The following is a 72089-nucleotide window of genomic DNA, read 5'->3' as shown; positions in this document are numbered from 1 at the left end:
AAAATAGTTGCAGTTCCTGGGGACATCAGATCATTCGATCTCGGGATCATTAGGAATGATGACTCCAACTCCAATATTATGTTACATAATATGTTTACACATATTGACATTATTGTTCATTCCGCTGCCACCGTGAGATTTGATGAAAGGTAAATAACTAATCATATATGCATTTAGATATGTATAAAATGTATAATGGATAATGTATAATGCAGATATGATACTGCAATAAACACAAACCTGAAGGGAGCTATGAACGTATTGAGCTTTGCCCAAAGATGTACAAACTTAAAATTGCTTCTTCATGTCTCCACTGGTCAGCACCCTTTGCCCACAGCCCTCTTTTCATGACTTTGGCTAAATAACTCACAGTTTTTGTCTTTGTGATCAGCCTATGTATGTGGAGAAAAGGAGGGATACATACTAGAGAAGCCCTTTTATATGGGTGAAAGCCTTAATGGAATTGATGGATTAAACATTGAAACCGAAATTAGAATGATGGAAGATCATCTGAGTGAACTAAAAGTAAAAAAAGCTAATGAAAAAAAAATTACTTTAGCTATGAAAGACATGGGCATGCAAAGGTTATTATTAGATTAGATATCATTATCCTCATCACGGATTCAAGTTCTTATATATAATGATCAATATCATTTATTTGGATTTGGACATGCAGGGCAAGAAAGTATGGGTGGCCAAATACATATGTATTTACAAAAGCAATGACTGAAATGTGGTTAGGACAATGGAAAGGTGATATTTCTTTGGTTATTATGCGTCCAACTATGATCTCGAGCACGTTCAAAGACCCTTTCCCTGGTTGGAATCAAGGCATCGGGTACATTTTCATCATATCATTGATTAGTTTGGAGTAATTAATATTTAATATATTAATGTTTTCTTATAGAACAATCAATGGATTCATCCTTGGTTATGGCAAAGGAAAGATGAAATGTCTAGCATTTGATCCACAATCAATTTGTGATTTGGTAATCATATTTACTTCTACTATATATATCCATCATCATTTAACATCAAGAAAAATGAACATTTTTTTAAAACAAAAGAATATAAAGAAGTTTTTTTTTTCAGATCCCAAGTGATATGGTGGTAAATGCAATGATTTGTGCAATCATAGTCAACATGAAACAAATGTATCTTCGTGATACAATAATTTATCACATCGGCTCTTCTATGAGAAATCCCGTCACTTACGGTTGTCTTGCAGTCAGCCTGTTCAAGTACTTCACCATTAATCCTTGGGTTGACAAAAATGGTAAGATTGTTAAGGTTGGCAAACTCAGGTCATTTAGCACCCTTAAGGCCTTCCATGCATACATGAATTTCTATTACTTGATACCATTGAAGGTGAACAAATTCCTTCATTTCACCTATTATATATGTTTTCTAATCAATTTTGTATTGAAAGATCCATTTTTATAATTAAAACAAATAATGCAGGGCCTGAAATTGGTGAACAAAGTAACTTTTTTATCAATAAAAGGAAACACTCACGAACAACTTAGTAGAAAGATCAAGTTTTTGATAAGGCTGGTTGATATGTACAAACCTTACTTGTATTTCAAATCAATGTAAGTATAAATTAAATTAATTTTTTTTTATTGTGGACATTGTTTGATTTGATACATTCAATATTTATTTATCTTATAAAGATTCAAAGATAACAACACTGAGGAACTACGAGAAATGGTAAGAAGAATGTACAAGATAGATGAAAGTACGTTTAATTTCCATTCATCGTCTATTGATTGGGAGGAGTATTTCATGAATACACATATTCCCGCAATCGTCAAGTCTCTTTTCTAAAAGGATTTTTCTTCTTCCTTCAATAAGCTTAAGCTTGTTAATTTCTTGTGACATTATTAATTATTCTCAAGAGACTTAGTTTCTTCCTAAGAAGTCATTATATATCTTCTTCCAACGTTCTCATCTACTTCCTTAATAATTTATTGTCCAATAAATATTTATGTAATGCTCTCTAAAAAATTATCACAAAATAAGAAATTAATATATCAAGATCTACTTGTTCCATCCCTTATAATTTTTATTTATTAGCTTCATCATAGAAGACTAATCTTAATATTAATTATTGCTTCCAACGGCATTAATATTTTTTAAATTGTCTTCATTCAACTGCTCCCACTAGTAAAACAATAACCATTAATAGCCAGAAAACTGTTTTAACTAAAAAAAATGAGGTTTATCTGAATATTGGGCTGAACATTAGAACTTCTTAATCTCGAATAAACCAAAATTCATTGAATTATAATGAAAAATGGGCAGCAATTTAACTTTGAGCCAACTGCTAGTGAATCTGCCTCTATTTTGATATCTACTGATCAGATATGTTTGCTAATAAAATCTGACTCAATTTTGATATTTTTTTAAACTGCTTCAATAGAATCTCTTTAATACCGTACTACAAATGCATACCATCACCAAACCAATATTACATCCAATATCATGAACATCCACAAACATTCTTCTAGTAATTGCTTGATCAATCGAGGATCGATCATGGTGGAGACTTGGATTGAACGGCGGGGAAATCAAGCATGACAATCTTGTCAATGACTTGGGAAAATTAGCCGAGAACTCAACATGTTTGGGATGGGAAAGGAAGGAATTGTAGTCATCCTTTGCTCTTGAATGTCATCACAAAGGCATGTGTATCCTTTGTTGGTAACAAGATGGCAAAATATATTTTTCTTATTCATCTCAAATGAATTCTTACAAGTCTTTATATGAAAGCATAGACTTTTCATATGCTTGACTCTTCAAATGACAAAATAATTATTGTGAATATTAAATAGTTCCCACCCAAATCTCTTGGTTATCTCACTCACCCCTAATTATTTCTCTAGGAATATTAAACATCAAAAAACCAAAAACCTTAGTAATTTAAGTTTATTCAACAAATCCCCCTTAAACTTAAATAATCTTCCCATCTCTCATTCCAATCAGTCTTTTATAACTCTCCAGTAGTGTGGTCGTTAGTGGGTTGGTGAATATGTCAGTGGCTTGAGCTCGGCATTCAACATGCTCCAGCTCAACCTTTCCTTCTTTGACTTGTTCTCGAATAAAATGAAATTGGACATCAATGTGCTTGCTCCTTCCGTGATTAACCGGGTTCTTTGCCAACTCGATCGCCGACTTGTTATCAACTCGAATCACAGTCCCTTCATCTTGGATCACTCCCAAATGCCTTAATAAATTTGAAAGCCAGACTGCATGACACACACTCCAAGTGGTCGCCACATACTCTGCCTCGCAGGTCGACAAAGTTACAATAGGTTGCTTCATTGACAACCAAGTAAAAGCCGTATTTCCGAGTAGGAATACATAACCCGAAGTACTTTTCTAGTCATCAATATCACCACACCAATCGCTATCAGAGTAACCCACTAATCGGTAGTCATCTTATTTTGAATAGAAAACACCAAGTGAAAGAGTTTCTCAAAGATATCTCAGAATTCTCTTCAAGGCCTTCCAATATGTATAGCTTGGATCCTCCATGAATCTTCTTGTTATCCCAACACTCCACATTATGTCGGGTCTCGTGCTTGTAAGATACCTTAGACTTCTGACTAAGCTTCGATATCTCCCAGCATCAGCCCGTTCTCCTCCATCAAACTTTGAGAGTTTAGTGCCTCTCTTGGGATATAAAAATCCCTTCCTCCGACTACTTCACTTTTAGGCCAAGAAAATATTTCATCAAATCCAAGTCTGTCATCTCGAACTCCTTCTTCATTACCACGTTGAACTCCTTAACCAAATATGTGTTACTCCCGGTGAATATGAGGTCGTCGACATAGAGAGCGACTACCATCATATCATTTTCTGATTTCTTTATGTACAAAGCATGCTCGTACGGACATTGTTGGTACCCATTTTCTTGAAATACTTGTTAATTCTCTCATTCTAAGAACGAGGAGCCTGCTTCAGCCCGTAGAGGGCTTTTCTCAATCTCAACACCTTCTTCTCATCACATCTCTTGATATACCCGAGTGGTTGCTCGACGTACACCTCCTCCTTCAACACTCCATTTAGAAAGGCTGATTTCACATCCATCTGTAGAATCGACCATTGGTTATGAGCAGCTAATGAGATCAGAAGTCGGATTGACTCCATTCTCGTGATAGGAGCAAAGACTTCATCATAAATGATTCCCTCCTTTTGTCTATAACCGTTCACCACAAGTCAAGCCTTATAACGCTCAACCTCTCCCTCGACATTCATCTTTTTTTTGTACACCCATTTTACTCTATTGGGTCGAGCTCCTTCAGGAAGGTGGGATAGTTCCCAGGTTTTATTTCGTTCAATTGCCCTAATTTCTTCATCCATAGCCGATCTCCACTTCTCGTCTTCTAAAGCTTTCTCAAAATTCAAATCTTCTAAGTCAGCGAGGAGACATACAATGTGAACTTCATTTGTAGTATCATATATCTCCCGTAAACTTCTCATTCTTGGTTGTAGAGGCTCGGACTCATCTTCTGAAAGTTCGGTGGTTGTTGATATCAGAGGCATAACAACCTCTAAACTTGTTTTTTCCTCAATTGGGTTACTCCAGTTCCATGTCATTGATTCCTCCACGTGAACATCTCGAATCACCATAAATTTCTTGTTAACAAGATCAAACAATTTATATGCTTTAGATTTTTCATCATCTCCGATAAATATGTACTTCTTTCTTCGATCTTCTAACTTTGTCTTGTGCTGACTTAGTACTTGCCCATAGGCCACACTACCGAACACCTTGAGATGAAAGACACTCGACTTCATACCACACCAAATATCTTGAGGCGTCATCTCTCCTAGATTTTCATGTGGACATCTATTTTGCACATAGACTGCGCACTACACTACCTTTGCCCAAAACTGTTTCGACATATTCTTTCCTTCAATATAGATCGAACCATATCGAGAATAGTTTGGTTCTTTTGTTATGCTACACTGTTTTGCTGCGGAGAATATGGAGTAGTCAAGAAACGTTTGATTCCATGTTCATCGCAGTATTTGTTGAACTCATTAGAAGTGAACTTTCCTCCTCTGTTAGATCGGACTGCTTTGATAACTTTGTTTGTTTCTTTCTCCACCATCACTTTAAATTTCTTGAAGGTTTCAAACACTTATGACTTCTCTTTCATAAAATAAACCACGTCTTTTTCGAAAAATCATCAATTAAAGAAAGGAAGTATCTCTTACCACTAAATGATTCTGGAGTTATTGGCCCACATAAATCAGTATGAATCAATCTCAATTTCTCATTTGCTCTGTATTCAGAATTTCTTGGGAAAGAAGTCTCACTCGCTTCCCAACCACACATTCTTCACAGAACCTCTTTTCAAATATAATGTTAGGCAGTCCAAGCACCATCTCCTTTTTCACCAGCTTGTTCAACCCCCCGAAGTGAAGATAGCCGAACCGATAATGCCACTTCATGACCTCATCCTCTAAATCAAGTTGCATATATTTATCTTGAACTATTTTAAGCTCAAGTTTGTACATATGATTTTACTTCATTTCTACCTGGGAAATGAGTCTCCCAAGTTTATCCTTCGTTGCAGTTCTTGGTCCTTCATTAGAACCGAGTATCATTTCTCCATCAACTGTCTCATGCTCAAGATGTTGCTTTTGAGATCAGGTACGTAGTAAACATATATGATCTCTCTAATTCCCCCATTTTTCTGTTGATACCTGATCATTCCTCGACCTTTGACGCTTACTTTTGAAGCATCGTCGAAAGAAATGGATCCAGACTCCACCTTTGAGAGTATTTTAAATAAGCTCTCGTCGCCACACTTGTGGTTATTTGCGCCAATATACAAGTACCAAAACGAGTTATCAGAATAGCTTAGTGTGATCTCGGTTTTTGAAATTTTTGTCACTAACAGTAATCCTTCATCTTCTTTCTCAGCAAAGAATTTGGTTCCTCCTTTCTCTTCTCGGATCTACAGTCTTTGGAAATATGACTCAACTTTCCGCAATTGTAGCATTTTATCAAGTAACAATTTTTGGCAACATGCCCATTCTTTCCACAGTTATAACAATCAATATTATTGTTTTTGTTTGTTCGGCCACCCCAAGCTTGACCTCGGCCGTGCCAATTTTGTTGGCCGACTTGCCCACTTCCTCGTCCTCCTCTTCCTCCACCATTTAGGCCTCTTCCTCTGCCTTTGGTACTCTGAGCATAGAGCACCTTCTCCTCTTTTATTGTTTCCTTCGCTTGGAGAGTCTGTTCAAGAGACTCCCCCTTCTTGTTTTTCCTTCTCTTCTCATGTGCTTCCAGGGACCCAACAAGCTCTTCAATAGTGAGCGTTGATAAATCCTTGGATTCCTCTATTGCGCACACGATATTTTCGAAATTATTTTTCAATGACCTTAGAATCTTTTCAACAACTCGATTTGATGAAAGACTCTCACCATTCCAATTTAGTTTGTTCACCACGGTCTCCACCCGAGTAATGAACTCAGATACACTTTCAGACTCTTTCATCCTCATGCTTTCTAGATCGCCCCTTAGAGTTTGAAGCCGGACTTGCTTCACTCGTTCGTCTCCTTTGTTTGTTATTTCGAGTATATCCCATGCCACTTTGGAAGATTTCTCGTCAGCTATCTTCTCAAAACTAGATTCGTCGACTAATCTGTATAGTAGATACAAAACCGCCCTATCTTTAGGTCGAACGACCTTCAACGTGTTCAACTGGGCATTTGAATATCCATCTGTGTTCTTCGGTTACTCATACCCAGTCTCAACCACATCCTAGTTATCTTGGGAGCCGAAAAGGGTCTTCATCTGCACCTTCCAATTGTCATAGTTGACGCCTTTTGTCAACTTGGGTAGCGGGATGCCATTGGTTAGACCTGCTATTTCTCTCAAGTGTTTACACTCAACACACACCTCACAAAGCTCTCGATCGCTCTTTTTTCTCACTCAATAATCGCACACCGCGACGTTCTCTTTTGAGACTAACAGATTTTCTCACGCTCACCTCACACACAATAGCTCTAATACCAATTTGTTGGTAACAAGATGACAAAATATATTTTTCTTATTCATCTCAAATGGATTCTTACAAGTCTTTATAAGAAAGCATATACTTTTCATATGCTTGACTCTTCAAATGACAAAGTAATTATCGTGAATATTAAATAGCTCCCATCCAAATCTCTTGATTATCCCACTCACCCCTAATTATTTCTCTAAGAATATCAAACATCAAAAATCAAAAACCTTATTAATTTAAGTTTATTCAACATCCTTGCCTTAGCATTTCCAAGCTTTCAATGTCAAGTCCCCTATTCAATTAACATACATGAATACATGATTGAAAGGAATTGAAATGAAAAGGGTAAAATTAATATATAATTATAGCTAGTTTACCATTCAAAGGAGATGAGAACATCAATATCAGAAACAAGCTTCTCCATTCCACTCAAAATCTCCTCCACCACTATTCCTTCTTTAACTTAGCCACCACCAAATGCTTGAAAAGATGATCAGCCATGGACACCCATAAATATTATACGCAAGGGGGGAGCCAAGTACAAGCCGGCCCGGGCCGTAGCCCGGGTAGCCTTAAACAACCTGTATGTATTTTATCAATAACGACGGTAAATTACCGTCGTTACTGGTTCTTTTCCGTCGCTAAAAGGCATTATTATAAAACTAACCCGGATAGATTTTTTTAATAAAAAATTAGCCCGGGTAGGTTTCAAATTCTGACTCCGCCCCTGATTATACGAGCTTTTAATAAAACTAACTCTCCAAGTTAAGGCATGGAGGATCAATGAATGAATTTATATGGGCTAGCTATATTAATATCTGTTCACATGTGAAAAATAGTCTTTCGTACCATTTATGAAAGTCAGTCAATCTCAACTTTATTGGGATAACATCTACTGCCTAATATTGATGCAAATGTCCAGCTGCATGCATGCTTCTTTCTGTACTATACTACCTAATTATTGAGACCCACTACTTGACCTTTTGTGACAGTCCAACCATCACACATATTATGTTCTTTTGCTTTTATTCTTCATTAATTAATAATTTCTCGCAATTCATTCTTAAAATATCATAAGCTGAGATGGAAGTCATTAGAATAAAGTTTGTGTTAAATTCTTAAATTCAAAAAACTAATTAATGATTTCCCACTACAATATATTTGATTACGCTGAGATTATTTGAAAAATCTCAACTGAAAAAGACAGGAAAATAATTAATTCCCCTTTGAAAAAGATTGATAAGCACCAAACAAGGATGGCATAGAGTTTGAAGAAATTAGTGTAATGAATTGATTTTTTTTAATGAGAGTAGAACTAGCATGACACTCCATAGTTATGATCCACCACTTAAACTCAAAGCGCTTTCAGATGGAATCGAACGGACTGATTTTCATACCGCTTAAATTTAAAGCGCTTTTAAATAGAATCAAACATACTAATTTTTATAATAGTTATATAGACAGAGACACTGTACCATCACTTCACGTGTGGGGACTGAAATATTCAAGTATGACTGCTAGTAATCGATAAATATAGGACCATTTCCACATTAATTTAAAGTATAACATAAAACTTCTAAGTGGTTTTAGTTTTACCTTTTCAAAAAAAGTTGAACAATAATAACTTATGTGGATAGTGCTCTTAAATGACGTGATAATAAAACGTCATTTTCTATTGAACATTAACGTTTCTTTTGGTAAATGATCAATTGACATCTAACTACACTAGTATAGTTTATTAGATATAATTTTGTCGATAACATGCTTATAAATGAAAATGGTACTTGGACCGAGTCATTGAGTACAAGGTACACTGAAATATCCCAAAGGGTTTCTCAATTTTGAGATGCTGGTATAACATTAAAATGTACAAGAAAATTGAGTTTGGACAGGGTAGAGCAATTGCATGCATACGCATTCCATTAATAGAAGAATATGATCAACCTTTGAATGATCTACTTGAGTAGAGCCATCAATTTGGGTTAGGCCCGTTAAGTTGGCCCACCCCGCCAAACAATTTAGACGGGTTTAGTTGAAATATTAGCAACCCATTTGGAAGTGAGTCTACACGGGCCAGCCCACTCGGGTCGTGGGCCTAGGCGGGTCGGATTTGTGTTGGCCCGCGGGTTGGCAACAAAAAATCTAATTTGATTTATAGAGTAATAGTCATATGCTGCATAGTCCTAGTTTTTTTCTCCCCAGGCATCACTACAACAGTCGATACTCAATACTTCGCCCATCGACTGTCGGCTTCTTATTTGTTCCGTCTTTTTTCTCTTTGTTCTCGTCTTCAAGGGTTCATGGATTCAAACTTGGTTCCAGACTGCAGCAGTCAATACTCAACCTAGATGAAGCATGTAAATCATGATGGTGCTTTTATTTTTAGAAATAATGTTATTTCTGATATTAACCGATTCTACATGCATGAGGGAGAAAGAGAAACTTAAGCATGTTTTCGCTACCATTAAAAACAGAGTTTGTTTAACTTCATATTTGTGGACAGCATGTACTAGTGAGGGGTATATTTGTTTGACTTCTCATTTTGTTGACAGTGATTGGAAACTGAACAGCAAGATACTTAACTTTTTTCATATGCCTCCTCCACACTTAGGAGTTGAATTGCATCTAAATTGTTTACTAGTGTTTTTTACTTGTACTCTCTAATTAGTTTATATTTTCTTATTATAACTATTTAAATTAATGTAGGAAATGATGGCATATGAGAGCCGAACAATTACAAGTGCTGGAAAATGTCAATTGAATCTCTATTTGGAGGAGCCAAAACATGAATTTGTATATTATCAAGATTTGGATGTTTTGGAGTATTGGAAGAATCAAAAGAATCGGTACCCAATCCTTTCACTTATGAAATGTGATGTTTTGGCTATTCCTATAACTACTATTGCATTAGAATTAGTTTTTTCCATTGGTGCTCGAGTGCTTACCAAGTATAGAAGTAGTTCAACTCTTACTGAAAATGTGCGATCTCTTATTTGTACTAGCAATTGGTTATATGGATATGATATCGGTAATTTTATTTACAAATTTTTAATTATTTTCTTGAATTATTTGTGACTTGTAACTTCATATATTAGTTTATTTTGATTTGAATTTTTAACTACCTTCATTTTTGTGTATTTCATATGTAGATAAAAATCAAGAAGGCAACGTAATAGTTACATCAATATTGTCCAAGCAATGATCAAATGTTCTAGAGGATGCTGATGCAGACATTGAAGAAAAAGGCGATGAAGAAGAAGAATTTGACATGGATTATATCATGATTGGTGATATTTAAAGAATGTTGATTTTACTGAAATTTATATTTTATGAATTTTTCAAATTTTAGTTATTTTGTTGAACTATTTGGTCAATTAATGTGTAACGATAGACAAGACTCTTGTTTGGTGTATTATGACTATTTGATCATGTTCTTGAACTCTTGTTTTCTATAACTATTAATGATTTTTATTTATTTTTATTTGTAGTGAGAGAACCCGCTGACTGGCATGTCTAACCCGCAACCCACTTTGGGTTGGGTTGGGGACAAAATTTGTTAATTCTAGCTATACACATGTTTTTAAAAAATTGAAAATTATTCACCAAAACACGTATTTCACCCCACAATAAAAGGGTTGTGGAGAGAAAACACAGACATTTAACCGAAATAATTAGATGTTTGTTGAATAATTTGAATTTACCAATAAAATTTGGTCATTATCACTTCTCACTTCAACATTTTTATTAAATAGATTACCAACAAAAGTGTTAAATTGGAAAACTCCTATTTAATATTGAACAAGTGTGAAGTTAATTATAAAATTCTCAAAGTTTTTGAATGTTTATGTTATATGATTAAGAATAATTTTCAAAAAGAGAAACTTAAACCTACACAAATCAATGCATATTTGTAGGATATCCTTTAAATAAAAAATGATACATATATTATATCAAATTGATTCAAATAAAATAATGACATCAATGGATGTGACATTTTATGAAAATAATTTTCATTCAATGAGAAAATAAATGAAAAGATCGAAAGTCCTCGAAAAAATGATAATATATCATCATCTTGAGACGAAGATAATGAAGAGTTTGCCTAATGATTTAGTGACTGAGTTACAAATTAATAAAAATCGAAATATGATCATTGTCTATATATTAGACATAATGATCAAAACAATTACATTCCTACTCATATAAGTAGATGACAGTTTAATGACTGAATATGATATATTAGACATTACAGAAACCAAATTTTTAATTAATTAAAATTTTTCTATAAAAGATCTCGAAATTGTAAAAAAATAATTGTCTCAAAATCGAACATGATGCTGATGATATTCATGTATGATGTAACCAAAAAAATATTAATATGGATACTTATAAGATACACCGATTCTAAATCTAAATCGAAGATCTTTGATTTGCAAAATTCATGCTTGGTCTTAAAATTGAACATAATACCGATGGTATTAATGTAATCAAAGAAAGGAAATATTATTATGGATGCTGGTAAGATTCATTGATTCAAATTCAAAATAAAAGACCTTGAAATTTAAAAAAAAAATTATTAGTCTCGAAATTACAAATGATACTGATAGTATTTATCGATAATGTTGGCCTAATGAGTAATAAATCTAGTAATATACCCATTGTTATGGGTATCAAATTACATAAAATAAAATTTGCAAATTATGAACCTATGCTTAGGATATTAAAATGTATAAAACAAATTGTATAAATCTAATTATAACCCATTGAGGGGTATCAAACTCTATAAAAAAATGTTGATATCTATTTATGAATCCATTGAAAAATATTAAACTGCATGGAAAAATTGTAGAATTTAATTATGAACCCATTGAGGGTATCAAACTGCATACAAAAATTGCAAAAATATAATCGAACCCATTGAGAGTATCAAACTGCATAAAAAATTATAGAAATCTGTTAATGATGTTAATGAACTGAGTAAGTCGAGGAGACATATTAAAATATGGTTATATCTAAATTAGAGCGAGCATAATATTTCATATAATGATGTATAACAACAATCTTAACTAACGAATGAATCATCTATAACTTATTGGAAAGTTGCACTCTATATTGTGAGGTATTTAAAACATATTTTCAAAAGTCTAGACTTTTTAATTTTTCGAGAATATGAGATAAGAGTTTTTTCTCCAAGATATTCATCTTGAAAGGGGAGTATTGAGATACGTATTTATCATATTTTATATATTGTGAGAAGCATCTATAACTGATCAAGTTATTTCTTAGATAGAAGTTGATGCCGAACAAATAGTTAGTCGAAACCCTAACTCAATTTGAACAAAAACTAACACGGTTTTTTAGCAATCAATGGTAAAAAAGAAAACGTGATCGAATTGATCATCTGTATCTACATGGAGAAGATTCAATTGTTCTCACATTAACGATTATTACTTTAATGAACTACTTCGAATGGAATATTAGTATTTGGCTTGGTTTTGATCTACTATTGAAAATGAAGACATGCTTCATCGACCATCGACCGTTCTTGCCAGATTCTTGAGGACCTTAAAAGAAAAAACAATGCTTTGGTGCAGCAGTAAGGACTTTAATAATGAACACATACAACAAAAAAGAATAAGGTCCACTTTTATTAGGGGTGAGCATTGGGTGGATTAATCCGAAATCCAATCCAATCTGAATTCTAAATACTAATTCGGATTGGATATTTCGGATTGGATTGAGATCGGATCGGATTGGATTGAGATCGGATCGGATTGAGTTCGGATTGAATTAAATCGGATTGGATTAGGATTATCCAAATTATCCAGACTATCTAAATAAAAAAATATTTTTTAATATACTTTTCTTTAAATAAAATTTCATCTCAATATAATATATATTTTAGTTATCATCACTTTGACAATGGTATTTTTTTAATAATTATATTTTTTATTATTTTTTTAAATTCAAATTTAATAATAATAAAAAAGTCGATTTTTTTTTAAAAAAAATTTGTTGACTAATTTCAAGTTGATATATATAAATATTTTTTTAGTTTGGATTATCCAAACCATTTTCAATCCAATCCGTATCCGATCCGTATTAATTATTAAAATGGTTTAGATTACGGATTGAATAAATTTAGTTTGGTTTTAATACGGATCGGACAAAACGGATTGGTTTTACCCATTTGTTCACTCCTAACTTTTATAGTATTGTACTTCACAGTAATTATGAGATGATATTAAAGCTCGATATAAAGGCAATAACAAACCAACCCAACTTGAGGAAGAATGTCTACACCATACAATCAATACTTCAATGATGAAGATGCACCATACAATCAATACTTCAATGATGAAGATGCACCATCGGAGATAACTAATGGATAATATAAAACAATTTAAAAGTTGCTCAAAAGATTGATAGATTAGAGACAAAATTTCTAAAACTTTGTCTTGAACAGGGAACTCCAAAGGAAATAACATCGACTTCAAATTAGATTTTTTTTTTTAAAAAAACTTGAGAGTTTCCAACATTTGAACATCTCCAGTCCAAACTTTTCTTCAATATGTCCATCTTGAGGGGAGATATTGAGACATTATCTATTTAAGAACTATTTTATTTAATAGAATATTAGGATAGTTTTATACTTACTAATTAAGGTTGTTTCTTAAATTCATGTATATAAATCGATTTGGTCATTAATTCTCAAACACACAAATAGATACTAACATAATAAATCATTCTTTTGTTTCTTATTCTCTACTTTATATCTTTTTTAAATCTTCTTCGTTTGTGATCGATCTTCAACTAATTTACGCTTATTTTTCGCATAAGTTATCAACAATTAAGGAGTATAATCTTTTATCACTTATAAAGAATAAAGTGAAGTCTTTCTCCTATTAAGAGATTGGTGAAATCTTGATATGCTAGGTGCATTCACCAAAATGTTTTTTTATTGCTTTTCATTTTCATAATTTCTTTGTTATCGCCGTCTTTATTGCTTTTAATTTTCATGTGTTTGGTTTAAAAGTTATGGTGAGTAAGAGATTGGATTATGATTTCTAGATATAATTAAAGTTTAGATTGTATTACAAGTTAGATAATTAGGCTGGATTGGATTTTTTAAAATTGACTTTAAAACCCAAATTCAAGTACAATACAAGAGAACGTCATTTGTTTGTGTGATAAAGAAAAATTAACAATTTAACTTAGCCATTTGACAAAACATGTTCTGAATGTAGTCGGAAATTCAACTTATGTAAAAAAAATGTGGTAGTGTTCCTGAACAAGTTTTTGTGTACCAATGTTTTGTGTGCAATTTAAAATATGTTCTAATTATAATAGCAAATTGTATTTTTTTTTTTTTTTGTTCCTTTATGTAATTGCTGCTCCAATTATCATAATAAGCTGAATTTGAGTGATAATTTGGTTTAGTCTCATGTCGTCTCAAATCTTATAAGTTATTTTGTTCAGTTTCAAAATGCTACATTTTTTTTTCTAATATTGTGTGATGAAATCTGGTGCATACATGCTACATTTTTTTTCTAATATTGTGTGATGAAATCTGGTGCATACATGTAGTTATTTTTTAGATTGATTTGGATACAATGTTAACATTGTTTTAAGTTCTAATTTATAATACTTGGTAAACTATTTTATAATTTTTTTTATGAAAATGATTGGTTATATATTATGTTAATTAAAGTTCTTACTTATTTAAGCTCAAAATTTATGCTATGAAATATACTTGAACAATGTTGAAATTGAGTTCAGTTATTGTCAATTTTAGATCTAAAATTGAGGGCATAGTTTTGAAGGATTCTTTCACCCTATTTGAAAGTTGATTGGAAGGCAAAATTTGATTAAAATTATCTAAAGTGTCTTGCAAAATATGAATATAGAGTTAGTTTTTTTATAAAAATTATGCAGTGAGACCTTCATATCTATCTTCATCTTTTCGTAGCAGAAGTATTTACCGGAACCGGGAAAATATGTTGGTCTAGCCGAAACAATTAGGGCTTTCAATTAATTCTTTCCGGAGAATTAGATGGTCTTCCTGAACAGGCTTTTTATTTGGTAGGAAACATCGATGAAGCTATTGCGAAGGCTATTAAATTAGAAATGGAGAGTAATTTGAAGAAATGACTTTAAATCTTTGTGTACTGACCCCTAACCGAAGTGTTTGGAATTCCGAAGTGAACGAAATTATTTTATCTACTAACAGTGGCCAAATTGGCGTATTACCAAATCACGCCCCGATTGCCACAGCTGTAGATATAGGTATTTTGAGAATACGCCTTAAGGATCAATGGTTAATGCTGGCTCTAATGGGTGGTTTTGCTAGAATAGGCAATAATGAAATCACTGTTTTAGTAAATGATGCGGAGAAGAGTAGTGATATTGATCCACAGGAAGCTCAAGAAACTCTTGAAATAGCAGAAGCTAATTTGAAGAAAGCTGAAGGCAAAAGAAAAATAATTGAGGCAAATATAGCTCTCAGACGAGCTAGGACACGAGTAGAAGCTCTCAATGCAATTTCATTTCTCCGACGGAGTAGAAGCTCTCAATGCAATTTCATTTCTCCGACGTTTTCCCAACCGAGCTATCCCGCTTTGATTATTTTTTATATTTCCATGTATATTATATATATATATATATATATATATATATATATATATATATATATATATATATATATATATATATATATATAATGTTTAAAGATAAGACATAAATTGCTGTGTGATTATTATTGGAACCAATAAATAATAAAATTGAGGGAATATGTTGAATCAAATTAACTAAAAGCTTGTTCGGTTTGGGTTATTTTAAAAATCGGTGATAATTTGGTGATAATTTTGAAGAATTGATGATTATTTTTGATAAAAAGACTTAAAGGGTATTAATATATATTAAATAAAATACAAAGTAATAATTTAAAATAAAGGGTATTTTATTATTTTAGTTAATAATTTGAATAATGTAATTGATAAAAATGAGTGAAGTGATATTTGATTTTGTATAAGTTTTTTTTAAAATTTATACCGAACCAGGCTTAAGTTTATTTTTTATTATTTTTTTATTTCATATCTTTGACTTTTATAGCTTTTTAGTAGTCATTTGGATCCGTTGCAAAAACATTTTTACCCACTTATAGTCTGTTGTAGAGATTCATAGCTATCTGATAATATATTCTGGAGTTCTATAAATATTTATTTTTTTGCCTAATAAAATTTTTGAGTATATTAATTTTTTTTAATTCATTAACAGACTAATTACACGACATTGAAAATAAAATTAATTAGTTCGGAAACAGTGTTGTATGGGATCCTAAATTAATTAAATGTCGAACAAAATAAATAAATAAATAGAATATAATTGGTGATTAAATAAATAAAATAAATGATATAAAAATTAAATAAAAATAAAAATATATTTTGTATTAATTTGTGTTTGATTTTATTTTTTAGAAAATAAAGTCATGTAGATAAAAAAAAATAGTAAATCAAAATGACCTTAAGTTGAATTGGGACTCAGATCTAGTGTAGCCAAAAGCAATGAAGAGCGTGTAGTTGCCATCGGATCAATCTAATCTAACGGGCTAGATAGGAAGAGACAAGATTACGAATATATGTTTGATCCAGCGGCTAAGAAAAGAGGCACTTAAATGGACTCGTCCAAATTCCAACACTCTCAAAATGGACCCACTATCAATTGAAACTTTAGATCATTGTTTTGGGAAAGAATTAGAGAAGAAAATTCTTTAAATTGAAATCCTTCATTGGAGCCAAGCGAGCTGATTTGAAAATTTGAAATTCTCGGAGAAGTCCTCTAAACCATATTCTCCTTCGGCTAATAATTGCATTAGTTGCCCACAAAGGTAGTTAGTGGTAAGAGTCGTCTTAAAATATAAAAAATGTCACGGATTCGATTTTATCTAAAAACGTTTTGAGTTTAAGCATGAAACCATGATTGTGGTGTCATGCTAGTTCTCCTTTAATTCCAAAAAAAATATAAATAGTTGCCCAGTTGTCTAGGAGTTCTCACGAAGCGTTTGTAAGTCTCAATCCACGAAATATTACGAATTATGAACTCATATTGATTTTTAGCATATTTGAGTTTCTGTCATTTGTGTAATTTGATTTTGGTCGCGATATTTCATTATAAAGGCTGTTTGGTTGAACGACTCCGAGCATGCTTTGTGTCCCAGACCTGTTGTCTAGCCTCTCTAAGATTACTAGGTCTTCTGATGTCTCCCGAGCCTGGCTCAAACATCCACAGCAGAAAGATTTCATCCAATATAACCTCAAGCCTAGCTTAGGTCTTGTTTGCTTCCTATTTCCATTCCTTTAATTATTTTATATTATTAAATACTTCAAATAATTTTATAAAATTTCTACAAATATATGAAATGGTTTTAAATATTTTTCTTAATAATTATGCAACTTATTTTTATTTGAGGGCTCTTTGAGTTTATTTTTCGAATTTGACAAATTTTGTGTTAAAACTCAAACCAAATCAATTTTCCAATCAATCACTTCTCACCAATCACATTACTCATTTCATTAACAAAAATACTAAAATACTCTCTAATTTAAATTATTATTTTATATTTTATTTATATATATCAATACCTTTAAGTCTTTTTACTTAAAATAATCATTACCTCCTTAAAATCATCCCCATCATTCAATTTTTCTCTCTTTTCATTTTTTTTTCGTTCTCTCTTTACATGATGTATTGAGCCTACCTTGTATTAATAACACTTTGATATAATATATTATTTACATATGGTGAATACATTTTTGAGACAGGTAGAGGAGTTGTATGGAAGGTTTGTGGGCTTGGTACATGTTAGTAGGCAAAGTCTTGATTTATCCACTTAGCATTAATGGCCAACTCTCCACTTTCCCCCACCTTCTCGATGTAGTAGCTCCCAGTCTCGCCTATGTTGCTCTTGACCACGTAGGGTACAAACTCGCTCCTTGCTGCTAATCTGGCTGATGAAATTGTTACCGTCATTATGTGAGAGGAGGGGGTTTGTATCACTCCCTTCTACTTCGTATACTAAGGATTTCCTAATACTTTTGTGATAAAATCTGATGCATACATATGGTTCTTTAGATTGATTTGGATACATGTTAACATTTTTGTAAGTTCTCATTCTGTTACTAGATAAACTATTTTATGAAAATGATTGATTATATATTTTGTTAATTCAAAGTTCTTACTTTTTCAAAGCTCAAAATTTATGCTATGAAATATTCTAGAACAATGTTGGAATTGAGTTCAATTATTGTCAATTTATATCTAAAATTGTGGGGTAAGTTTTGAAGGATTCTTTCACTTTTTGAAAGTTGATTGAAGGCAAAATTTGATTAAAATTATCTTAAAGTATCTAGCAAAATATGAATATCGTCATATTTATGTAATAGATTGACTAATAAATGCTTGAAAAATGATCCAAGTTAATATGGTTAATGTCCTATTGGACTTTATCAAACGATGGCCTAAAATTATCATTTTCTTTTTTGAAGGACATAAAATGTTTTAGGTATATTAACTCACTTTCTATATACTTTATCATGAGGAATGAAATGTAAATAAAAAGTGGATTTTTTATATAGATAGGTTTTGTTAAAAATAAATGCGGTGAAGGTTGATCGAACACCTGACCTTTAGAGACGCTCTCCCAACTGAGCTATCCCCGCTTTTGTTTAAATAAAATTTTGTGTATATTCATGTATATTACAATATCGGTAGGATTTCCTCTCTTCGGTCCTTCTTCTTCAGCGTACGTAAAACCTAACCTAGCTAATTGAAATTTGAAGTATAATTGTATTAGTTTCTCATACTTTTGAATACAAATTGGAGAAATTAGGAGGATTAGAATGGAGTAAGATAGTGAATGAACATCAACGGTGGAAATTGATTAGTTGTGTATGGTTACATGCTGGACTTATACATCTGTTTGCGAATATGTTAAGCCTTGTTGTCATTGGAATTCGACTTGAACAACCATTTAGATTCCGTTTGTTTTCTTTGATTTGTAATGAATTGATTAGTTTCTTGTGGAGTTTGTTTATGATTGTTTATTTGTTTGATTTTGATGAACAGTTTGGATTGGAGGAATTTATCTATTGTCTGGATTTGGTGGAAACATATTATCTTCATTGTTTATATAGAAGAATATTTCAGTTGGTGCTTCTGGAGCTTTGTTTGGTTTTCTTGGTGCTATGTTATCTGAACTTTTCACTAACTGGACTATTTCAGAAGGTTTTTTAATGGACTTTCACTTCTTGGTGCTATGTTATCTAAATTCATGGTTAGTCCGTCTATTTCCAAGTTTCTTTCATTGTTTCGAAACGTGCAAATTTGTCAATATTGTGAAGTATTGTTTGTTAAAAAATGTAGTATATCTATCACTTCTTATATAACTCTTGATGAGATTCCTTGTTGATTTATAATCAATGATTTGTTGGTTTGCTTATAGTGTTTTACATAAACATATTAAGTTGAAATTTGTTGACAGGAAAATGTCATCTTAATCTGAAGGTATATTTTGGAATCAAATCAATCGGGCTTAAGTAAGTCGATATGTCATTTCCTTATAAGTACAATATTTTTGATTAATTCTGGATAAGGAAGGTTGCATATGATGCGAGAAAAAGTAACACAAAACAATTGTTCATTAACCAAGATAATTGGGAGATAATACAAATAATTTTTGTCGGTTTTGAATACAAGAAAAAAAAGTGATGAAAAGTGTTATTTATGAGTTCTCTACTTAGTTAGAATATAAGACATTCATTTTTTTTTGCAGGATGATATGATAGGCTTGCATAATTTTGTTTTTTCACAAGTTCCTCTAATGCATATTGATGGAAGTGATGAGAGTTGGAGTAAATGAGTTATAGATAGATGACTACTAAAATGGGAGTAGAGCTCTAATGCATATGGATGAGAAGTGATGTTTCAGTTTTGTGTATTAATAGAAACTATTGAGTCACACATTTTGTTTCTAAGTGAATGGTTTTTTTATAGTAAATTTTTACTACTTTTAAAATATAGTTAGTTATTTTTTAAATTCTTATTATTAAATACAGTTGATAATTAAGAAAAATATGTAATATAATATGATAAATAATTAGGAAAATAATTTTTTAAGGAAATATATTATTTTTCGACGAATATTGTCACGGGCTCAGTCTTTTCACTGACGATCCGTGCGGCACTAGTTACGATCTTCGCAAGAACGAGTAACTAGTCAGCCTTACTCGACGCAACACTCGGCGTTTAATAGAATTGACACAAGAATTCTAGAGAGAGGGAGTAACTCTTACAAAGAATAGTATATTACTCGAATACTTGGTGATTTACAATGTAATACTTCACAGGTATTTATAGGACTAATTTAGCTGTTACATTGATTGTACACTAATTTAGGGATTCTTTATAATTATCAATCAAGGACATTCCTTTTATATGTCAATTATGATGCACTAATCAAGGAATTCCTTCTAACTCTCAATTAGGTGCGCTAATCAAGGACCTTCCTTCCAGCTTCCTTCCAGTCTAGAATCTTCCTTGGGTTGGGCTTAAGAGGGCTCATGCCTCCTCCTCTTCTTGGGCCAGGAGGATTGGGTCGTGACATTCTCCTTAAGCCTCCTCTTCTTGGGCCAGGAAGATTGGGCTGTGACAATATTCTATGAAGTTATCACAAATTTTTTGACGGAATTAGCACAAATTTTCCGACGGATATTCCTACGGAATTAACTTGAACTTTCTGACGGATATTCATACGAAATTATCACGAAGTTTCCGACGAATATTCCTACAGAAAGTTTCCACAAAAATTTCTGACGAATTATGTATTCGTCGAAAGATTTATTGACGAGCGATATTCCGACGTTTATTATAAAAATGGAAAATATGTCACTAACTATAAATTCATCAGAAATTATGTCGGAAATATACGTCACAAATGACACTTAACAATAATTTTGCGATAAGTCTTGGTCTATCAAATGCACCAATGTGATTAATAAATTATATGGATCCATTAAATAATAAAATGGAGTGAAAATGTTGAATCAAATTAACTATCGTTTTTTTTTTTGTTTTATATTTCTGATCTTAATCTTTTATAGCATTTTTAACTAAATGTTTTCTTTATTAACAAAAAAAAAAAAACTTTACAATAGTCATTTGGATCCATTATAACAACATTTTCAGCCACTTATAGTCTGTTGACTCGTAGATAGCTTGTAACTTGTTCTGAAGTACTTTACGAGGCAACATAATAAATACCAACACAAGAAGCAAAAATTTAGATGAACATTAGAGGAAGAACAAAATCAGTAGTTAAAAGACTTGTATTGAATTTTAATTTCCTTGACGAACAATATTACAATTACAATGAGGAGTATTTATATACGGAAAACAGTAAATGAAAGATTAACAATTTAATGCATGATGATGCTGGCCTTTTTTTAGTAGATGATTCACATGAGTCTCAAGTTGGATGGAATTTAAGTGTTTGTTAACTAAAATAAAATTTGACTTTACTGACTCGTGTCCTCAACCGATCGAAGGAGCTGGAGCTGAATGCTCGAGACATAGACTATGAATACTATTGAACCATGAATCGCAAGGAGGCTTCAATAAAAAAATTAAAAGTCGAGATTTATGGCTTGAGGTGAAATCTCATAAAGAAACAAATAACCTTGAAAATTGGTATACATAAGGACATCAGTTTGGTGCAGTAGGTGAAATAATGAGGCTGAAACATGTTTTTTTTTTTTTTTGTTACAACCCATCTATCTCGCATATTAAAATCAAAAGAAAATAATGTTTTAAGTCTATGAGAGTCTCGATCGTTTTAAGAGATTAAAATAGTCAAAGGGGTACTAATCTCTAATTCAAATCTTAATTTTAAGATTGATTACAAAGTTTTAATTTTAAACCCTAAACTAAAAAATGAATAAGTCTAGGTATGTGTTCGGTTACGACAAGAGAGAATGATTTCGAATATTTAATTCGCCTACAGGTACATCCTAATCGTCCATAAGATGAACTCTACTGATGACATACATTTGGCATAAAATTTATAATTCATTTACTTGTAATTAAGCTTTGTGATTACCTAATCAACAAAATTAATATTTTCATTAGTTTATTATAAAGTGTTTTTTGATGTATGAAAGATGTTAATTATATTTTTGGGATTTAGTATGCCTATATTCTAATGGCCTAAAGGTATTGATATAAGGTTAATTCATTGTCGTATCATCTGATTGTAAATATTTGTTGAAATTTAAGGGGAGATGATGCGTGATTATTTGAAATAATGTTTAAATGATTTTTTTTTTTTAATTAAACATAACGTTACTAGTTTACTATTGAATTAAGTTTTATCAAGTTTTTATAATTATTCAATTATTTAATGAAATGACATTATTTTATCATTTTTTAAAGTGTTAAATTATTCACTTGTGTAAATTGATTTGATGTTGAGAAGAGTTTGAAAGAATTATATGTTTAAAAATAATTTAATTATTAATGAAATAATATTATATTTTATCTATTTATGATGCATAAATAATGAAATTTATGAATGAAGAAGAGTGAAAGTGAAAATATGGTTATGAATTATGATGTGAAGATGAAGAATGTATATGGTTCTAGGTTATAGGTTCATTTAATTCTATTATTAAGAAGATAAGTATGATTAGAAGATAATTCGTAAATTTAATTCTTTCTTTAAACGTTCTAAATTGGGATGAGAGTCATATTTTATAATAAAATGACATTTAAACTAATAGAAGGCGAGAACTTTGGGAGAATGACATTTAAGTATGAGAGTCATAACTTTGGGAGAATACTACTCTTAAATTGTGGTTGTTTTAAAATTTTCACTAACAAAATAATCTATAAAAAAAAATCAGGATTAAATAAATAAATTATGTAAGAATACAAAAAGAAGGCGTATTCATAAGGGACTAATTAAATCAATAATCCAAATATTTGATGCCATATTTTTTCTATAATAAAAAAATATTATTGAAATTAACACTTTTTAACTCTAACCAACATAATGTCTGCCTTACAAATAAATAAAATTCATATTAACAAAGTTGAAACAGACAATACTTATATCTTTGTCGTCGCCATCATCATTATCGTTTTCATCGTCTTTATCATCTTTTTCGTCGACAATATTTAGGATCTGAATATGAGGGATCTGAATATGAGGGACTTCAATGGTTAGGACAATCTAGTGGTCGTCTTACTACTCTCATTCAACGTTGTTTTTGTTATCCATCCAAAAAAGAAACATGATAACATATTTGATAATGAGACCTTCATTTAACTATTTTCTCATCAATTCACTGATTTTACCCTCATTTCTCGGTCAACCAAAAGTATCATTTCTTACATAATAGACATCTCATATTACTAATTTTGTAACCTCATTTTTTCACCCAACTATCCTAACAGTACCAATATCTTTTAATTTCACTTCAGACAAACCAACAATCTCATCACATCATTAACCTCTTTACTTTAACTTCTTCGGTAGACCAACAATCTCATTCATATATTTAGCCACCAATATTTGTAGTTTTCCAATTAGTCTCTCATATTACTAATCTCTCATCTTATCCCTGGGCAAACCAACAACAAATCTCTTATCATTGACAAACCAATGTTACTGACTTCTTATCCCTCAGTAAACCAACCACCAAACTCAATCAGACTTTCACACGCCTTTTATCCCTCAATAAACAATTTCACAAGTCTCTTATTTTTGGCAAACCAATGTTATTGGCCTCTTATCCCTCTTAGAAAACCAACCACAATTTATCACAATCGACCTCTTATTCATGAGCAATCCAACCACCAATCTCAATCGACCTCACGATCCTTTGTTACCGACCTCTTATCCCTCGGCAAACCAACCACAAATCTCAATCACACTTTCACATGTCTCTTATCATTAGCAAACAAATATTATATGCCTCTTATCCCTCTTCAATCAACCATCACCTCATGATCATTTATTACCAGTCTATTATCCCTCGGCAAACCAACTGTCAATCTTAATCGACATCACAATCCAATGTCATCAGACTCGTATCCCGCGTCCAATCAACTACCTCTCATTTATTACCGATCTCTTATCCACACATACAATTTACTTAAATTTGCATTTTCAAATATTTGAACTCTTATCTAGAGTGTGGCCGAGCCTCTTATCCACAAATATAATTTACTTAAATTTGCATTTGCAAGGATTTGAATTACGATGTTCAATAGGTCAGTTAACCGGTTAAATAGTTCCGGTTAAGTTCGGTTTTACCTTTTATTTTACAAATCGGTTAACCGGTCAATATTGGTATTAGTTTTACTAGTTTCAGTTTTACTTGTTCCGGTCAGTTAACCAGTTTAACCGTTAACTGATAATTCAATTTTTTAAATTAAGTATTAAACTTATTAAATGATTTCTTTTTCAAAATTCTTTATTTGTACCTTACTTTTATGTATTCTCCCTTATCTATCTTATAATATATTATATTTTATATAATATAATATAATATATTATAATAATATTTCCTAGATATATTTAGAAATATATTATAATATATTATATTATTATAACAATATAATATTACACTAATATAATATATTTCAAAAGTCTCCGTTTTTATACTAATAGCCATATAAATTATTTTTTTTTTAAATAAATATACAAATTATAATTTAAAATTTAAAATAACTTATATATATTATTAAATATTATTTATAATATATATAATATTTACAAAATAACTAATATAAATATATGATTAAATTATTACCGGTTTATCGGTTAAACCGCTAAAAATTGTTCCACCAAAAACCAAATCATTTAATCGATAAAAAACCGGTTAACCGGAACCATTAGAATCGGTTAAGCAATATACCGATAATATGAAACCGGTAAGCTATCAATTTGGTGAGGTTATCGGTTTTTAGGTTTTTTTGCATAGTCCTACTTCGAACTATTGTTTCAAGTGTAAAAGATGATCATTTTAACCATCAAAACACTTATAATTATTGATATCTTTTATTTATAATTTTGTGTATGCAAAGTGATATATATATTTTATAACATACAAAATTTCGAATTTTTAATTTTTTTTAGTGAAATTCAAAAAAAAAAAAAAACATTACACCTTTCTTATATTAATAAGCTAAAATTATATTTTCAATATATAAATATTATTTATCATTTTGTGTTAAAATTAAAATATAAATAAATAATAAAAAAAATTAATTAATTTTTAACAATATTTTTAATAAAAAAATATTAGTTACCATCAAATATAAATTTTAGACAAATAATCATAAATAATAATTTATTTTTATTTAAATATATCGCAAATTAATTTTTAAATAGAATATTATTATTATTATATATAATATAATTTTAAAAAATAATTCATATATATATATATATATATAATATAATAATATAAAAATAATTAATACAAATATTTATTAAACAAATTATAGAAGAACATGTTAATATAATTAAATTAAATTTTTATTTTTAAAATTGATTAATTCTTAAATGGTTAATGTTTCATTTATTTTTTAAAGATAAAAATAAAAAAAGTTATATAATTTTTAAAAATGGATGCTTATTATTCTTATATAACTAAATTTTTTTTTTTTTAAATTTATTAAATTGTTAAGGTTGATTATACATTTTATTTATTAATTAGAGAGAGAAATGAAAAAGGAATATAAAAAGTTTTGTGTGTTTCTTATTCGAAACGATCCACAGTTTGAGACATCACGATCCTTTGTTACCGATCTTTTATACCTCGGCAAACTAGTCATAAAACTCAATAGAGATCACAATCCAATATTAACCGACTCTCTTGTCTCGAGTGTAGGTCTCTTATCCACAAATATAGTTTATTTAAATCTGTATTTGCAAGGATTTTAACTCTTGTCTCTAGTGTGAAAAATAATCACTTTAACCATTATAAGTAATTTATGTGTTTTATTTATAATTTTGTATAAGCATTGCATGTTATTAAAAAAAATAGATTTTTATTTTTTTTTTATAAAATTCACATATAATATTACACCCTTTTTATTAATAAGCTAAAGTATATTTTCAGTATAAACTAAATTATTTATTATTTTGAATTAAATATATAATGTAGATAAATAATTAAAAATATTAATTTATTTTTGACTATATTTTCAGTATAAAAATATTAGTTACCCGTCAAATATACAAATAATCAAAAATAATATTTTATTTTTATAAAAGTATATCGAGAATTAAGTTTTAAATAGATTCTTATATATATATAATATAATTTAAAAAAATATATATATAATATAAAAAAATATATATAATATAAAAATATAAAATTATAAATACAAATAGAATTATATATATATATATATATATATATATATATATATATATTACAAATTTTATAATATGTGTTAATATAATTAAATTAATTTTTTATTCTTAAAATTGATTAATTCTTGAAATTTTAATTATTTGTTTAATTTATTAGTTTAGAAAGAAATAAAAAATAATAATAATATATATATATATATAATCCTATAACATTTTTTAAAATTATATAATTAAATTATTTTTTATTCTTAAAATTTTTTAAATTATTAATATTTGACAATTCATTTTATTTATTTTATTTATTAATTAAAGAGAAATTAAAGAAGAAATATAAAAAGTCTTATTAGTTTTCTTATTCAAACCTACTCAGGACTCATACATAAAATGTACCCATTTACTTTCAAGCTAAGATCCAAACACCCATTTATTCTTAGGCTAAGATTCAAATGGCAAATCAATATTTAACTAATATATATATATATATATATATATATATATATATATATATATAAATGAAATAATATATATAAAATATATTATTAATTAATAATAATTTAATCTATTACTTATCTATTCTAATATTATCCAATATAATCTATTATCTACTGTAATATTATCTCTTCTATCTAAGTCAGATATTATAAAATTTGGTTACTGATCTAGAAAGTTAAAATTTAACTGTAGCCAATTATTTTATTCTTAAAATGTCCTACTAATTATAAGTTATTAAAAACATACAGAATAATTGTTATTTTAAAATTGAGATTCTATCATTTTTTTTCAATGTCTCTAATTTAAGTTCATATGAGTCTATGACATGTCTTAGAGAATATATGCATGCACCAGAAAATTATAATTTAGTATTACCAATTAAAGCAACATGTTTGCATGTAAATAAAATTCCATGAAACTTGATTTTGATCATATATATAACATAGATAATTAAACCCCATCATACAATTTTGTGAACTTATTTTAACTATATATAATTTGCTTGATTTGGCGGCTAAGTCTCTTTCGGTGGTATATCGTGATGCTTAGGATCTGGTCCTCCTGGTGCCAACCTTTGAGTATGTATGTCTAATGACCGAAAATCGGCATTATTTTGGTGATTCTTCTCCCATTCAGTTAGTTGGAACCCATATTTTCGTGAAAGGATGTGGCTCTCTAGTGTCATAGACTGACCGAAGTTTACTGTGAATATCAAACTTATAACCATCACCATCAGAATGAGAGCTTTTGATAATATGAGATTTGTCATAGTGTTAGTTTGATGAGATTTTAAGGATTAACTTCAAACTATTTATATTGAAAAAAAAAGTAAAAGTCGTTTTTGTTAGTAAAAAATATAAAATAAAAAGGATAAAAAGATGTGGTTTACACATGGATGGAAAAGATTGTGTGAATCTACATTAAGTCTAGTTTGGTTTGAAAAATTATTCTAACAACATGAATAATTATATTAAATTTGAGTTATTTTTCTTTTCAGTAACATAAATCCTATTAAGATATTTTTTTAAAGTGAATAATTTTTTTTTATTAATCCCAATATCTCAAATAACACATATACTTTACTTGATGAATCAAATCATGATAATTTATACATTCACTAATTAGAGACAGAAATGAAACAAGAAATATAAAATGTGTTATATGTTTCTTATTCAAACCGATTCACACTCTTTCGCTAAAATCTAAATTAACAACGTGTCTCAACCCAATTATCCCATTTTTATTATTATTATTATTATTTTTATATATATATCCAATGTTACCCGAGCTCTAATTATTCACAAAGAGAAGTACCTTACTATATTCATGACCAATCGGATCTAACCAGTTCTCATTTGCAAACAAGGATTCTAACTCAGGTTCTTATCCACAAATATAATCTATATATAATTATATATATATTTATATATATATATATTTAATAATATCTAATCTAATATTTTAGAGATTTACCACACGCTGCATGTACAATCATTGATTATCTCTTCTAAACTAATAAATATTCTCTCTTAAAATAAATTTATCTTTCTTAATTAATTTTTTTTTTATTTTTTATTTTCTTTCTCCTACAATATATTATAATAATATATTACTTTTTATATTTTATCTCTCATTATTTATTTATATATATATATATATATATATATAAACTTTAATTTTTCTTAAATATATTTTATCTCTAGATAATAAAAATGAATATCTATAATTTATATATAATGAGAGAAAAAAATTAATGATGGAACGTTTAACTTCCCAAACTAACATACTTTGTTCATTAATTCCAAAACTAACCTATTTTACTATTTAAACTAAGTTATTTTTTTTAAAATTTATTAATTTATTACATTTAAATTCATTATATATATATATTAAAATTATTATTTTTATAAATTTATTATATTTAAATTATTATTTTTATAAATTTAATTATTTATATTTTGATATATATATTTTAAATTATTATTTTTATAAATTTGATTATTTATATTTTGATATATATTTTAAATTATTATTATTTATAAATTTAAACTATTGTCTTGAGTGTGGCCTCTTATCCACAAATATAATTTACTTAAATTTTCATTTGCAAGGATACGAATTAGGGTGTTCAATAGGTCGGTTAACTGGTTAAACAGTTCCGTTTAAGTTCAGTTTTACATTTTATTTTACAAACCGGTTAACCAGTCAATATTGGTATCAGTTTTACTAGTTTTTGTTTTACTTGTTTCAGTCGGTTATCCAATTTAATCGTTAACTGATAATTCAATTTTATAAATTAAGTATTAAACTTATTAAATGATTTCTTTTTCAAAATTCTTGTTTGTACCTTACTTTTATGGTATTCTCCATTATCTATCTTATAATATATTATCTTTTTATATAATATATTATAATGATATTTCCTAGATATATTTAAAAATATATTATAATATATTATATTATTATAACAATATAATATTACAATAATATAATATATTTCAAAAGTCTCCATTTGTATACTAATAGTTATATAAATTAATTTTTTTAAACAAGTATACAAATTATAATTTAAAATTTAAAATAACTTATATATATTATTAAATATTATTTATAATATATGTAATATTTACAAAACAACTAATATAAATATATGATTAAATTATTACCGATTTATCGGTTAAACCGCTAAAAAAATAGTTCAACCGAAAATCGAACCGTTTAACTAATAAAAAACCGGTTAACCGGAACCATTAAAATCGGTTAACCAATAAACAGATAATATAAAATCGGTAAGCTATCGATTCGGTAAGGTTATCGTTTTTTTGCACAGTTCTACTTCGAACTCTTGTTTCGAATGTGAAAGATGATCATTTTAACTATCGAACCACTTATAATTATTGATATCTTTTATTTATAATTTTGTGTATGCAAAGTGATATATATCTTTTATAACTAACAAAATTTCGAATTTTTGCTTTGTTTTAGTGAATTTAACAAAAAAAAAAAATATTAAACCCTTTTTATATTAATAAGCTAAAATTATATTTTCAATATATAAATATTATTTATTATTTTGTGTTAAATTTAAAATGTAGATAAATAATATAAAAATAAATTTATTAATTATTAAATAATTTTTCAATAAAAAATTATTAGTTACAGTCAAATATAAATTTTAGACAAATAATCATAAATAATAATTTATTTTTATTTAAATATATCGCAAATTAATTTTTAAATAGATTATTATATATATATAATATAATTTTTAAAAATGGTTCATATATATATAATATAATAATATAAAATAATTAATATAGATAGAATTAAATATATACATATAAATATTTAGTAAACAAATTATAGAAAAACATGTTAATATAATTAAATTAATTTTTTATTTTTAAAATGGATTAATTCTTAAATGGCTAATGTTTCATTAACGTTTCTTTTGGTAAATGATCAATTGACATCTAACTACACTAGTATATTTTATTATATATAATTTTGTCGATAACATGCTTATAAATGAAAATGGTACTTGGACCGAGTCATTGAGTACAAGGTACACTGAAATATCTCAAAGGGTTTCTCAATTTTGGGATGCTGGTACAACATTAAAATGTACAAGAAAATTGAGTTTGGACAGGGTAGAGCAATTGCATGCATACGCATTCCAGTAATAGAAGAATATGATCAACCTTTGAATGATCTACTTGAGTAGAGCCATCAATTTGGGTTAGGCCCGTTGAGTTGGCCCACCCCGCCAAACAATTTAGACGGGTTTAGTTGAAATATTAGCAACCCATTTGGAAGTGAGTCTACACGGGCCAGCCCACTCGGGTCGTGGGCCTAGGCGGGTCGGATTTGTGTTGGCCCGCGGGTTGGCAACAAAAAATCTAATTTGATTTATAGAGTAATAGTCATATGTTACATAGTCCTAGTTTTTTTCTCCCCAGCATCACTACAACAGTCGATACTCAATACTTCGCGCATCGACCGTCGGCTTCTTATTTGTTCCGTCTTTTTTCTCTTCGTTCTCGTCTTCAAGGGTTCATGGATTCAAACTTGGTTCCAGACTACAGCACTCAATACTCAACCTAGATGAAGCATGTAAATCATGATGGTGCTTTTATTTTTAGAAATAATGTTATTTCTGATATTAACCGATTCTACATGAGGGAGAAAGAGAAACTTAAGCATGTTTTCGCCACCGTTAAAAATAGAGTTTGTTTAACTTCATATTTGTGGACAGCATGTACTAGTGAGGGGTATATTTGTTTGACTTCTAATTTTGTTGACAGTGATTGGAAACTGAACAGCAAAATACTTAACTTTTTTCATATGCCTCCTCCACACTTAGGAGTTGAATTAGCTGCTAAGTTGTTTTCTAGTGTTTTTTACTTGTACTCTCTAATTAGTTTATATTTTCTTATTATAACTATTTAAATTAATGTAGGAAATGATGGAATATGAGAGCCGAACAATTACAAGTGCTGGAAAATGTCAATTAAATCTCTATTTGGAGGAGCCAAAACTTGAATTTGTATATTATCAAGATTTGGATGTTTTGGAGTATTGGAATAATCAAAAGAATCGTTACCCAATCCTTTCACTTATGAAATGTGATGTTTTGGCTATTCCTATAACTACTATTGCATTAGAATTAGTTTTTTCCATTGGTACTCGAGTGCTTACCAAGTATAGAAGTAGTTCAACTCTTACTGAAAATGTGCGATCTCTTATTTGTACTAGCAATTGGTTATATGGATATGATATCGGTAATTTTATTTACAAATTTTTAATTATTTTCTTGAATTATTTGTGACTTGTAACTTCATATATTAGTGTATTTTGATTTGAATTTTTAACTACCTTCATTTTTGTGTATTTCATATGTATATAAAAATCAAGAAGGCAACGTAATAGTTACATCAATATTGTCCAAGCAATGATCAAATGTTCTAGAGGATGTTGATGCAGACATTGAAGAAAAAGGCGATGAAGAAGAAGGATTTGACATGGATTATATCTTGATTGATATTATTTAAAGAATGTTGACTTTACTGAAATTTATATTTTATGAATTTTTCAAATTTGAGTTATTTTGTTGAACTATTTGGTCAATTAATGTGTAACGATAGACAAGACTCTTGTTTGGTGTATTATAACTATTTGATCATGTTTTTGAACTCTTGTTTTCTATAACTATTAATGATTTTTGTTTATTTTTATTTGTAGTGAGACAACCCGCTGACTGGCATGTCTAACCCGCAACCCACTTTGGGTTGGGTTGGGGACAAAATTTGTTAATTCTAGCTATACACATGTTTTTAAAAAATTGAAAATTATTCACCAAAACACGTATTTCACCCCACAATAAAAGAGTTGTGGAGAGAAAACACAGACATTTAACCGAAATAATTAGATGTTTGTTGAATAATTTGAATTTACCAATAAAATTTGGTCATTATCACTTCTCACTTCAACATTTTTATTAAATAGATTACCAACAAAAGTGTTAAATTGGAAAACTCCATATTTAATATTGAACAAGTGTGAAGTGAATTATAAAATTCTCAAAGTTTTTGAATGTTTATGTTATATGATTAAGAATAATCTTCAAAAAGAGAAAATTAAACCTACACAAATCAAATGCATATTTGTAGGATATTCTTTAAATAAAAAATGATACATATATTATATCAAATTGATTAAAATAAAATAATGACATCAATGGATGTGACATTTTATGAAAATAATTTTCATTCAATGAGAAAATAAATGAAAAGATCGAAAGTCCTCGAAAAAATGATAATATATCATCATCTTGAGACGAAGATAATGAAGAGTTTGCATAATGATTTAGTGACTGAGTTACAAATTAATAAAAATCGAAATATGATCATTGTCTATATATTAGACATAATGATCAAAACAATTTCATTCCTACTCATATAAGTAGATGACATTTTAATGACTGAGTATGATATATTAGACATTACAGAAACCAAAATTTTAATTAATTAAAATTTTTCTATAAAAGATCTCGAAATTGTAAAAAAATAATTGTCTCAAAATCGAACATGATGCTGATGGTATTCATGTATGATGTAACCAAAAAAATATTAATATGGATACTTATAAGATACACCGATTCTAAATCTAAATCGTAGATCTTTGATTTGCAAAATTCATGCTTGGTCTTAAAATTGAACATAATACCGATGGTATTAATGTAATCAAAGGAAATATTATTATGGATGCTGGTAAGATTCATTGATTCAAATTCAAAATAAAAGACCTTAGAATTTAAAAAAAAAAATATTAGTCTCGAAATTACAAATGATACTGATAGTATTTATCGATAATGTTGGCCTAATGAGTAGTAAATCTACTAATATACCCATGGTTATGGGTATCAAATTACATAAAATAAAATTTGCATATTATGAACCTATGCTTAGGATATTAAAATGTATAAAACAAATTGTATAAATCTAATTATAACCCATTGAGGGGTATCAAACTCCGTAAAAAATGTTGATATCTATTTATGAATCCATTGAAAAATATTAAACTGCATGGAAAAATTGTAGAATTTAATTATGAACCCATTGAGGGTATCAAACTGCATACAAAAATTGCAAAAATATAATTGAACCCATTGAGAGTATCAAACTGCATAAAAAATTATAGAAATCTGTTAATGAACAGTGTAAGTCGAGGAGACATATTAAAATATGGTTATATCTAAATTAGAGCGAGCATAATATTTCATATAATGATGTATAACAACAATCTTAATTAACGAATGAATCATCTATAACTTATTGGAAAGTTGCACTCTATATTGTGAGGTATTTAAAACATATTTTCAAAAGTCTAGACTTTTTAATTTTTCGAGAATATGAGATAAGAGTTTTTTCTCCAAGATATTCATCTTGAAAGGGGAGTATTGAGATACGTATTTATCATATTTTATATATTGTGAGAAGCATCTATAACTGATCAATCTCAAGATTGATCAGTTATTTCTTAGATAGAAGTTGATGCCGAACAAATAGTTAGTCGAAACCCTAACTCAATTTGAACAAAAATTAACACGGTTTTTTAGCGATCAATGGTAAAAAAGAAAACGTGATCGAATTGATCATCTGTATCTACATGGAGGAGATTCAATTGTTCTCACATTAACGATTATTACTTTAATGAACTACTTCGAATGGAATAATAGTATTTGGCTTGGTTTTGATCTACTATTGAAAATGAAGACATGCTTCATCGACCGTTCTTGCCAGATTCTTGAGGACCTTAAAAGAAAAAATAATGCTTTGATGCAGCAGTAAGGACTTTAATAATGAACACATACAACAAAAAAAGAATAGGGTCCACTTTTATTAGGGGTGAGCATTGGGTGGATTTATCCGAAATCCAATCCAATCTGAATTCTAAATACTAATTCGGATTGGATTGAGATCGGATCGGATTGAGTTTGGATTGAATTAAATCGGATTGAATTAAGATTATCCAAATTATCCAGACTATCTAAATAAAAAAATATTTTTTAATATACTTTTCTTTAAATAAAGTTCCATCTCAATATAATATATATTTTAGTTATCATCACTTTGACAATGGTATTTTTTTTATAATTATATTTTATATTATTTTTTTAAATTCAAATTTAATAATAATAAAAAAATCAATTTTAAAAAAAATATTGTTGACTAATTTCAAGTTGATATATAAATATTTTTTTTAGTTTGGATTATCCAAACCATTTTCAATTCAATCTGTATCCGATCCGTATTAATTATTAAAATAGTTTGGATTACGGATTGAATAAATTTAGTTTGGATTTAATACGGATCATACAAAACGGATTGGTTTTACCCATTTGGTCACTCCTAACTTTTATAGTATTGTACTTCACAGTAATTATGAGATGATATTAAAGCTCGATATAAAGGCAATAACAAACCAACCCAACTTGAGGAAGAATGTCTACACTATACAATCAATACTTCAATGATGAAGATGCACCATCGGAGATAACTAATGGATAATATAAAACAATTTAAAAGTTGCTCAAAAGATTGATAGATTAGAGACAAAATTTCTAAAACTTTGTCTTGAACATGGAACTCCAAAGGAAATAACATCGACTTCAAATTAGATTTTTTTTTAAAAAAAACTTGAGAGTTTCCAACATTTGAACATCTCCAGTCCAAAATTTTCTTCAATAGGTCCATCTTGAGGGGAGATATTGAGACATTATCTATTTAAGAACTATTTTATTTAATAGAATATTAGGATAGTTTTATACTTACTAATTAAGGTTGTTTCTTAAATTCATGTATATAAATCGATTTGGTCATTAATTCTCAAACACACAAATCGATACTAACATAATAAATCATTCTGTTGTTTCTTATTCTCTACTTTATATCTTTTTTAAATCTTCTTCGTTTGTGATCGATCTTCAACTAATGTACGCTTATTTTTCGCATAAGTTATCAACAATTAAGGAGTATAATCTTTTATCACTTATAAAGAATAAAGTGAAGTCGTTCTCCTATTAAGAGGTTGGTGACATCTTGACATGCTAGGTGCATTCACCAAAATGTTTTTTTATTGCTTTTCATTTTCATAATTTCTTTGTTATCGCCGTCTTTATTGCTTTTAATTTTCATGTGTTTGGTTTAAAAGTTATGGTGAGTAAGAGATTGGATTATGATTTCTAGATATAATTAAAGTTTAGATTGTATTACAAGTTAGATAATTAGGCTGGATTGGATTTTTTAAAATTGACTTTTAAACCCAAATTCAAGTACAATACAAGAGAACGTCATTTGTTTGTGTGATAAAGAAAAATTAACAATCTAACTTAGCCATTTGACAAAACATGTTCTGAATGTAGTCTGAAATTCAACTTATGTAAAAAAAAAATGTGGTAGTGTTCCTGAACAAGTTTTTGTGTACCAATGTTTTGTGTGCAATTTAAAATATGTTCTAATTATAATAGCAAATTGTATTTTTTTTTTTGTTCCTTTATGTAATTGCTGCTCTAATTATCATAATAAGCTGAATTTGAGTGATAATTTGGTTTAGTCTCATGTCGTCTCAAATCTTATAAGTTATTTTGTTCAGTTTCAAAATGCTACATTTTTTTCTAATATTGTGTGACAAAATCTGGTGCATACAGGCTACATTTTTTTTCTGATATTGTGTGATGAAATCTGGTGCATACATGTAGTTATTTAAAAGATTGATTTGGATACAATGTTAACATTGTTTTAAGTTCTAATTTATAATACTTGGTAAACTATTTTATAAATTTTTTTATGAAAATGATTGGTTATATATTTTGTTAATTAAAGTTCTTACTTATTTAAGCTCAAAATTTATGCTATGAAATATACTTGAACAATGTTGAAATTGAGTTCAATTATTGTCAATTTTAGATCTAAAATTGAGGGCATAGTTTTGAAGGATTCTTTCACCCTATTTGAAAGTTGATTGGAAGGCAAAATTTGATTAAAATTATCTAAAGTGTTGCAAAATATGAATATAGAGTTAGTTTTTCAATTTAGCAAAATATAAAAATTATGCGGTGAGACCTTCATATCTATCTTCATCTTTTCGTAGCAGAAGTATTTACCGGTTCTCCGGGAAAATATGTTGGTCTAGCAGAAACAATTAGGGGCTTTCAATTAATTCTTTCCGGAGAATTAGATGGTCTTCCTGAACAGGCTTTTTATTTGGTAGGAAACATCGATGAAGCTACTGCGAAGGCTATTAAATTAGAAATGGAGAGTAATTTGAAGAAATGACTTTAAATCTTTGTGTACTGACCCCTAACCGAAGTGTTTGGAATTCCGAAGTGAACGAAATTATTTTATCTACTAACAGTGGCCAAATTGGCGTATTACCAAATCACGCCCCGATTGCCACAGCTGTAGATATCGGTATTTTGAGAATACGCCTTAAGGATCAATGGTTAATGCTGGCTCTAATGGGTGGTTTTGCTAGAATAGGCAATAATGAAATCACTGTTTTAGTAAATGATGCGGAGAAGAGTAGTGATATTGATCCACAGGAAGCTCAAGAAACTCTTGAAATAGCAGAAGCTAATTTGAAGAAAGCTGAAGGCAAAAGACAAATAATTGAGGCAAATCTAGCTCTCAGACGAGCTAGGACACGAGTAGAAGCTCTCAATGCAATTTCTCCGACGTTTTCCCAACCGAGCTATCCCGCTTTGATTATTTTATATATATATATATATATATATAAAATTGCTGTGTGATTATTATTGGAACCAATAAATAATAAAATTGAGGGAATATGTTGAATAAATTAACTAAAAGCTTGTTCGGTTTGGGTTATTTTAAAAACTTAAAGGGAGAAAAAAAAATTATGATTGGTGATCATTTTGAGAAGGTGATGATTATTTTTGATAAAAAAAATTTAAAGGGTATTAATATATATATATAAATAAAATAAAAAGTAATAATTTAAAATAAATAGTATTTTATTATTTTAGTTAATGATTTGAGTAATGTAATGGATAAAAAAGAGTGAAGTGATATTTGATTTTGTATAAGTTTTTTTTAAAATTTATATCGAACAAGGCCTTAGTTTAATTTTTATTATTTTTTTATTTCATATCTTTGCCTTTTATAGCTTTTTAGTAGTCATTTGGATCCGTTCCAAAAACATTTTTACCCACTTATAGCCTGTTGTAGAGATTCATAGCTATCTGATAATATGTTCTGGAATTCTATAAATATTTATTTTTTGCCTAATAAAATTTTTAATTTTTAAAATTTTTGAGTATATTAATTTTTTTTAATTCATTAACAGACTAATTACATGGGATTAAAAATAAAATTAATTAGTTCGGAAACAGTGTTGTATGGGATCCTAAATTAATTAAATGTCGAACAAAGTAAATAAATAAAAGTCAAAAATAAATAAATAGAATATAATCGGTGATTAAATAAATAAAATAAATGATATAAAAATTAAATTAAAATAAAAATATATTTTGTGTTAATTTGGTTTGATATTTTTTTTAGAAAATAAAGTCATATAGATAAAAAAAAAAAAGTAGTAAATCAAAATGACCTTAAGTTGAATTGGGACTCAGATCTAGTGTAGCCAAAAGCAATGAAGAGCGTGTAGTTGCCATCGGATCAATCTAATCTAACGGGCTAGATAGGAAGAGACAAGATTACGAATATATGTTTGATCCAGCGGCTAAGAAAAGAGGCACTTAAATGGACTCGTCCAAATTCCAACACTCTCAAAATGGACCCACTATCAATTGAAACTTTAGATCATTGTTTTGGGAAAGAATTAGAGAAGAAAATTCTTTAAATTGAAATCCTTCATTGGAGCCAAGCGAGCTGATTTGAAAATTTGAAATTCTCGGAGAAGTCCTCTAAACCATATTCTCCTTCGGCTAATAATTGCATTAGTTGCCCATAAAGGTAGTTAGTGGTAAGAGTCGTCTTAAAATATAAAAAATGTCACGGATTCGATTTTATCTAAAAACGTTTTGAGTTTAAGCATGAAACCATGATTGTGGTGTCATGCTAGTTCTCCTTTAATTCCAAAAAAAATATAAATAGTTGCCCAGTTGTCTAGGAGTTCTCACGAAGCGTTTGTAAGTCTCAATCCACGAAATATTACGAATTATGAACTCATATTGATTTTTAGCATATTTGAGTTTCTGTCATTTGTGTAATTTGATTTTGGTCGCGATATTTCATTATAAAGGCTGTTTGGTTGAACGACTCCGAGCATGCTTTGTGTCCCAGACCTGTTGTCTAGCCTCTCTAAGATTACTAGGTCTTCTGATGTCTCCCGAGCCTGGCTCAAACATCCACAGCAGAAAGATTTCATCCAATATAACCTCAAGCCTAGCTTAGGTCTTGTTTGCTTCCTATTTCCATTCCTTTAATTATTTTATATTATTAAATACTTCAAATAATTTTATAAAATTTCTACAAATATATGAAATGGTTTTAAATATTTTTCTTAATAATTATGCAACTTATTTTTATTTGAGGGCTCTTTGAGTTTATTTTTCGAATTTGACAAATTTTGTGTTAAAACTCAAACCAAATCAATTTTCCAATCAATCACTTCTCACCAATCACATCACTCATTTCATTAACAAAAATACTAAAATACTCTCTAATTTAAATTATTATTTTATATTTTATTTATATATATCAATACCTTTAAGTCTTTTTACTTAAAATAATCATTACCTCCTTAAAATCATCCCCCATCATTCAATTTTTCTCTCTTTTCATTTTTTTTTCGTTCTCTCTTTACATGATGTATTGAGCAGCTACCTGTAATAACACTTTGATATAATATATTATTTACATGTGGTGAATACATTTTTGAGACATGTAGAGGAGTTGTATGGAAGGTTTGTTGGCTTAGTACATGTTAGTAGGCAAAGTCTTGATTTATCCACTTACCATTAATGGTCAACCCTCCACTTTCCCAGCTTCTCGATGTAGTATCTCTCTGTCTCGCCTATGTTGCTCTTGACCATGTAGGGTACAAACTTGCTCCTTGCTGCTAATCTGGCTGATGAAATTGTTACCGCCATTATGTGAGAGGAGGGGGTTTGTATCACTCCCTTCTACTACGTATACTAAGGATTTCCTAATACTTTTTGTTATAAAATCTGATGCATACATATGGTTCTTTAGATTGATTTGGATACATGTTAACATTTTGTAAGTTCTCATTCTGTTACTAGATAAACTATTTTATGAAAATGATTGATTATATATTTTGTTAATTCAAAGTTCTTACTTTTTCAAAGCTCAAAATTTATGCTATGAAATATTCTAGAACAATGTTGGAATTGAGTTCAATTATTGTCAATTTATATCTAAAATTGTGGGGTAAGTTTTGAAGGATTCTTTCCCTTTTTGAAAGTTGATTAAAGGCAAAATTTGATTAAAATTATCTTAAAGTATCTAGCAAAATATGAATATCGTCATATTTATGTAATAGATTGACTAATAAATGCTTGAAAAATGATCCAAGTTAATATGGTTAATGTCCTATTGGACTTTATCAAACGATGACCTAAAATTGTCATTTTCTTTTTTTAAGGACATAAAATGTTTTAGGTATATTAACTCACTTTCTATATACTTTATCATGAGGAATGAAATGTAAATAAAAAGTGGATTTTTTATATAGATAGGTTTTGTTAAAAATAAATGCGGTGAAGGTGCCTGACCTTCAGATCTTCAGTCTGACGCTCTCCCAACTGAGATATCCCCGCTTTTGTTTAAATCAAATTTTGTGTATATTCATGTATATTACAATATCTGTATATCAAACACTACAAAAATAAGAAGGCATTTCTGAAAGAAAAAAAAAATAATTCGACGATTTTACCCACAAAATTTGAGACGGAATTAAAAAACGTCAAAAAAATTTAATATAACAAAGAAAAACCGTTGAAAAGAATTAAGAAAATTTTGCCATATCCATTTTCATATCTAATATAGAAGGTAAACATATGTCACAAAATATATGGAAATTTTCCTATGGTACTTTTGATTTGATGTACCTTCCAACGGATTTTAATTCCATTAGAATTCTTGATTAGTGTCAAATTTTTTTGACAAATATATCTACGAAATTGAGGAAGTTAATTTCCGTCCAAAAAGTTCCATCGCAAATACTATTTATATTTATAATTAACTCTCTTTTATTATCACCAAACCCACGTTTCAGCCTCTCCCTCCAAATTTATATTTATGAAATCAGGTTTTCCTTACATATGTATTTTGATTCCTTCTTTGTTTCTTCTCCTTCTTCACATATATTAGCAAACTAAATAAAAAAAATTGAAGAAATAGCAAGCAATAATGGCGAATCGAGATCCAGAGAATGGAGTAGGATTGAATAAGAACAGAGTAAGTAACTTCCTTGATTCATACGAGCGTCAATGGACGTCCTGGCTGGTACCGATGATCGTCGTAGCTAATATCGCTATGTTTATCGCCATCATGTTCATCAACAACTGTCCTAGTAACAATAAATATATCGAAGATGAACGGAACTTGTGTTGCTAGATTCCTCGGTAGGATTTCATTTCAACCTCTCAAAGAGAATCCTCTCTTCGGTCCTTCTTCTTCAGCGTACGTAAAACCTAACCTAGCTAATTGAAATTTGAAGTATAATTGTATTAGTTTCTCATACTTTTGAATACAAATTGGAGAAATTAGGAGGATTAGAATGGAGTAAGATAGTGAATGAACATCAACGGTGGAAATTGATTAGTTGTGTATGGTTACATGCTGGACTTATACATCTGTTTGCGAATATGTTAAGCCTTGTTGTCATTGGAATTCGACTTGAACAACCATTTAGATTCCGTTTGTTTTCTTTGATTTGTAATGAATTGATTAGTTTCTTGTGGAGTTTGTTTATGATTGTTTGTTTGATTTTGATGAACAGTTTGGATTGGAGGAATTTCTCTATTGTCTGGATTTGGTGGAAACATATTATCTTCATTGTTTATATAGAAGAATATTTCAGTTGGTGCTTCTGGAGCTTTGTTTGGTCTTCTTGGTGCTATGTTATCTGAACTTTTCACTAATTGGACTATTTCAGAAGGTTTTTTTTATGGACTTTTCACTTCTTGGTGCTATGTTATCTAAACTTTGTTTGTTTGGTCTTCGCCATTTCTTCTCCTTCTTCTTTGTTTTTTATGGAAACATAAGGTTTTTTATTTAGTTTTCTTATAAAGTAGAAATTTCTGGATTTTCTCTTTTCAGAAAGAAGAGGTAATTGTCATATTTTAGTTTTCTCTTCAATATGGTTCTCATTTACAGGTTCTCTTCATGGGATTCCTTATGGGTTGTGAAGGACACAATAGCTGTACCAGAATACAAGACCACATGGGGCTCAAAAACCTTCAAAAATCAAGTATTGGAACTAACTCCCAACTTTGTTTGCTCAATTCCGGGTAATACTGTTTTTGTTTATACATTAATTCACTACGCAGAGCTGCTTGCTTATTATATGAAAGAAATATACAATTACTGTTATGATCTTTTCATGCATCTCGACATCTCAATTAATATACACTTTCTTGTCAATAGAGATATATTGTATTGAACTTTATTCGATAAGAAAATTTAGTCATCCATGATGATACATTATGTTGTCCTAGTATTGACGTTTATTTATCAAACACATTTATCTCTTTTGTCATCATATTTGAGCATAAGTAACAACACAAAGGTCTAATATTACTGCAACATTAATTACATTGTGTCATCCTTCTGTACATAATCAATATTATCTTTTGATTCCTGAAAATGAAAACTAACTCACTCAATGGTCCTCAATATATATTTTATTCTGCAAGAGTACTTATTTCTATTGTCACCATATTACAAAATAGTGTGTTATATAAATTTTTTATTACTATATCAGGTACACTTTTATGACTGCATCTCAACTCTTTGCACTATTTTCTTGCTTTCTCTTTATTGAAATGAAAACTACATCACATGCATTAGTTTACTTTTTAATTTTTTGATTAGTCATTCTTTTCTAAATTTCTTTCATTGTTTTGACAATTATAATGCTGAATATTTTCAATCGATAAAGTGTGTGAGTACTACTAGGAAAAATTCATATTTTTTTTTGTCATATATATAGGTGATGAATTTATCTTTCTTATTTATTTTTCAGTTTCAATATATATATATATATATATATATATATATATATATATATATATATATAATGAGATATTTCATGGTTAAACACTTATGTTTGATGAACTACTGGATCTAGGAAATCAAATTCATGGTTAGTCCGTCTATTTCAAGTTTCTTTCATTGTTTTGAAATGATAATGCAAATTTGTCAATATTGTGAAGAATTGTTTGTTAAAAATTGTAGTATATCTATCACTTCTTTTATAACTCTTGATGAGATTCCTTGTTGATTTATAATCAATGATTTGTTGGTTTGCTTATAGTGTTTTACATAAACATATCAAGTTGAAATTTGTTTACAGGAAAATGTCATCTTAATCTGAAGATATATATTTTGGAATCAAATCCATCGGGCTTAAGTAAGTCGATATGTCATTTCCTTATAAGTACAATATTTTTGATTAATTCTGGATAAGGAAGGTCGCATATGATGCGAGAAAAAGTAACACAAAATAATTGTTCATTAACCAAGATAATTGGGAGATAATACAAATAATTTTTTTCGGTTTTGAATACAAGAAAAAAAAGTGATGAAAAGTGTTATTTATGAGTTCACTACTTAGTTAGAATATAAGACATTCATTTTTTTTTGCAGGATTATATAATAGGCTTGCATAATTTTGTTTTTTCACAAGTTCCTCTAATGCATATTGATGGAAGTGATGAGAGTTGGAGTAAATGAGTTATAGATGACTACTAAAATGGGAGTAGAGCTCTAATGCATATGGATGAGAAGTGATGTTTCAGTTTTGTGTATTAATAGAAACTATTTAGTCACACATTTTGTTTCTAAGTGAATGGTTTTTTTATAGTAAATTTTTACTACTTTTAAAATATAGTTAGTTATTTTTTAAATTCTTATTATTAAATACAGTTGATAATTAAGAAAAATATGTAATATAATATGATAAATAATTAGGAAAATAATTTTTTAAGGAAATATATTATTTTTCGACGAATATTGTCACGGGCTCAGTCTTTTCACTGACGATCCGTGCGGCACTAGTTACGATCTTCGCAAGAACGAGTAACTAGTCAGCCTTACTCGACGCAACACTCGGCGTTTAATAGAATTGACACAAGAATTCTAGAGAGAGGGAGTAACTCTTACAAAGAATAGTATATTACTCGAATACTTGGTGATTTACAATGTAATACTTCACAGGTATTTATAGGACTAATTTAGCTGTTACATTGATTGTACACTAATTTAGGGATTCTTTATAATTATCAATCAAGGACATTCCTTTTATATGTCAATTATGATGCACTAATCAAGGAATTCCTTCTAACTCTCAATTAGGTGCGCTAATCAAGGACCTTCCTTCCAGCTTCCTTCCAGTCTAGAATCTTCCTTGGGTTGGGCTTAAGAGGGCTCATGCCTCCTCCTCTTCTTGGGCCAGGAGGATTGGGTCGTGACATTCTCCTTAAGCCTCCTCTTCTTGGGCCAGGAAGATTGGGCTGTGACAATATTCTATGAAGTTATCACAAATTTTTTGACGGAATTAGCACAAATTTTCCGACGGATATTCCTACGGAATTAACTTGAACTTTCTGACGGATATTCATACGAAATTATCACGAAGTTTCCGACAAATATTCCTACAGAAAGTTTCCACAAAAATTTCTGACGAATTATGTATTCGTCGAAAGATTTATTGACGAGCGATATTCCGACGTTTATTATAAAAATGGAAAATATGTCACTAACTATAAATTCATCAGAAATTATGTCGGAAATATACGTCACAAATGACACTTAACAATAATTTTGCGATAAGTCTTGGTCTATCAAATGCACCAATGTGATTAATAAATTATATGGATCCATTAAATAATAAAATGGAGTGAAAATGTTGAATCAAATTAACTATCGTTTTTTTTTTGTTTTATATTTCTGATCTTAATCTTTTATAGCATTTTTAACTAAATGTTTTCTTTATTAACAAAAAAAAAAAAACTTTACAATAGTCATTTGGATCCATTATAACAACATTTTCAGCCACTTATAGTCTGTTGACTCGTAGATAGCTTGTAACTTGTTCTGAAGTACTTTACGAGGCAACATAATAAATACCAACACAAGAAGCAAAAATTTAGATGAACATTAGAGGAAGAACAAAATCAGTAGTTAAAAGACTTGTATTGAATTTTAATTTCCTTGACGAACAATATTACAATTACAATGAGGAGTATTTATATACGGAAAACAGTAAATGAAAGATTAACAATTTAATGCATGATGATGCTGGCCTTTTTTTAGTAGATGATTCACATGAGTCTCAAGTTGGATGGAATTTAAGTGTTTGTTAACTAAAATAAAATTTGACTTTACTGACTCGTGTCCTCAACCGATCGAAGGAGCTGGAGCTGAATGCTCGAGACATAGACTATGAATACTATTGAACCATGAATCGCAAGGAGGCTTCAATAAAAAAAATTAAAAGTCGAGATTTATGGCTTGAGGTGAAATCTCATAAAGAAACAAATAACCTTGAAAATTGGTATACATAAGGACATCAGTTTGGTGCAGTAGGTGAAATAATGAGGCTGAAACATGTTTTTTTTTTTTTGTTACAACCCATCTATCTCGCATATTAAAATCAAAAGAAAATAATGTTTTAAGTCTATGAGAGTCTCGATCGTTTTAAGAGATTAAAATAGTCAAAGGGGTACTAATCTCTAATTCAAATCTTAATTTTAAGATTGATTACAAAGTTTTAATTTTAAACCCTAAACTAAAAAATGAATAAGTCTAGGTATGTGTTCGGTTACGACAAGAGAGAATGATTTCGAATATTTAATTCGCCTACAGGTACATCCTAATCGTCCATAAGATGACCTCTACTGATGACATACATTTGGCATAAAATTTATAATTCATTTACTTGTAATTAAGCTTTGTGATTACCTAATCAACAAAATTAATATTTTCATTAGTTTATTATAAAGTGTTTTTTGATGTATGAAAGATGTTAATTATATTTTTGGGATTTAGTATGCCTATATTCTAATGGCCTAAAGGTATTGATATAAGGTTAATTCATTGTCGTATCATCTGATTGTAAATATTTGTTGAAATTTAAGGGGAGATGATGCGTGATTATTTGAAATAATGTTTAAATGATTTTTTTTTTTTAATTAAACATAACGTTACTAGTTTACTATTGAATTAAGTTTTATCAAGTTTTTATAATTATTCAATTATTTAATGAAATGACATTATTTTATCATTTTTTAAAGTGTTAAATTATTCACTTGTGTAAATTGATTTGATGTTGAGAAGAGTTTGAAAGAATTATATGTTTAAAAATAATTTAATTATTAATGAAATAATATTATATTTTATCTATTTATGATGCATAAATAATGAAATTTATGAATGAAGAAGAGTGAAAGTGAAAATATGGTTATGAATTATGATGTGAAGATGAAGAATGTATATGGTTCTAGGTTATAGGTTCATTTAATTCTATTATTAAGAAGATAAGTATGATTAGAAGATAATTCGTAAATTTAATTCTTTCTTTAAACGTTCTAAATTGGGATGAGAGTCATATTTTATAATAAAATGACATTTAAACTAATAGAAGGCGAGAACTTTGGGAGAATGACATTTAAGTATGAGAGTCATAACTTTGGGAGAATACTACTCTTAAATTGTGGTTGTTTTAAAATTTTCACTAACAAAATAATCTATAAAAAAAAATCAGGATTAAATAAATAAATTATGTAAGAATACAAAAAGAAGGCGTATTCATAAGGGACTAATTAAATCAATAATCCAAATATTTGATGCCATATTTTTTCTATAATAAAAAAATATTATTGAAATTAACACTTTTTAACTCTAACCAACATAATGTCTGCCTTACAAATAAATAAAATTCATATTAACAAAGTTGAAACAGACAATACTTATATCTTTGTCGTCGCCATCATCATTATCGTTTTCATCGTCTTTATCATCTTTTTCGTCGACAATATTTAGGATCTGAATATGAGGGATCTGAATATGAGGGACTTCAATGGTTAGGACAATCTAGTGGTCGTCTTACTACTCTCATTCAACGTTGTTTTTGTTATCCATCCAAAAAAAGAAACATGATAACATATTTGATAATGAGACCTTCATTTAACTATTTTCTCATCAATTCACTGATTTTACCCTCATTTCTCGGTCAACCAAAAGTATCATTTCTTACATAATAGACATCTCATATTACTAATTTTGTAACCTCATTTTTTCACCCAACTATCCTAACAGTACCAATATCTTTTAATTTCACTTCAGACAAACCAACAATCTCATCACATCATTAACCTCTTTACTTTAACTTCTTCGGTAGACCAACAATCTCATTCATATATTTAGCCACCAATATTTGTAGTTTTCCAATTAGTCTCTCATATTACTAATCTCTCATCTTATCCCTGGGCAAACCAACAACAAATCTCTTATCATTGACAAACCAATGTTACTGACTTCTTATCCCTCAGTAAACCAACCACCAAACTCAATCAGACTTTCACACGCCTTTTATCCCTCAATAAACAATTTCACAAGTCTCTTATTTTTGGCAAACCAATGTTATTGGCCTCTTATCCCTCTTAGAAAACCAACCACAATTTATCACAATCGACCTCTTATTCATGAGCAATCCAACCACCAATCTCAATCGACCTCACGATCCTTTGTTACCGACCTCTTATCCCTCGGCAAACCAACCACAAATCTCAATCACACTTTCACATGTCTCTTATCATTAGCAAACAAATATTATATGCCTCTTATCCCTCTTCAATCAACCATCACCTCATGATCATTTATTACCAGTCTATTATCCCTCGGCAAACCAACTGTCAATCTTAATCGACATCACAATCCAATGTCATCAGACTCGTATCCCGCGTCCAATCAACTACCTCTCATTTATTACCGATCTCTTATCCACACATACAATTTACTTAAATTTGCATTTTCAAATATTTGAACTCTTATCTAGAGTGTGGCCGAGCCTCTTATCCACAAATATAATTTACTTAAATTTGCATTTGCAAGGATTTGAATTACGATGTTCAATAGGTCAGTTAACCGGTTAAATAGTTCCGGTTAAGTTCGGTTTTACCTTTTATTTTACAAATCGGTTAACCGGTCAATATTGATATTAGTTTTACTAGTTTCAGTTTTACTTGTTCCGGTCAGTTAACCAGTTTAACCGTTAACTGATAATTCAATTTTTTAAATTAAATATTAAACTTATTAAATGATTTCTTTTTCAAAAATTTTTTTTTACCTTACTTTTATGTATTCTCCCTCATCTATCTTATAATATATTATATTTTATATAATATAATATAATATATTATAATAATATTTCCTAGATATATTTAGAAATATATTATAATATATTATATTATTATAACAATATAATATTACACTAATATAATATATTTCAAAAGTCTCCGTTTTTATACTAATAGCCATATAAATTATTTTTTTTTTAAATAAATATACAAATTATAATTTAAAATTTAAAATAACTTATATATATTATTAAATATTATTTATAATATATATAATATTTACAAAATAACTAATATAAATATATGATTAAATTATTACCGGTTTATCGGTTAAACCGCTAAAAATTGTTCCACCGAAAACCAAATCATTTAATCGATAAAAAACCGGTTAACCGGAACCATTAGAACCGGTTAAGCAATATACCGATAATATGAAACCGGTAAGCTATCAATTTGGTGAGGTTATCGGTTTTTAGGTTTTTTTGCATAGTCCTACTTCGAACTATTGTTTCAAGTGTAAAAGATGATCATTTTAACCATCAAACCACTTATAATTATTGATATCTTTTATTTATAATTTTGTGTATGCAAAGTGATATATATATTTTATAACATACAAAATTTCGAATTTTTAATTTTTTTTAGTGAAATTCAAAAAAAAAAAAACATTACACCTTTCTTATATTAATAAGCTAAAATTATATTTTCAATATATAAATATTATTTATCATTTTGTGTTAAAATTAAAATATAAATAAATAATAAAAAAAATTAATTAATTTTTAACAATATTTTTAATAAAAAAATATTAGTTACCATCAAATATAAATTTTAGACAAATAATCATAAATAATAATTTATTTTTATTTAAATATATCGCAAATTAATTTTTAAATAGAATATTATTATTATTATATATAATATAATTTTAAAAAATAATTCATATATATATATATATAATATAATAATATAAAAATAATTAATACAAATATTTATTAAACAAATTATAGAAGAACATGTTAATATAATTAAATTAAATTTTTATTTTTAAAATTGATTAATTCTTAAATGGTTAATGTTTCATTTATTTTTTAAAGATAAAAATAAAAAAAGTTATATAATTTTTAAAAATGGATGCTTATTATTCTTATATAACTAAATTTTTTTTTTTAAATTTATTAAATTGTTAAGGTTGATTATACATTTTATTTATTAATTAGAGAGAGAAATGAAAAAGGAATATAAAAAGTTTTGTGTGTTTCTTATTCGAAACGATCCACAGTTTGAGACATCACGATCCTTTGTTACCGATCTTTTATACCTCGGCAAACTAGTCATAAAACTCAATAGAGATCACAATCCAATATTAACCGACTCTCTTGTCTCGAGTGTAGGTCTCTTATCCACAAATATAGTTTATTTAAATCTGTATTTGCAAGGATTTTAACTCTTGTCTCTAGTGTGAAAAATAATCACTTTAACCATTATAAGTAATTTATGTGTTTTATTTATAATTTTGTATAAGCATTGCATGTTATTAAAAAAAATAGATTTTTATTTTTTTTTTATAAAATTCACATATAATATTACACCCTTTTTATTAATAAGCTAAAGTATATTTTCAGTATAAACTAAATTATTTATTATTTTGAATTAAATATATAATGTAGATAAATAATTAAAAATATTAAGTTATTTTTGACTATATTTTCAGTATAAAAATATTAGTTACCCGTCAAATATACAAATAATCAAAAATAATATTTTATTTTTATAAAAGTATATCGAGAATTAAGTTTTAAATAGATTCTTATATATATATATATAATATAATTTAAAAAAATATATATATAATATAAAAAAAATATATATAATATAAAAATATAAAATTATAAATACAAATAGAATTATATATATATATATATATATATATATATATATATATATATATTACAAATTTTATAATATGTGTTAATATAATTAAATTAATTTTTTATTCTTAAAATTGATTAATTCTTGAAATTTTAATTATTTGTTTAATTTATTAGTTTAGAAAGAAATAAAAAATAATAATAATATATATATATATATATAATCCTATAACATTTTTTAAAATTATATAATTAAATTATTTTTTATTCTTAAAATTTTTTAAATTATTAATATTTGACAATTCATTTTATTTATTTTATTTATTAATTAAAGAGAAATTAAAGAAGAAATATAAAAAGTCTTATTTGTTTTCTTATTCAAACCTACTCAGGACTCATACATAAAATGTACCCATTTACTTTCAAGCTAAGATCCAAACACCCATTTATTCTTAGGCTAAGATTCAAATGGCAAATCAATATTTAACTAATATATATATATATATATATATATATATATATATATATATAAATGAAATAATATATATAAAATATATTATTAATTAATAATAATTTAATCTATTACTTATCTATTCTAATATTATCCAATATAATCTATTATCTACTGTAATATTATCTCTTCTATCTAAGTCAGATATTATAAAATTTGGTTATTGATCTAGAAAGTTAAAATTTAACTGTAGCCAATTATTTTATTCTTAAAATGTCCTACTAATTATAAGTTATTAAAAACATACAGAATAATTGTTATTTTAAAATTGAGATTCTATCATTTTTTTTCAATGTCTCTAATTTAAGTTCATATGAGTCTATGACATGTCTTAGAGAATATATGCATGCACCAGAAAATTATAATTTAGTATTACCAATTAAAGCAACATGTTTGCATGTAAATAAAATTCCATGAAACTTGATTTTGATCATATATATAACATAGATAATTAAACCCCATCATACAATTTTGTGAACTTATTTTAACTATATATAATTTGCTTGATTTGGCGGCTAAGTCTCTTTCGGTGGTATATCGTGATGCTTAGGATCTGGTCCTCCTGGTGCCAACCTTTGAGTATGTATGTCTAATGACCGAAAATCGGCATTATTTTGGTGATTCTTCTCCCATTCAGTTAGTTGGAACCCATATTTTCGTGAAAGGATGTGGCTCTCTAGTGTCATAGACTGACCGAAGTTTACTGTGAATATCAAACTTATAACCATCACCATCAGAATGAGAGCTTTTGATAATATGAGATTTGTCATAGTGTTAGTTTGATGAGATTTTAAGGATTAACTTCAAACTATTTATATTGAAAAAAAAAGTAAAAGTCGTTTTTGTTAGTAAAAAATATAAAATAAAAAGGATAAATAGATGTGGTTTACACATGGATGGAAAAGATTGTATGAATCTACATTAAGTCTAGTTTGGTTTGAAAAATTATTCTAACAACATGAATAATTATATTAAATTTGAGTTATTTTTCTTTTCAGTAACATAAATCCTATTAAGATATTTTTTTAAAGTGAATAATTTTTTTTTATTAATCCCAATATCTCAAATAACACATATACTTTACTTGATGAATCAAATCATGATAATTTATACATTCACTAATTAGAGACAGAAATGAAACAAGAAATATAAAATGTGTTATATGTTTCTTATTCAAACCGATTCACACTCTTTCGCTAAAATCTAAATTAACAACGTGTCTCAACCCAATTATCCCATTTTTATTATTATTATTATTATTTTTATATATATATCCAATGTTACCCGAGCTCTAATTATTCACAAAGTGATATATATCTTTTATAACTACCAAAATTTCGAATTTTTGTTGTTTTAGTGAAATTCAAAAAAAAAAAAATATTACACCCTTTTTATATTAATAAGCTAAAATTATATTTTCAATATATAAATATTATTTATTATTTTGTGTTAAATTTAAAATGTAGAAAAATAATATAAAAATAAATAAATTAATTATTAATTATTTTTTAAATAAAAAAAATATTATTTACAATCAAATATAAATTTTACACAAATAATCATAAATAATAATTTATTTTTATTTAAATATATCGTAAATTAATTTTTAATTAGATTATTATTATATATATATAATATAATGTTTAAAAATGGTTCATATATATATATAATATAAAAATATAAAAATAATTAATACAAATAGAATTAAATATATACATATAAATATTTAGTAAGCAAATTAGAGAAGAAATGTTAATATAATTAAATTAATTTTTTATTCCGTAAAATTAATTAATTTTTGAAATTTTAATTATTTGTTTAATTTATTAGTTTAAATAGAAATGAAAAAAGAATAATTTTTTTTATATAATTTTAAAAAATGTTGTAGAATTATATATATATATATATATATATATATTTATTTGTAAACATTTATTATTCTAATATAAATAAATTATTTTTTTATTTTTAAAATTTATTAAATTATTAATATTTGACAATTCATTTCATTTATTAATTAAAGAGAAATTAAAGAAGGATTATAAAAAGTCTTATTCGTTTTCTTATTCAATTCTAATCAGGTTTGACTCATACCTACAGTGCCCATTTATTTTCACGCTAAGATCCAAACACCAATTTATTCTTAGGCTAAGATTCAAATGGCAAATCAATATTTAACTATTATTATATATATATTTGAAATAATATATTAAAAATATATTCTTAATTAATAATAATTTAATCTATTACTTATCTACTCTAATATTATCCAATATAATCTATTATATAATGTAATATTATATCTTCTATCTAAGTCAAATATTATCAAATTTGGTTACTAATATAGAAAGCATATAACTGTAGCCAATTGTTTTTATTCCGAAAATGTCCCATATAACTGTAGCCAATTGTTTTTATTCCGAAAATGTCCTGTTAATTATAAGTTATTAAAAACTTACAAAATAATTGCTATTTTAAAATTGAGATTCTATCATTTTTTCAATCTCTCTAATTTAAGTTCATATGAGTCTATCTCTATGACATGTCTTAGAGAGTATATGCATGCACCAAAAAATAATGATTTAGTATTACCAATTAAAGCAACATATTTGCATGTAAATAAAATTCCATGAAACTTGATTTTGATCATTTATAACATAGATTATTAAACCCCATTATACAATTTTGTGAACTTATTTTAACTATATATAATTTGTTTGATTTGGCGGCTAAGTCTCTTTCGGTGGTATATCGTGATGCTTAGGATCTGGTCCTCCTGGTGCCAACCTTTGAGTATGTATGTCTAAGGACTGAAAATCGGCATTATTTTGGTGATTCTTCTCCCATTCAGTTAGTTGGAACCCATATTTTCGTGAAAGGATGTGGCTCTCTAGTGTCATAGATTGACCGAAGTCTACTGTGAATATCAAACTTATAACCATCACCATCAGAATGAGAGCTTTTGATAATATGAGATTTGTCATAGTGTTTGTATAGATGTGAAATAGGAGAAAAGTTTGATAAGATTTTAAGGATTAACTTCAAACTATTTATATTGAAAAAAAAGTAAGAGGCACCTACTAATATAATATTAGTTTTTGTTAGTAAAAAATATAAAATAAAAAGGATAAATAGATGTGGTGGATGGATAAGATTGTGTGAATTTACAATAAGTCTAGTTTGGTTTGAAAAATTATTCTAACAACATGAATAATTATATTAAATTTGAGTTATTTTTCTTTTTCAGTAACATAAATCATATTAAGATATTTCTTTTTATTTTTTTTAAAGTGAATAATTTTTTTTATTAATCCCAATATCTCAAATAACACATATACTTTACTTCATGAATCAAATCATGATAATTTATACATTCATTAATTAGAGACATAAATGAAAAAAGGAATATAAAAAGTGTTATATGTTTTATTATTCAAACCCATCCACGAATCGAATTGACTCATTGCTCTTTCGTTAAAATCTAAATTAACAACTTGTCTCAACCCAACTATTCCATTATTATTATTATTATTGTTATTATTATTTATATATATATATATATCCAATGTTACCCGAGCTGTAATTATTCGCGAAGAGAAGTACCTTACTATGTTCATTACCGAATCTAACCACTTCTCATTTGCAAGGATTCTAACTCTGGTTCTTATCCACAAATATAATCTATATATAATTATATATATTTAATAATGTCTAATCTAATATTTGAGAGATTTACTACACGCATACACAATCATTGATTATCTCTTTAAACTAATAAATATTCTCTCTTAAAATAAATTTATCTTTCTTAATTAATTTTTTTATTATTATTTATTTTCTTTCTCCTACAATATATATTATAATAATATATTACTTTTTATATTTTATCTCTCATTATTTATTTATATATATATAAATATATATAAACTTTTATTTTTCTTAAGTATATTTTTTCTAATGATAATAAAAATTAATATCTGTAATTTATATATAATGAGAGAAAAAAATTAATGAAGGGACATAAAGTTAAATATAATATATAAATATATATAAAGTGAAATAAAATATTTAAATAAATTAAAAAAAATTAATTATTATTATTATTATTTTATTTTCTCACTCTTACCATATATATAATAATAATATATTATTTTTTTTTATTTTTCTCTCACATTTTATATATATATATATATATATATATATATATATATATATATATATATATATATATATATATATATAAACTTTTATTTCTCTTAAATATATTTTATCTCTTGATAATAAAAAATAACATATATAATGAGATAAAAAAAAATTAACACACACTCCCTCCACGAACTAATTCCCAAACTAAGTCGTTTAACTTCCCAAACTAACTTACTTTGTTCATTATTTCCAAAACTAACCTATTTTACTATTTAAATTTAGTTATTGTTTTAAAATTTATTAAATTATTACATTTAAATTCATTATATATATATATATATTTTAAAATTATTATTTTTATAAATTTAATTATTTATATTTTGATATATACATTTTAAATTATTATTTTTGTAAATTTGATTATTTATATTTTGATACATATTTTAAATTATTATTTTTTATAAATTTGAACTCTTGTCTCGAGTGTGCCCTCTTATCCACAAATATAATTTACTTAAATTTTCATTTGCAAGGATTCGAATTAGGGTGTTCAACAAGTCGGTTAAACAGTTCCGTTTAAGTTCGATTTTACCTTTTATTTTACAAACCGGTTAACTGGTTAATATTGGTATCAGTTTTACTAGTTTTTGTTTTACTTATTTCGGTCGGTTATTCAATTTAATCGTTATCTGATAATTCAATTTTTTAAATTAAGTATTAAACTTATTAAATGATTTCTTTTTCAAAATTCTTGTTTGTACCTTACTTTTATGGTATTCTCCATTATCTATCTTATAATATATTATCTTTTTATATAATATATTATAATGATATTTCCTAGATATATTTAAAAATATATTATAATATATTATATTATTATAACAATATAATATTACAATAATATAATATATTTCAAAAGTCTCCATTTGTATACTAATAGTTATATAAATTAATTTTTTTAAACAAGTATACAAATTATAATTTAAAATTTAAAATAACTTATATATATTATTAAATATTATTTATAATATATGTAATATTTACAAAACAACTAATATAAATATATGATTAAATTATTACCGATTTATCGGTTAAACCGCTAAAAAAATAGTTCAACCGAAAATCGAACCGTTTAACTAATAAAAAACCGGTTAACCGGAACCATTAAAATCGGTTAACCAATAAACCGATAATATAAAATCGGTAAGCTATCGATTCGGTAAGGTTATCGTTTTTTTGCACAGTTCTACTTCGAACTCTTGTTTCGAATGTGAAAGATGATCATTTTAACTATCGAACCACTTATAATTATTGATATCTTTTATTTATAATTTTGTGTGTGCAAAGTGATATATATCTTTTATAACTAACAAAATTTCGAATTTTTGATTTGTTTTAGTGAATTTAACAAAAAAAAAAAATATTAAACCCTTTTTATATTAATAAGCTAAAATTATATTTTCAATATATAAATATTATTTATTATTTTGTGTTAAATTTAAAATGTAGATAAATAATATAAAAATAAATTTATTAATTATTAAATAATTTTTCAATAAAAAATTATTAGTTACAGTCAAATATAAATTTTAGACAAATAATCATAAATAATAATTTATTTTTATTTAAATATATCGCAAATTAATTTTTAAATAGATTATTATATATATATAATATAATTTTTAAAAATGGTTCATATATATAATATAATAATATAAAATAATTAATATAGATAGAATTAAATATATACATATAAATATTTAGTAAACAAATTATAGAAAAACATGTTAATATAATTAAATTAATTTTTTATTTTTAAAATGGATTAATTCTTAAATGGCTAATGTTTCATTAACGTTTCTTTTGGTAAATGATCAATTGACATCTAACTACACTAGTATATTTTATTATATAAAATTTTGTCGATAACATGCTTATAAATGAAAATGGTACTTGGACCGAGTCATTGAGTACAAGGTACACTGAAATATCTCAAAGGGTTTCTCAATTTTGGGATGCTGGTACAACATTAAAATGTACAAGAAAATTGAGTTTGGACAGGGTAGAGCAATTGCATGCATACGCATTCCAGTAATAGAAGAATATGATCAACCTTTGAATGATCTACTTGAGTAGAGCCATCAATTTGGGTTAGGCCCGTTGAGTTGGCCCACCCCGCCAAACAATTTAGACGGGTTTAGTTGAAATATTAGCAACCCATTTGGAAGTGAGTCTACACGGGCCAGCCCACTCGGGTCGTGGGCCTAGGCGGGTCGGATTTGTGTTGGCCCGCGGGTTGGCAACAAAAAATCTAATTTGATTTATAGAGTAATAGTCATATGTTACATAGTCCTAGTTTTTTTCTCCCCAGCATCACTACAACAGTCGATACTCAATACTTCGCGCATCGACCGTCGGCTTCTTATTTGTTCCGTCTTTTTTCTCTTCGTTCTCGTCTTCAAGGGTTCATGGATTCAAACTTGGTTCCAGACTACAGCACTCAATACTCAACCTAGATGAAGCATGTAAATCATGATGGTGCTTTTATTTTTAGAAATAATGTTATTTCTGATATTAACCGATTCTACATGAGGGAGAAAGAGAAACTTAAGCATGTTTTCGCCACCGTTAAAAATAGAGTTTGTTTAACTTCATATTTGTGGACAGCATGTACTAGTGAGGGGTATATTTGTTTGACTTCTAATTTTGTTGACAGTGATTGGAAACTGAACAGCAAAATACTTAACTTTTTTCATATGCCTCCTCCACACTTAGGAGTTGAATTAGCTGCTAAGTTGTTTTCTAGTGTTTTTTACTTGTACTCTCTAATTAGTTTATATTTTCTTATTATAACTATTTAAATTAATGTAGGAAATGATGGCATATGAGAGCCGAACAATTACAAGTGCTGGAAAATGTCAATTAAATCTCTATTTGGAGGAGCCAAAACTTGAATTTGTATATTATCAAGATTTGGATGTTTTGGAGTATTGGAAGAATCAAAAGAATCGGTACCCAATCCTTTCACTTATGAAATGTGATGTTTTGGCTATTCCTATAACTACTATTGCATTAGAATTAGTTTTTTCCATTGGTACTCGAGTGCTTACCAAGTATAGAAGTAGTTCAACTCTTACTGAAAATGTGCGATCTCTTATTTGTACTAGCAATTGGTTATATGGATATGATATCGGTAATTTTATTTACAAATTTTTAATTATTTTCTTGAATTATTTGTGACTTGTAACTTCATATATTAGTGTATTTTGATTTGAATTTTTAACTACCTTCATTTTTGTGTATTTCATATGTATATAAAAATCAAGAAGGCAACGTAATAGTTACATCAATATTGTCCAAGCAATGATCAAATGTTCTAGAGGATGTTGATGCAGACATTGAAGAAAAAGGCGATGAAGAAGAAGGATTTGACATGGATTATATCTTGATTGATATTATTTAAAGAATGTTGACTTTACTGAAATTTATATTTTATGAATTTTTCAAATTTGAGTTATTTTGTTGAACTATTTGGTCAATTAATGTGTAACGATAGACAAGACTCTTGTTTGGTGTATTATAACTATTTGATCATGTTTTTGAACTCTTGTTTTCTATAACTATTAATGATTTTTGTTTATTTTTATTTGTAGTGAGACAACCCGCTGACTGGCATGTCTAACCCGCAACCCACTTTGGGTTGGGTTGGGGACAAAATTTGTTAATTCTAGCTATACACATGTTTTTAAAAAATTGAAAATTATTCACCAAAACACGTATTTCACCCCACAATAAAAGAGTTGTGGAGAGAAAACACAGACATTTAACCGAAATAATTAGATGTTTGTTGAATAATTTGAATTTACCAATAAAATTTGGTCATTATCACTTCTCACTTCAACATTTTTATTAAATAGATTACCAACAAAAGTGTTAAATTGGAAAACTCCATATTTAATATTGAACAAGTGTGAAGTGAATTATAAAATTCTCAAAGTTTTTGAATGTTTATGTTATATGATTAAGAATAATCTTCAAAAAGAGAAAATTAAACCTACACAAATCAAATGCATATTTGTAGGATATTCTTTAAATAAAAAATGATACATATATTATATCAAATTGATTAAAATAAAATAATGACATCAATGGATGTGACATTTTATGAAAATAATTTTCATTCAATGAGAAAATAAATGAAAAGATCGAAAGTCCTCGAAAAAATGATAATATATCATCATCTTGAGACGAAGATAATGAAGAGTTTGCATAATGATTTAGTGACTGAGTTACAAATTAATAAAAATCGAAATATGATCATTGTCTATATATTAGACATAATGATCAAAACAATTTCATTCCTACTCATATAAGTAGATGACATTTTAATGACTGAGTATGATATATTAGACATTACAGAAACCAAAATTTTAATTAATTAAAATTTTTCTATAAAAGATCTCGAAATTGTAAAAAAATAATTGTCTCAAAATCGAACATGATGCTGATGGTATTCATGTATGATGTAACCAAAAAAATATTAATATGGATACTTATAAGATACACCGATTCTAAATCTAAATCGTAGATCTTTGATTTGCAAAATTCATGCTTGGTCTTAAAATTGAACATAATACCGATGGTATTAATGTAATCAAAGGAAATATTATTATGGATGCTGGTAAGATTCATTGATTCAAATTCAAAATAAAAGACCTTAGAATTTAAAAAAAAAAATATTAGTCTCGAAATTACAAATGATACTGATAGTATTTATCGATAATGTTGGCCTAATGAGTAGTAAATCTACTAATATACCCATGGTTATGGGTATCAAATTACATAAAATAAAATTTGCATATTATGAACCTATGCTTAGGATATTAAAATGTATAAAACAAATTGTATAAATCTAATTATAACCCATTGAGGGGTATCAAACTCCGTAAAAAATGTTGATATCTATTTATGAATCCATTGAAAAATATTAAACTGCATGGAAAAATTGTAGAATTTAATTATGAACCCATTGAGGGTATCAAACTGCATACAAAAATTGCAAAAATATAATTGAACCCATTGAGAGTATCAAACTGCATAAAAAATTATAGAAATCTGTTAATGAACAGTGTAAGTCGAGGAGACATATTAAAATATGGTTATATCTAAATTAGAGCGAGCATAATATTTCATATAATGATGTATAACAACAATCTTAATTAACGAATGAATCATCTATAACTTATTGGAAAGTTGCACTCTATATTGTGAGGTATTTAAAACATATTTTCAAAAGTCTAGACTTTTTAATTTTTCGAGAATATGAGATAAGAGTTTTTTCTCCAAGATATTCATCTTGAAAGGGGAGTATTGAGATACGTATTTATCATATTTTATATATTGTGAGAAGCATCTATAACTGATCAATCTCAAGATTGATCAGTTATTTCTTAGATAGAAGTTGATGCCGAACAAATAGTTAGTCGAAACCCTAACTCAATTTGAACAAAAATTAACACGGTTTTTTAGCGATCAATGGTAAAAAAGAAAACGTGATCGAATTGATCATCTGTATCTACATGGAGGAGATTCAATTGTTCTCACATTAACGATTATTACTTTAATGAACTACTTCGAATGGAATAATAGTATTTGGCTTGGTTTTGATCTACTATTGAAAATGAAGACATGCTTCATCGACCGTTCTTGCCAGATTCTTGAGGACCTTAAAAGAAAAAATAATGCTTTGATGCAGCAGTAAGGACTTTAATAATGAACACATACAACAAAAAAAGAATAGGGTCCACTTTTATTAGGGGTGAGCATTGGGTGGATTTATCCGAAATCCAATCCAATCTGAATTCTAAATACTAATTCGGATTGGATTGAGATCGGATCGGATTGAGTTTGGATTGAATTAAATCGGATTGAATTAAGATTATCCAAATTATCCAGACTATCTAAATAAAAAAATATTTTTTAATATACTTTTCTTTAAATAAAGTTTCATCTCAATATAATATATATTTTAGTTATCATCACTTTGACAATGGTATTTTTTTTATAATTATATTTTATATTATTTTTTAAATTCAAATTTAATAATAATAAAAAAATCAATTTTAAAAAAAATATTGTTGACTAATTTCAAGTTGATATATAAATATTTTTTTTAGTTTGGATTATCCAAACCATTTTCAATTCAATCTGTATCCGATCCGTATTAATTATTAAAATAGTTTGGATTACGGATTGAATAAATTTAGTTTGGATTTAATACGGATCATACAAAACGGATTGGTTTTACCCATTTGGTCACTCCTAACTTTTATAGTATTGTACTTCACAGTAATTATGAGATGATATTAAAGCTCGATATAAAGGCAATAACAAACCAACCCAACTTGAGGAAGAATGTCTACACTATACAATCAATACTTCAATGATGAAGATGCACCATCGGAGATAACTAATGGATAATATAAAACAATTTAAAAGTTGCTCAAAAGATTGATAGATTAGAGACAAAATTTCTAAAACTTTGTCTTGAACATGGAACTCCAAAGGAAATAACATCGACTTCAAATTAGATTTTTTTTTAAAAAAAACTTGAGAGTTTCCAACATTTGAACATCTCCAGTCCAAAATTTTCTTCAATAGGTCCATCTTGAGGGGAGATATTGAGACATTATCTATTTAAGAACTATTTTATTTAATAGAATATTAGGATAGTTTTATACTTACTAATTAAGGTTGTTTCTTAAATTCATGTATATAAATCGATTTGGTCATTAATTCTCAAACACACAAATCGATACTAACATAATAAATCATTCTGTTGTTTCTTATTCTCTACTTTATATCTTTTTTAAATCTTCTTCGTTTGTGATCGATCTTCAACTAATGTACGCTTATTTTTCGCATAAGTTATCAACAATTAAGGAGTATAATCTTTTATCACTTATAAAGAATAAAGTGAAGTCGTTCTCCTATTAAGAGGTTGGTGACATCTTGACATGCTAGGTGCATTCACCAAAATGTTTTTTTATTGCTTTTCATTTTCATAATTTCTTTGTTATCGCCGTCTTTATTGCTTTTAATTTTCATGTGTTTGGTTTAAAAGTTATGGTGAGTAAGAGATTGGATTATGATTTCTAGATATAATTAAAGTTTAGATTGTATTACAAGTTAGATAATTAGGCTGGATTGGATTTTTTAAAATTGACTTTTAAACCCAAATTCAAGTACAATACAAGAGAACGTCATTTGTTTGTGTGATAAAGAAAAATTAACAATCTAACTTAGCCATTTGACAAAACATGTTCTGAATGTAGTCTGAAATTCAACTTATGTAAAAAAAAAATGTGGTAGTGTTCCTGAACAAGTTTTTGTGTACCAATGTTTTGTGTGCAATTTAAAATATGTTCTAATTATAATAGCAAATTGTATTTTTTTTTTTGTTCCTTTATGTAATTGCTGCTCTAATTATCATAATAAGCTGAATTTGAGTGATAATTTGGTTTAGTCTCATGTCGTCTCAAATCTTATAAGTTATTTTGTTCAGTTTCAAAATGCTACATTTTTTTCTAATATTGTGTGACGAAATCTGGTGCATACAGGCTACATTTTTTTTCTGATATTGTGTGATGAAATCTGGTGCATACATGTAGTTATTTAAAAGATTGATTTGGATACAATGTTAACATTGTTTTAAGTTCTAATTTATAATACTTGGTAAACTATTTTATAAATTTTTTTATGAAAATGATTGGTTATATATTTTGTTAATTAAAGTTCTTACTTATTTAAGCTCAAAATTTATGCTATGAAATATACTTGAACAATGTTGAAATTGAGTTCAATTATTGTCAATTTTAGATCTAAAATTGAGGGCATAGTTTTGAAGGATTCTTTCACCCTATTTGAAAGTTGATTGGAAGGCAAAATTTGATTAAAATTATCTAAAGTGTTGCAAAATATGAATATAGAGTTAGTTTTTCAATTTAGCAAAATATAAAAATTATGCGGTGAGACCTTCATATCTATCTTCATCTTTTCGTAGCAGAAGTATTTACCGGAACTGGGAAAATATGTTGGTCTAGCCGAAACAATTAGGGGCTTTCAATTAATTCTTTCCGGAGAATTAGATGGTCTTCCTGAACAGGCTTTTTATTTGGTAGGAAACATCGATGAAGCTACTGCGAAGGCTATTAAATTAGAAATGGAGAGTAATTTGAAGAAATGACTTTAAATCTTTGTGTACTGACCCCTAACCGAAGTGTTTGGAATTCCGAAGTGAACGAAATTATTTTATCTACTAACAGTGGCCAAATTGGCGTATTACCAAATCACGCCCCGATTGCCACAGCTGTAGATATAGGTATTTTGAGAATACGCCTTAAGATCAATGGTTAATGCTGGCTCTAATGGGTGGTTTTGCTAGAATAGGCAATAATGATGCGGAGAAGAGGAGTGATATTGATCCACAGGAAGCTCAAGAAACTCTTGAAATAGCAGAAGCTAATTTGAAGAAAGCTGAAGGCAAAAGACAAATAATTGAGGCAAATCTAACTCTCAGACAAGCTAGGACACGAGTAGAAGCTCTCAATGCAATTTCTCCGACGTTTTCCCAACCGAGCTATCCCGCTTTGATTATTTTATATATATATATATATATATATATATATATATATATATATATATATAAAATTGCTGTGTGATTATTATTGGAACCAATAAATAATAAAATTGAGGGAATATGTTGAATAAATTAACTAAAAGCTTGTTCGGTTTGGGTTATTTTAAAAACTTAAAGGGAGAAAAAAAAATTATGATTGGTGATCATTTTGAGAAGGTGATGATTATTTTTGATAAAAAAAACTTAAAGGGTATTAATATATATATATAAATAAAATAAAAAGTAATAATTTAAAATAAATAGTATTTTATTATTTTAGTTAATGATTTGAGTAATGTAATGGATAAAAAAGAGTGAAGTGATATTTGATTTTGTATAAGTTTTTTTTAAAATTTATATCGAACAAGGCCTTAGTTTAATTTTTATTATTTTTTTATTTCATATCTTTGCCTTTTATAGCTTTTTAGTAGTCATTTGGATCCGTTCCAAAAACATTTTTACCCACTTATAGCCTGTTGTAGAGATTCATAGCTATCTGATAATATGTTCTGGAATTCTATAAATATTTATTTTTTGCCTAATAAAATTTTTAATTTTTAAAATTTTTGAGTATATTAATTTTTTTTAATTCATTAACAGACTAATTACATGGGATTAAAAATAAAATTAATTAGTTCGGAAACAGTGTTGTATGGGATCCTAAATTAATTAAATGTCGAACAAAATAAATAAATAAAAGTCAAAAATAAATAAATAGAATATAATCGGTGATTAAATAAATAAAATAAATGATATAAAAATTAAATTAAAATAAAAATATATTTTGTGTTAATTTGGTTTGATATTTTTTTTAGAAAATAAAGTCATATAGATAAAAAAAAAAAAAGTAGTAAATCAAAATGACCTTAAGTTGAATTGGGACTCAGATCTAGTGTAGCCAAAAGCAATGAAGAGCGTGTAGTTGCCATCGGATCAATCTAATCTAACGGGCTAGATAGGAAGAGACAAGATTACGAATATATGTTTGATCCAGCGGCTAAGAAAAGAGGCACTTAAATGGACTCGTCCAAATTCCAACACTCTCAAAATGGACCCACTATCAATTGAAACTTTAGATCATTGTTTTGGGAAAGAATTAGAGAAGAAAATTCTTTAAATTGAAATCCTTCATTGGAGCCAAGCGAGCTGATTTGAAAATTTGAAATTCTCGGAGAAGTCCTCTAAACCATATTCTCCTTCGGCTAATAATTGCATTAGTTGCCCACAAAGGTAGTTAGTGGTAAGAGTCGTCTTAAAATATAAAAAATGTCACGGATTCGATTTTATCTAAAAACGTTTTAAGTTTAAGCATGAAACCATGATTGTGGTGTCATGCTAGTTCTCCTTTAATTCCAAAAAAAATATAAATAGTTGCCCAGTTGTCTAGGAGTTCTCACGAAGCGTTTGTAAGTCTCAATCCACGAAATATTACGAATTATGAACTCATATTGATTTTTAGCATATTTGAGTTTCTGTCATTTGTGTAATTTGATTTTGGTCGCGATATTTCATTATAAAGGCTGTTTGGTTGAACGACTCCGAGCATGCTTTGTGTCCCAGACCTGTTGTCTAGCCTCTCTAAGATTACTAGGTCTTCTGATGTCTCCCGAGCCTGGCTCAAACATCCACAGCAGAAAGATTTCATCCAATATAACCTCAAGCCTAGCTTAGGTCTTGTTTGCTTCCTATTTCCATTCCTTTAATTATTTTATATTATTAAATACTTCAAATAATTTTATAAAATTTCTACAAATATATGAAATGGTTTTAAATATTTTTCTTAATAATTATGCAACTTATTTTTATTTGAGGGCTCTTTGAGTTTATTTTTCGAATTTGACAAATTTTGTGTTAAAACTCAAACCAAATCAATTTTCCAATCAATCACTTCTCACCAATCACATCACTCATTTCATTAACAAAAATACTAAAATACTCTCTAATTTAAATTATTATTTTATATTTTATTTATATATATCAATACCTTTAAGTCTTTTTACTTAAAATAATCATTACCTCCTTAAAATCATCCCCATCATTCAATTTTTCTCTCTTTTCATTTTTTTTTTCGTTCTCTCTTTACATGATGTATTGAGCAGCTACCTGTAATAACACTTTGATATAATATATTATTTACATGTGGTGAATACATTTTTGAGACATGTAGAGGAGTTGTATGGAAGGTTTGTTGGCTTAGTACATGTTAGTAGGCAAAGTCTTGATTTATCCACTTACCATTAATGGTCAACCCTCCACTTTCCCAGCTTCTCGATGTAGTATCTCTCAGTCTCGCCTATGTTGCTCTTGACCATGTAGGGTACAAACTTGCTCCTTGCTGCTAATCTGGCTGATGAAATTGTTACCGCCATTATGTGAGAGGAGGGGGTTTGTATCACTCCCTTCTACTACGTATACTAAGGATTTCCTAATACTTTTTGTGATAAAATCTGATGCATACATATGGTTCTTTAGATTGATTTGGATACATGTTAACATTTTGTAAGTTCTCATTCTGTTACTAGATAAACTATTTTATGAAAATGATTGATTATATATTTTGTTAATTCAAAGTTCTTACTTTTTCAAAGCTCAAAATTTATGCTATGAAATATTCTAGAACAATGTTGGAATTGAGTTCAATTATTGTCAATTTATATCTAAAATTGTGGGGTAAGTTTTGAAGGATTCTTTCCCTTTTTGAAAGTTGATTAAAGGCAAAATTTGATTAAAATTATCTTAAAGTATCTAGCAAAATATGAATATCGTCATATTTATGTAATAGATTGACTAATAAATGCTTGAAAAATGATCCAAGTTAATATGGTTAATGTCCTATTGGACTTTATCAAACGATGACCTAAAATTGTCATTTTCTTTTTTTAAGGACATAAAATGTTTTAGGTATATTAACTCACTTTCTATATACTTTATCATGAGGAATGAAATGTAAATAAAAAGTGGATTTTTTATATAGATAGGTTTTGTTAAAAATAAATGCGGTGAAGGTGCCTGACCTTCAGATCTTCAGTCTGACGCTCTCCCAACTGAGATATCCCCGCTTTTGTTTAAATCAAATTTTGTGTATATTCATGTATATTACAATATCTGTATATCAAACACTACAAAAATAAGAAGGCATTTCTGAAAGAAAAAAAAAATAATTCGACGATTTTACCCACAAAATTTGAGACGGAATTAAAAAACGTCAAAAAAATTTAATATAACAAAGAAAAACCGTTGAAAAGAATTAAGAAAATTTTGCCATATCCATTTTCATATCTAATATAGAAGGTAAACATATGTCACAAAATATATGGAAATTTTCCTATGGTACTTTTGATTTGATGTACCTTCCAACGGATTTTAATTCCATTAGAATTCTTGATTAGTGTCAAATTTTTTTGACAAATATATCTACGAAATTGAGGAAGTTAATTTCCGTCCAAAAAGTTCCATCGCAAATACTATTTATATTTATAATTAACTCTCTTTTATTATCACCAAACCCACGTTTCAGCCTCTCCCTCCAAATTTATATTTATGAAATCAGGTTTTCCTTACATATGTATTTTGATTCCTTCTTTGTTTCTTCTCCTTCTTCACATATATTAGCAAACTAAATAAAAAAAATTGAAGAAATAGCAAGCAATAATGGCGAATCGAGATCCAGAGAATGGAGTAGGATTGAATAAGAACAGAGTAAGTAACTTCCTTGATTCATACGAGCGTCAATGGACGTCCTGGCTGGTACCGATGATCGTCGTAGCTAATATCGCTATGTTTATCGCCATCATGTTCATCAACAACTGTCCTAGTAACAATAAATATATCGAAGATGAACGGAACTTGTGTTGCTAGATTCCTCGGTAGGATTTCATTTCAACCTCTCAAAGAGAATCCTCTCTTCGGTCCTTCTTCTTCAGCGTACGTAAAACCTAACCTAGCTAATTGAAATTTGAAGTATAATTGTATTAGTTTCTCATACTTTTGAATACAAATTGGAGAAATTAGGAGGATTAGAATGGAGTAAGATAGTGAATGAACATCAACGGTGGAAATTGATTAGTTGTGTATGGTTACATGCTGGACTTATACATCTGTTTGCGAATATGTTAAGCCTTGTTGTCATTGGAATTCGACTTGAACAACCATTTAGATTCCGTTTGTTTTCTTTGATTTGTAATGAATTGATTAGTTTCTTGTGGAGTTTGTTTATGATTGTTTGTTTGATTTTGATGAACAGTTTGGATTGGAGGAATTTCTCTATTGTCTGGATTTGGTGGAAACATATTATCTTCATTGTTTATATAGAAGAATATTTCAGTTGGTGCTTCTGGAGCTTTGTTTGGTCTTCTTGGTGCTATGTTATCTGAACTTTTCACTAATTGGACTATTTCAGAAGGTTTTTTTTATGGACTTTTCACTTCTTGGTGCTATGTTATCTAAACTTTGTTTGTTTGGTCTTCGCCATTTCTTCTCCTTCTTCTTTGTTTTTTATGGAAACATAAGGTTTTTTATTTAGTTTTCTTATAAAGTAGAAATTTCTGGATTTTCTCTTTTCAGAAAGAAGAGGTAATTGTCATATTTTAGTTTTCTCTTCAATATGGTTCTCATTTACAGGTTCTCTTCATGGGATTCCTTATGGGTTGTGAAGGACACAATAGCTGTACCAGAATACAAGACCACATGGGGCTCAAAAACCTTCAAAAATCAAGTATTGGAACTAACTCCCAACTTTGTTTGCTCAATTCCGGGTAATACTGTTTTTGTTTATACATTAATTCACTACGCAGAGCTGCTTGCTTATTATATGAAAGAAATATACAATTACTGTTATGATCTTTTCATGCATCTCGACATCTCAATTAATATACACTTTCTTGTCAATAGAGATATATTGTATTGAACTTTATTCGATAAGAAAATTTAGTCATCCATGATGATACATTATGTTGTCCTAGTATTGACGTTTATTTATCAAACACATTTATCTCTTTTGTCATCATATTTGAGCATAAGTAACAACACAAAGGTCTAATATTACTGCAACATTAATTACATTGTGTCATCCTTCTGTACATAATCAATATTATCTTTTGATTCCTGAAAATGAAAACTAACTCACTCAATGGTCCTCAATATATATTTTATTCTGCAAGAGTACTTATTTCTATTGTCACCATATTACAAAATAGTGTGTTATATAAATTTTTTATTACTATATCAGGTACACTTTTATGACTGCATCTCAACTCTTTGCACTATTTTCTTGCTTTCTCTTTATTGAAATGAAAACTACATCACATGCATTAGTTTACTTTTTAATTTTTTGATTAGTCATTCTTTTCTAAATTTCTTTCATTGTTTTGACAATTATAATGCTGAATATTTTCAATCGATAAAGTGTGTGAGTACTACTAGGAAAAATTCATATTTTTTTTTTGTCATATATATAGGTGATGAATTTATCTTTCTTATTTATTTTTCAGTTTCCATATATATATATATATATATATATATATATATATATATATAATGAGATATTTCATGGTTAAACACTTATGTTTGATGAACTACTGGATCTAGGAAATCAAATTCATGGTTAGTCCGTCTATTTCCAAGTTTCTTTCATTGTTTTGAAATGATAATGCAAATTTGTCAATATTGTGAAGAATTGTTTGTTAAAAATTGTAGTATATCTATCACTTCTTTTATAACTCTTGATGAGATTCCTTGTTGATTTATAATCAATGATTTGTTGGTTTGCTTATAGTGTTTTACATAAACATATCAAGTTGAAATTTGTTTACAGGAAAATGTCATCTTAATCTGAAGATATATATTTTGGAATCAAATCCATCGGGCTTAAGTAAGTCGATATGTCATTTCCTTATAAGTACAATATTTTTGATTAATTCTGGATAAGGAAGGTCGCATATGATGCGAGAAAAAGTAACACAAAATAATTGTTCATTAACCAAGATAATTGGGAGATAATACAAATAATTTTTTTCGGTTTTGAATACAAGAAAAAAAAGTGATGAAAAGTGTTATTTATGAGTTCACTACTTAGTTAGAATATAAGACATTCATTTTTTTTGCAGGATTATATAATAGGCTTGCATAATTTTGTTTTTTCACAAGTTCCTCTAATGCATATTGATGGAAGTGATGAGAGTTGGAGTAAATGAGTTATAGATGACTACTAAAATGGGAGTAGAGCTCTAATGCATATGGATGAGAAGTGATGTTTCAGTTTTGTGTATTAATAGAAACTATTTAGTCACACATTTTGTTTCTAAGTGAATGGTTTTTTTATAGTAAATTTGTATTTACTACTTTTAAAATATAGTTAGTTATTTTTTAAATTCTTATTATTAAATACAGTTGATAATTAAGAAAAATATGTAATATAATATGATAAATAATTAGGAAAATAAATTTTTAAAGAAATATATTATTTTTCGACGAATATTCTATGGAATTATCACAAATTTTTTGACGGAATTAGCACGAATTTTCCGACGGATATTCCTACGGAATTAACTTGAACTTTCTGACGGATATTCATACGAAATTATCACGAAGTTTCCGACGAATATTCCTACAGAAAGTTTCCACAAAAATTTCTGACGAATTATGTATTCGTCGGAAGATTTACTGACGAGCGATATACCGACGTTTATTATAAAAATTGAAAATATGTCACTAACTATAAATTCATCAGAAATTATGTAGGAAATATACGTCACAAATGACACTTAACAATAATTTTGCGATAAGTCTTGGTCTATCAAATGCACCAATGTGATTAATAAATTATATGGATCCATTAAATAATAAAATGGAGTGAAAATGTTGAATCAAATTAACTATCGTTTTTTTTTTGTTTTATATTTCTGATCTTAATCTTTTATAGCATTTTTAACTAAATGTTTTCTTTATTAACAAAAAAAAAAACTTTACAATAGTCATTTGGATCCATTATAACAACATTTTCACCCACTTATAGTCTGTTGACTCGTAGATAGCTTGTAACTTGTTCTGAAGTACTTTACGAGGCAACATAATAAATACCAACACAAGAGGCAAAAATTTAGATGAACATTAGAGGAAGAACAAAATCAGTAGTTAAAAGACTTGTATTGAATTTTAATTTCCTTGACGAACAATATTACAATTACAATGAGGAGTATTTATATACGGAAAACAGTAAATGAAAGATTAACAATTTAATGTATGATGATGCTGGCCTTTTTTTAGTAGATGATTCACATGAGTCTCAAGTTGGTTGGAATTTAAGTGTTTGTTAACTAAAATAAAATTTGACGTTACTGAATCGTGTCCTCAACCGATCGAAGGAGCTGGAGCTGGATGCTCGAGACATAGATTATGAATACTATTGAACCATGAATCGCAAGGAGGCTTCAATAAAAAAAATTAAAAGTCGAGATTTATGGCTTGAGGTGAAATCTCATAAAGAAACAAATAACCTTGAAAATTGGTATGCATAAGGACATCAGTTTGGTACAGTAGGTGAAATAATGAGGCTGAAACATATATTTTTTTTTTTGTTACAACCCATCTATCTCGCATATTAAAATCAAAAGAAAATAATGTTTTAAGTCTATGAGAGTCTCGATCATCGATCATTTTAAGACATTAAAATAGTCAAAGGGGTACTAATCTCTAATTCAAATCTTAATTTTAAGATTGATTACATAGTTTTAATTTTAAATTCTAAACTAAAAAAATGAATAAGTCTAGGTATGTGTTCGGTTAGGGAAATTGGACTAAATGACCCTAAAGATATGGTTATTTGCGTCCATGGTCACTTATAATAATATTTGATCCGGTGACCACTTAATTTGTTTTGGACAAATTTACCCTTTTCGCGTAACACGAATAGAGTTCGCGTTTCGCGAAGTGAAACAGTACTGATATATATACTCAAATTTTTTCATTTCTCTCATTTTGTTTCTCTCTCAAGGTGTCCTCTCTCTCATTTTGTCGGCGGCGGCGTAAACTCCGGCGACGGCGTAAACTCCGGCGACGGCGACTACTATGACCTAAATCTACAAAGATAAGAAACCTCATCCCTGAATCTATGTTTATATAACAGATTTATGTTCTTATTTGTATTTCTTCATTCGAAACCCTAACCCTAACCCAAATGGTTTTATTTTCATGTTTCCAGTATCTTTATCTAAAAACCCTAAATGGTTGTATTTCCGGTTTGCATAACACCTTTTCCCTTTACCGTAGAATCTTCAAGTAAAACCTCTTTGCCTTTGTTAACCTGAATTGGACCTTCAGGTGTTAAAGTTGAATCAGCTGTCCCATCTTGGGCCGATTGGAGCGTTGTATCGATTGGAACGGACTTGTTCCCCGCCGAACCGGATGGTTCTTTTTCTTCAGTATTTCCCTCCTGAGCCGGAGGGGTGATGTTATCAGTTTTGGCCAGTCTCTTCGACCGAATGGATTTCACTTTGACCGGGTATCTCAACCTGATCAGCTGTCTTAAGACGACTTGACACATCGTCTTCGGTTTCCTTAACAATATTTTGGACTACGTCCACAATGACTTCTGAGGTATTTAAACCTACGTCGACCATTACCTCGTCGATGCTCTTGTTAGGAGACTTGGAGTTTTCAGAGTGAACACTAACATCTGCTGCCTTCTTTGATGTTGACTCGGTTTCTTGGCTCCCCGAGGGTTCGGGCTTGCCTTGGTGATGGAGAGTCGACATGGATGGGATGAACGGTGTTGATGGGAATACGCTGAAAGACGTCTCCGGTTCTCTTTGGCGAATGATCCGAGGAAAGAGTTTTCTCGGA

General features: G+C 28.1%; 3 protein-coding genes and 3 pseudogenes across 5 annotated transcripts in view; 5 read left to right on the top strand and 1 right to left on the bottom strand.

Annotated features, from left to right (window-relative positions):
* Positions 1-1966, top strand: part of LOC124922077 (fatty acyl-CoA reductase 3-like) — a 2428-nt gene extending 462 nt beyond the window's left edge. Inside the window, exons 3-10 of one of the 3 annotated variants that reach the window (XR_007097751.1) lie at positions 1-149; positions 216-316; positions 392-584; positions 677-838; positions 908-989; positions 1093-1276; positions 1462-1592; positions 1674-1815. The exon at positions 1-149 is cut by the window's left edge and continues 72 nt beyond it. Coding sequence is in view for 2 of the 3 variants with exons in the window: in XM_047462802.1 (XP_047318758.1) it covers positions 1-149; positions 216-316; positions 392-584; positions 677-838; positions 908-989; positions 1093-1368; positions 1462-1592; positions 1674-1827 (1248 nt within the window). In the remaining variant the exon portion in view is untranslated. Of the gene's footprint in view, positions 150-215; positions 317-391; positions 585-676; positions 839-907; positions 990-1092; positions 1369-1461; positions 1632-1673 lie in introns of those variants that run through there. The other 2 variants (XM_047462802.1, XM_047462803.1) reach the window with 2 other exon arrangements.
* Positions 1967-2438: 472 nt separating this feature from the next.
* On the bottom strand, positions 2439-10706 carry LOC124927435 (stress-response A/B barrel domain-containing protein At5g22580-like; the record flags this gene model as incomplete). The annotated part of the gene is given in 6 exon segments (XM_047467842.1): positions 2439-2607; positions 2610-2661; positions 2663-2694; positions 7280-7320; positions 7406-7490; positions 10685-10706. Coding segments are annotated over 6 exon segments (303 nt in total), but the record flags the coding sequence as incomplete, so codon positions are not given.
* Positions 10707-36601: 25895 nt separating this feature from the next.
* Positions 36602-38165, top strand: LOC124927425 (ATP synthase epsilon chain, chloroplastic). The gene is made up of 2 exons (XM_047467831.1): positions 36602-37194; positions 38111-38165. The coding sequence occupies exons 1-2, from the start codon at positions 36791-36793 to the stop codon at positions 38163-38165; spliced, it is 459 nt and encodes a 152-aa protein (XP_047323787.1). The 5' UTR covers positions 36602-36790.
* Positions 38166-40824: 2659 nt separating this feature from the next.
* On the top strand, positions 40825-58037 carry LOC124927414 (annotated as a pseudogene).
* Positions 58038-62806: 4769 nt separating this feature from the next.
* On the top strand, positions 62807-64193 carry LOC124927402 (annotated as a pseudogene).
* Positions 64194-66852: 2659 nt separating this feature from the next.
* LOC124927392 lies at positions 66853-67903 on the top strand (annotated as a pseudogene).
* The last annotated feature ends 4186 nt before the right edge of the window (positions 67904-72089 follow it).

The sequence above is a fragment of the Impatiens glandulifera genome, chromosome 1, assembly GCF_907164915.1.
Source record: "Impatiens glandulifera chromosome 1, dImpGla2.1, whole genome shotgun sequence".
Taxonomy (NCBI): domain Eukaryota; kingdom Viridiplantae; phylum Streptophyta; class Magnoliopsida; order Ericales; family Balsaminaceae; genus Impatiens; species Impatiens glandulifera.
The sequence above is the reverse complement of the archived record's forward strand: the minus strand, read 5'-3'. Positions and strand labels throughout refer to the sequence as shown.

What these genes read in the sequence shown, in the direction of transcription:
- LOC124927425 (XM_047467831.1), top strand. Translation starts at nt 36,791, where the DNA reads ATGACTTTAAATCTTTGTGTACTGACCCCTAACCGAAGTGTTTGGAAT. An exon ending in CTCAATGCAATTTCTCCGAC is followed by an intron (nt 37,195 to 38,110) that starts GTTTTCCCAACC and finishes ATTGGGACTCAG; the next exon opens with ATCTAGTGTAGCCAAAAGCA.